Raw genomic sequence first — 66725 nt, 5'->3', positions numbered from 1 at the left:
AAAGTCTCATCTAAGGCTGGAGGCAAGAGCCGAGACCGGAGAGACCAAGCTGCATTGATGTGCAGAGGCAAAACAGAACAATGGGTATGATAATTACCAACTGTTCTAATGGGATTAAGAGCAAATTTAAGAGATGCTGAGATGAGTGTAGCAGAACAATGCCTGGAGATTTTTTTGAGCCGATAAACCTAGAAAACTCTAATATGTGTGTTCAGGAACTTCGTAGGAACTGCGAATATTTCTTTAACTCCAAAGAAAGAGCAAACATCAGGAAAAAAATATTTGTTCCTCCAGAATTAAAGTCACTAAACCGCCTCAACCGTAAGGTCCATTTCAAGTTTTATCAAAGACAGTAAAATATTTAAAATTATGGAAGGAGACACAAAGTATAGTTAGTCGTTAGTATAGTTAGTTTAAAACCAGCGGATGGAATCAGACACTCCAAAGACCTAGATGCACCGAAAGAAGAAACGACTTTGGTCTCGAGATTCGGACGACTCATAAAACCTGTCAGATTTCCGTCGTAAACACTTGTTCTGTAAATTTAATTAAATAATTTATGTAAATGGGTAATCCTTCAAGTGTACTTAAAGTGGATGAAATAATTATTTTCCAAAACGGCGCCGGCAATAGCGCCGCTACCGAGCACGTGGAAACACAAGCAGTTGCATTCATTCGACACGAAATATATTTACGTTATTTGAGTTAAGTAAATTTTTTTGTCTGTTTGTCTTTATAATATACGCGGACACATCTTAATCTTCGATATCCTAGGGTTTTACAAAGCACAATGACTAGAATGTGCTATCTGCTGCAACGATCTTGTTATTTTTTCGGACTGCCCATGCGATTACTGTACTGGGTCTGCACCTATTGCTCATCGAGGCATTTCTTCTGTTCTTTGTATAACTTGTTTATTTTTTTCTTATTCGGCCTTGTTGGCAGATAAATTGTAGTTGATAAAAGGTTTCGAGCTGATTTGACTATGATGTTGTTAGTTTTGTAAAGAGACAATCCTTCTTGAAGTAAAAAAGTTTGTGCTGCTGTCCTGATTGAACCCGACAAGGTCAGCTAGGTGTGCCTGTCGGCTTATGTTAAAATAGCCAATTAGAACATAAATGGTAAGATCAAAATTAATTAGCTAATTGAATCAAAACAACTCCTAGCTGTACTACACGAGTCAAGAAATGAATAGCGCCGTTTAAGGCAGTGTTAGCGCTCCATTGCGTCTACTCAATAATATGTCCAACATCCCGGCCAATAGTAAAGATGTGAACATATTGGGTTAATTTAGATACAATGTTTGTGTATAGCCACTATTCCATCACAAACTATAAGATTCTCTTATTCACTTTAAACGAAGAAGTTCAGTAAAGTTCAGAAATCAATAATAAATAATAGATTATTAATTTCTTTTGAATATTTATAGCAGTCGTTACTCTTAATTTATAAAATAATTCCTAGGTTTTTAAAATACCTAAATACATAGTGAAGGCTAATTAATAACAATAATGTAATGTTAATTAGGGTTTTTATTCCTTTATCAAAATAATTTACTTAAAATTGAATATGAACATGCAGAGGCATATTCTAAGGACAGATATTAAATGTAAAACTTAAAACAAATTTGACATACGCCTTAGAAGCTGAACAAAAGAACCTTACACGGAATGACACACCACTTTTAAAGTATTTCCTAATATAAGAGAGGAACATTTTTTTAACTTTTACAAGGATAACTTCAAAAATACCTCTATTGCTTTCTTCCGCGCTTGCACCCGCGGGTAGCGCCGGGACCCCCGTTACGCCCAAGGGCTTGCGGTGGGTATCGCGGGGGGTTCGGCGGTCTTTGTGTTGGGCCTGGAGCGGCCCTAGGCCTCGTAGGTGCTGCGGAGCATCCTCGCTCTCGCAACACCCGCTGGTGTATGTGTATGTCTATGGGGCATTTGCCAACAAACGCCGATTTGCCGGCGGGAGGTTCCCAGCCCATTTGTTTAAGATGTAGTCGGGTCGGAACGGTCGGAACAAATAGGTATACGAGTACCTAGATGAAATAAATAATTAAAGACAATAATATAATCCTTTTTCGTTGCATACTATATATGGATATCGATACTATCCATAGATAGTACGCACATACGGTACGTATAACGTATGTTAAACAAACTTAACTAAAGTGAACTGGGCCGGTTATATGAGGTAGTATAGAAAAATTGTCCAATAATATGACAGAATGATGTCCACGTTTCTAAAAGCGTTGTAGAGGACGACGACATAAGCGACGGGACGCTATATCCATAAACATGGTGGAAAATATATGGCAACGCATCGCGCGCAATGTAACCGATGGAGAAGAGTGGGGGAGGCGTTTGCCCCTCGCATAGGGATGAGGAGTTTATATTATATTTTAAAATTTATTATTATCTGAATAAAAGGTTTTTTGTTATTAATATTGATCAAACTACGTTTGTGAAATATGCAAATTCTTAATTAAAATACGCCATAATTAAATAATTTGTATGCTAATTGCTTTGTTTTAATTAATTTCAATAAGGTTTTTGTTTTCCATTATCAGGTGAAATTTAATTATTGTAATATAAAAAAGAGTTTACATGGTCTGTATAAAAAGGAATATTTATACATGAAAATGTGTATTCACTACAAAGGTATCATTGACGATGGGCATCTCAAAGATATCCTTTATTCTACTGTTAGTAGCATGGAGCGTTCAGGGTAAGTTCTTTTTATATTCTTTTGAATTATTATATCCTTTCCTTGTTTATTTATACAGTACCGTTTATTGCAGGCGATGCTGAAAAATTCGCCTCTAAGACTGGAGAGCATGAGCCCGATACCCGAGTTGTGGGAGGCAAAGACGCACCCGAAAAGACTCTGCCATACCAAACCGCTCTAAAATTTAAAGACGGCTGGACTTTCTGCGGTGCTGCAATCATCTCGGACAGCTGCCCATTGCGTCAAAAGGTAATATAATATAAGTAATAATACATATTGATTTTGCTGCGCTAATCTAAGAGGATGCCATTTTGACCTGACCATTTGAAATTACATATGTTTAATAAAGTAAGATTTTGTTTCAGTCTTAAACCATCAGAATTTACCGCTGTAGTTGGTACATTATCGAGAACGAAAGGTGGTACAACGTACGAAATAAGCAAAGTCATTCCTCACAAAGAACACAACAAGCCAAATAAATTCAACAACGATATTGCTGTTATAAGTACAAAAAAGACCATCGAATTCAATGAAAAGGTTCAGCCCCTGCCCTTACCCACAAAGGATATCACGGGTGGATTGTCGTGTATACTGAGCGGCTGGGGTAAACTTGTGAGTAAACAATTTAGCGGAGATACATGAGATGTTTCTAACATTGGATATTATAGAAATAATTGTTAGTGGCGTATTTATATTCTAAATCATATGTTATTTGAATACTTTTAGAGTCATAGGCGGCCACAGCCTGACAAATTGCAGTATCTGTACGTAAACACTTTAACCGGCGAAGAGTGTAATAAATACTTTAAAGGACGCTCCTCAGTCACTATAAATTCCAGCCAGATGTGTACCCTTAACAAAAAAGGAGAAGGAACATGCCAAGTAAGTATATATTTAAAGAGCGCATCTCGATTTCTAGTCTGTTTTAACGGTATAATATATGACTACACAGCCTAGTGGGGCAGATATAGCTTACTGTTTTTGAGTTTCATAGCAGCAATTTAGAAATTTTATGAATTATAGAATAATAAAGACATTTTAATTATTCAAATTATCCCCATGCCATGTTCAATGTTAATATTGGAAATTTTCAGGGTGATTCAGGCGGCAGCTTAGTGTGCAACGGCACCTCAGCCGGTATCGTGTCCTTCAACTGGCCCTGCGCTAATAATTTCCCTGACACGTACGCCAACACGTACAAGTACAACTCCTGGATAGAAGAAAATACAAAATCACCCTGAGTATAGTCCTTTATAAATTGTAATAAATTTCGTCGTGAAAACGGTTATATGTGTTTTATTAAGTTATACTCAGCTCCCAGGCTCGAGAGAGAGAGAGATACGCATTTCCCTTATACCTATACAATAGTTTTTCTGTTAGACTGCATATTCGCCATGTAACCAAAAATCCTAGGCTAGGCCAGCGCAAATAAAACGAAAAACGTAATTTATTATTTAAAATGATGGCAGTAATTTGTTTCTTTTTTCAGCTGAAAATTCTTAATGATGTACGTGTTAGGTGGTGTGAAGGCTCCTCTTACCTGAATTATAATACACTCTAAAAATCTAACGCAATATGGTTAGAAACAAATTTAAAAAAAAAGTCGACTACATTGTCCTTACGAATCGTCGTGTTGGTCAGCTGAATAAATTAGGATTTTTTTCAATCATTATCATACAAGTTGCGCGAGAGTACCGGTCATACTCGCTGTAATTGCCATTTGTTCTCAATTAGTCTCGTGATTAACACGTATTATATTACATTTAAAAAGGGCAGTGGAATTAGAATGCAATAAAAAGTTTTTTTTTTATTAAGTTGTTGACGAGAACTATTAAATAACCGCTTAACCGACTGTTAATGAAAGTGCATCCCAACCAAAGCCAACTGTGTTAAAACATCAACATCAAATCAGGGATGGTAAATTATTACCTAGATATAGACTGGACGTAAAAAGTTCTAAAGATGAACGAGAAAAGGAACAACTTTTGGGTGTGTCCAAGCTGGAGAGCTCATCTGGTCAAGATCAGGCTAAAACTGTGCCTTGCGGTACACTCATAGTAACATACGATCCCCGTGATATCGTTCTATGTACATTAAATCGCTCAGGTATGATTTCATAAGATATAGCGCTTTTTCGCCAATGCCATAGTCTTGAAGTTTTTTATTTCTGATTTCTGAAGTGGAATGAGGCCCAGCACACGAAGAATGATATTACTACGGCCGCTAAAATCGAAAAAGAATTTATTTGTATTTCCTTTTTATGATAGAACATAGACCAAATTAAGAAAATAAGCTCCTTAATGCTTTTGTTATACTTAGAGTAGTCCATTACATAATCTATAATCATTTTAATATCTAAATACAATTAGGATTTACTGGACTGACGAAATCGATGTATAATGAACATAGGAACGCAGCTACGAATGTCTGGTCAAACAACAAAAAAAATTGTTCAAGCCATAGCTTTATTATATATTCTTCCGTTATAAATAGAGATCCTTCATAAGATGAGCTTTCGAGGTTATTTTTAAATCAAAGTAAAATGTTGTCAAGTAATTTAATGTATTTTATGGATTAAACATCGCAACACCTTTAGTTTGCGAAGAATATGATCTATTTTACAGCAAAAAATAAGTATAATTTAGGTTATAGGATCATAAAATTGATTAATCGGTTAATTGTTTTGGTAAATTTCCATTTAAATGTTTAATTAATAATATGCAATTTTCATTTTGTTATTAAACTTTATAACGATAAGAAAATAATTATAATTTTTTTGTCATTATTTAATTACCTAGTGTTCGAATAATGTTCTTCCTAGAGTTGGCCTGCCAGCTTTGCCGTGAACGCTTCCATTTACTCCATTGAAAGTACCCGGGCAGCGCAGCCAGGATTGTGGCTGTGGGTTGCGATTGTTTTCCTCGAGACAATTTGAGAGCACTACATTATTAGATAATTTTAATAGGTACGATATTGAGTTAAGTAAAACTTTTTGTGTCTGTTGGTCTTTATAATATATGCAACAATATGCGTTGCAAAAAGCAGACACATTTTTAATCTCCACTATCTTAGGGTTTTACCTAATACAATGACTAGAATGTGCGATCTGCTGCAAGGCCCGAACGATCTCGTTATTTTTTCGGACTGCCCATGCGATTACTGTACTGGGTCTGCCGTCTGCACCTATTGATTATCGAGGCATTTGTTCTGTTGTTAATTTTGTTGTTGATTTTGTAAAGGGACAACCCTTCTTGAACTAGAAAAGCTTTGTGTGCTGCTGTCCTTGATTGAACCAGACAAGTTCAGCTGGGTGTGCCTGTCGGCTTATGTTTAAATAGCCAATTAGAACATAAATGGTAGGATCAAAATGAATTAGCTAATTGAACCGAAACAACTCCTAGCTGTACCACACGAGTAAACAAATGAATAGCGCCGTGTAAGGCGGTGTTAGCGCTCCGATTTTCTATACTCGATAATACGCTATACGAATAAAAGTTTATTACTTTTAATTATAAAAAAATAAAAATGGCAGTACCGCCTAGATTATTTCATTGTATAACCCAAAACAATTTACTTTAAGTATTTATTAACTAATGTATCAGTAAAATTAAACATTAACGTACAGAGGCATATTCCAAGGACACATATTTAATGTAAAACTTAAAACAACATTGTAAATACTCTTTAGATGCCTCACCCGACTCCCTCTGCTATTATTATATTAACTTTCCTTTGTCATTTAAATAGGATTCATTACAATGAATTATTTGTAAACACGACATCCTATTTTTTGTGCTTCTAGGAAGGAATTACTTTATACCAAGCAAAACTTTTTCGTTATATTAACAAGTATTTTTTACAAGGTTTGGTATAAGGATTTTCATTTTACCCGACTTTACGGAAACACATCTTGACCATTATATTACTAATGAAGCACTGACAATGAACACGTGACGTTGACGCATGGACGCGTTAAAATGTAACGGCTCGTTAAAAAGATTTAGAATTAAAAGTTTTTGTTACCACAGCAAAACTAAAAAAAAAATATTGTAAAAAGAATAAATGGCTGGATATGAACGTCCTTGTCGATTAGGCGTAGACCGTACTGGAATTCTGTAGCACATTGCTTTGCTATAGTCAGATCTTGTAGCATGTTGCGTATTCTACGAATGTTACGTAATGTTATTTAGATTAAATATAAGATAATAAAGTATTTACTTAATGCTCGGCCCTAGACAGCTAACTAAAATTAGACAAAATTTTCCCCAAGGAAATTACCACCTCTAAACCCCAGTGGGCCAAGCAAGGCTCTTTCTTTTCTTAATATGTATTAGAAACAACCTATAATTTAAGTTGAACTGATACTGACCTTTTAAGAGTCGTTAACATTTTATTAACATTAGGTACTTCGATGTCGGTTGATAAAAGAAACAGACAAAAGACGAAAATACACTAATTTATTGTTTATAAAAAAAGTGTAGTTGAATCTTAATAAAAAACCCAAGATTAAAATCATCTGTGACAATTTTTTCGTCTAAATATACCACGATATGTAAAATTTACAAATAATTTCATAAAGTAAGATGTAGGTATGGAATGCATACCCCATGACATACCTAATGCGGAAACCCATTTGCACGTACAGACAGAGGATGACAAGGCCGGACAAAATAAAAAAGAAGCTACTCAGCTAAGTAGCTTTCGTCGCAAATGTACGACAAAGGCAGTTCCAGCCGTTATATATAATATTTTCCATTTATTAGAAAATGCAATCGTTTCTCTATTAATGTGTACAACGAAAATTACTTAATTTAGAAATAATTATTCCTAATGGCATCAAAGGATCAGCACTTGGGAATACAATCTCAAGGCGAGATCTCGTGGGATAAAAAAATTACAATCTAGGTATTTTTCAGATCTCACACAAACACGTGAAAGACTTTTAGCTACTCTCATATTGTCTTCTAATTAGAAGAGAAATTCCTCTTGAAGAGTTGTGTTGGTAGAAGCATGTAAATTCAAAAGTGGTGGCGTTTAAAAGCGTATCTGACGATATAATCTCATTTTGATTTTATTTTTAATTACTTCCCGTACGATATATTTTCTAGGTAAATGGAAAATTTCGTCCCCTTACAATTGTTCTATTTCATCTTTATAAGTTAACAGGGATTCACAAAAATAATAACGCTGGGGTTGGGTATATTCGACGTTCAGAGATACGCTTGTTCATCGAAGGGTTCGTTAATCCTACGAGATCTCGTAATTTTACGCTTCGGGATTGATTTCGAATAATGGCACAAGATCCCGATCCCGCGAGATTGGAACTGCATTCCCTAATCAGTTCTCATCGCTAGGGACCAACAAAGCTAGCAGCTGAAAGCAGCAATAGCAGCGAAATAAAAAAATATTATACGCCTTAAATGATACAAGAATAACTCCATTAAAGTCAAAAAGACAAATACTCTACATGATCAAGAAAAGTTAATAAAATGGAAAATTTTATCAAGTCCATTAGAATTCTATGATTACAATAAATTCATTTCCTCTAAATTTAAATTATACTTATAATAACGTCATCCTATTAACGTCACAGTTTAATTGCTTTTTGTTCAATTAGTTGAAATAATTGCTTGCACTGTACAAGTAGCTGCATAATGAGAATTACAAATACAGGCGTTTGATAAACATGTGTACCAGAAAGTACACGAAACTAAATTCTTCTGCTACTAAAGTATCAGATGTTATTATTTTGCCAGAACATCTTACAAAAGTGATCGATTGTTGAGAGGATATGCATGTTATTATGACTGATATTTGTTTATGGCTTTACATCATATTAGCCGAGCAATCATCAACGTGCGCTAATACTTCCTGATCGAATTGATATTGACCATACACTTTTGTACTCATACAGATTTACAATCGAGATAAACTTTTCAAGTAGAACAGGATAAAGGTTAGCTCCAATTCCAGATTTACAAGTTTTTATTTCAATAAGTTGGACACGGTGGTAGCAAATATATTATTTAACGACTCAGCTGTTCCTGATGTGCTAGGTACCTTAAGTAAATTCATGCGTCCATTTTTAACAACATGACCATCATACGTTAACGTTAGTATTCCTGATTTCTGTCAAACACAGACCACGTGTCTTATCACTGTCCTTTCGACGCTTAGATACCTTCCTCGCCCATGTAAATTTACAACGGATTCTATATAGATTAAACACGACGCGAACTGTAATCATCAAAACCCTGTAAGCACTTTTTACGGTCAAAAAAGCATTATAGATATGATATATCTATCTCTAGCCTACACGATACCAGTCAGTCAACCAATTTCCATCACAACGGTTGCTCTGAAATAAATCTCAATAATCATATAATAATTCGTAACTTCAAGAGGAATCTCAATCTACTTACTGCTTAACGAGTGAGATTATTTGTCCCTAGGCCATAAATGCCACCAACCCAACGTGAGGCAATCATGTACCGTAACGCAGGTTCCAATGGTTTATTGGTGGTAGACATACATATTTTACCTATCTGTCCTTCCCATACGTTAGGATGTTCACTCAATTATACTTTTATACAGACAGAGACAGAGATAGTATAATATTATTGTGTACATATTTCCTCGACAACAATACGAGATCTCAATAAACTCACGTCACTAATTATACCGAAATGTTGTGATGTTTACTCGCATTTTATGGTAAGTATATTAATAAAATGGATCAATGTTTGATGAAGTATTTGGATAGGGCAAACTATATTCATGTGATCAGTTACTTTTCCACGTGTACATCACTATGATTGATTTGATTTTGATATTTATTTATTGATGCTAAAATGCCTCCAACATTTAGGTTATAATTACTGACTTGTGGCCTATAAGAAATTTTACTTGGTGTAATAAGTATATCATATGTTGTATTTACAGAAAAACTGATAATTTGTTGGACTGTGAAAAATGTAACTTAGGTAACGTACATAGATAAATTACAATCTTAATATATATAAATCTCCTGTCACGATGTTTGTCCGCGATGGACTCCTAAACTACTTAACGGATTTAAATTAAATGGCACACCGTGAGCAGTCAGGTCCAACTTAAGAGATAGGATAGCTTAGATCTTTAATTATAGTCGCAATTTTATTTTATTGCAAATTATTTGTCTATATTTAATTGACAGTCACAATTATCTGATAACTCCAAAAGATTCTAACAGATTTCGATACTTTTCGACTGAATTGAGTAAGTAATCAATAGATGGCACTGCTATGGTAAACCGACAAACGTGTCATATAAGCTACAATTCAATATTATGATTACCACGTGTTATTGAGGCTAAAGTATAAATTAAATTTATTTACGAAATACCATGAAATTCAATTATTTCTTAAATTAAATTTTTGGTGTTAACATAGCCAACCACGTGTTACTTAGACCGAAGTGTAAATCAAATTCAAATTATAGTGACGATAATACAGGGAAATTATTATTTCGTGTCACGGTATTAAGGCTAACTAAAACCACATTAAGGAGAAACGAAGTTCGCGGGGGCAGCTAGTTTTCTTATAAAATTCACAGCATTTAGTATTGTAGCAGTATACTGTTTTTTCTCCGAAGACGGTGGCGTGGCTATTATCATAACCATTTTTCATATGCATGAATAGAACACCGCATTACTAAAAGACTATGATTACAGAAACGTTTTTGATTTCATTAGGTAAGGACACCGGGACCATAACCAATCCTCTGGCTTAAGAATTACGGTCAGTATAGTAAAGCAATACTTTTAAACGTCGATTTAAGTGAATAATGCAATGAATAATCTAAAAATAATAAAACTGTGCTGACAAAATAATTTGAATTACGTAATGAAAATGAATAAAGAACGCATATTTTTTATAATTGTATACATTTTGTATTACATTCAGTCTCATAAATAAGTATCACTCCATTAAACGTTAAAATTATTCACTATCGACTAAGAATATGGTATGTAGAGTAAAAATTCGTCACACTGTTAGAAAGACAGTTATTAGGCATGACATTAGTGAATATTGAGTAAAAGCAAATTAGTGTAAATGATTATTAAGTTGAGCGTTGTGTGCTCGACAGCGGCGAGTGTCGAGAGCACAATTAGTTCAATCCTTTCAGAAGGTTAAACGAATTATTTCATTAATATTTTGTGTTAATCAGTCAGCATTAATTATTCCACGTTTGTTGATCAAAACTCTTTCAGCGAAAATAGGCATTTGTATTTACTCGTATTGGTAAAATAAATTATTTAATTAAAACGCTAGAAAGGGCAACTTTTCACTGAGATTTTATTCACATCTGGCAACATTTCGATAGACTCAAAAAAATATATAAATTAGACGTCAATATGTTGTAATTATCTCTCGTTGATCACTATTGCCGAAAAAAGGTAAAGGTAAACCAGAGGGCAGGATTTTGTTTGACGCACGGCTCTCTATAAAGCTAACACCAACTTTACATAGTTCGAACTTACCTGGTGGATACTCGTGGCAGTTGACAATGGTGTAGTATGCAAAAGGTGAGGCGGCCAGATCTGATTGAGCTTGAGCAACCATAGTCTGCATATTTAAACCAAAGTAAAATAAGCAGGTGTCATCAGCGTAGAGAGTGATTCGGCCATGTAAAACGAGCTCATGAATGTTGTTAATTAGAAATAACAAAGGACCTAATATAGATCCTTGTGGGACGCCGCATGTTACTGATATTTCTGAGCATTACCTATTTTGACTGTCTGGGTTCTGTTCGATAGATAAAATTTGAATAATTTTAGTGCATATTCTTTTAGTCATATGCGTTCTAATTTTTTAAGCAATAGATTGTGGCTTACGGTATCAAACGCCTTTTTTTTAAATCAATAAAGACACCCAGCACTAGCGCTGCTTTTTAATCTAAAACGTTATTGGTGTTTAAAAATGAAATTATTAGTTGGTAAGTAAGTATCAAGTCGTGAATAAATAATCTTTTCTAATATTTTTGATCAGCTTATTAAAGCAGATCGAGAGATAGTCAAAGATATCATTAGTATTACATTTATCTTACCTTATTTCTTAATATTATTATTATTTTGTGAGATTCTCTATGTGTGTTTCGTTAGGAATAAATGTTATATTTATGTTTTTTTTTAATATCCGTAGCGCTAATATTGCATCCTGGGGATCGGCCGGTATTTTAGAAGCATTGTGTGTATAAATGCAAATTTGACCACGTTATGGCCTGAAATCTGGTACCAGACATTGTATGACGATTATAAAAAATAGCTCGCAATCTACGAATCGTAGTCTAAAAGTATGTAAGTCTAACTACGCCCTACATTTATTGTCATTTCTGTGCATTTTGCTAAATGCTTATCATTTATAACCAGAATTTGCAGATATTATCCTTCATTGAATATGAGTGACTCACGCTTTCGTACCGAGTATTGAATATTATGTAAAATCACATTTTACGGCACAAGAGATGAGATGAAAATTTCTAAACCTTATTTATAATGGCATAAGTGTTTTGGTAGACTAGCTATTAAGCTTTCTCAGCTTAATTAAGAGCGTTACGTTTAAGAGGATGAGCAAAAAAAACAATTTTATTTATAAAAAAATAATGTACATACAATATTTGGAATGTATATGTGTACAATTTACTGGAATATATTGTGATAATATAAAGACAATTTGTTGATTAACTTCTAGGCCTTATTTTGAAAAAAATACAGCTACGGTGGTATTAAGCAATTGCTTCTAAACCTTTTAGCTTAAGATGCAAAGTTTGCTATAGTAGGTGTTCAGATTTCATTTGAACATTGACCAACTGCTGAAACGGCTCACATGTGTTCCACTTATTTATAAATTCATTATTTATGTGTTAGGGTACATCTGTAGGGCTTAGGGATCCGTAGGGTTGTTAGGTTCTTACATCTCACCCTCTCATATATTTAGTTATCTAGTGCAGCTTGCTCATACATACATTACATTTACAGGACAGGATACTCCTGACATTGAATGTCATTTGAACATTGACCAACTGCTGACACGGCTCTCGTGTGTTCCAAAATGTTTATAGCTGACGGTGCGCAATACACCAACAGCTCACTTAAATAATATTATGTATGTGTGAATAGGTGTAAGTAGTATTTAAGATATGGTCTTTGAACAATAAATCAGATTTCAATATTGCTCTGTCGTATTCATTTCTCGCTTCCTCTCAAAGTGGCGAAGACTACTTCAAGCCCTTAATTATCGTGGTGAGCCTGCCCTATAGCTTTGAGGTAATCCCACCACCTCGAACCTTTGATCCTACCCGTAGGGCTCCGTCTGTTACCTTAGGTCTCTTGGTGCAGACATCCCGTACTCATTTATATATTCACTCTTTATGTGTTAGGGTACATCTGTAGGGCTTAGGAGTTGTTAGGTTCTTACAATTCACCCTCTCATATATTTAGTTATCTAGTGCAGCTTGCTCATACATACATTACATATACAATACAGATACTCCTGACATTCCATACATATAAATATTAAACACACATTTCAAGGTCCACTAGCAAGCAAGCTGTACAGTACTCCGTTAGTAGTTGCTCTAGAAACTCACTAAACTCAACTACTTTAATTGGAACTATGGCTATTCATAGCATAACATACTAGTCCTGTTTAAATTCATCGTTACATTTAAACAACAGATGCCGTTATGCGTGTGTAAAACGCGATAACAAATCGACGTCCTAAAATATAGGATTCAATATTATAATAAATTCGTTTAAGAAATATAGCATATAATAAGAATATCAATTAGACAAACAATTCAGAGACGCTAAGATTTCTGTGCTCAGGCATACGTCTTAGATTTATCGGTCGAAGACTTCCTCGTTTTTTTACATTTTCCTTCGCCGTATTATTATTTTTTAATAATTATTTACATAATTCTAAATCTTAACTGCCTAGATATGATTGCAAAAGGACTTAGTGAACAGAACAGGTCACCAGATTATGTAGATATTGTAAAACACTGTCTCACATCAGGATACTTAATGTGGGAAGATGAGTTCTATGTGCACGTTGATGGAGTAGCCATGGGTTCTCCGGTGTCACCTATAGTCGCTGACATCTTCATGGATGACTTTGAGCAGAGAGCTCTGGCCAATGCCCCCGGTTAAACCTCGACTGTACAAGAGATATGTCGATGACACATTTGTAGTACTCCCGAATGATAAAACAACTGCATTTCTAGCACATTTAAATTAATACACAAAAACATTAAATTTACTGTTGAACAAGAGAACAATAACTGTCTGCCCTTTTTGGATATTTTAATTACACGCAAAGCACATGGCACACTAGGTCACATAATACACAGGAAGGCAACAACATAGATAGGTACCTCAATGGTGAATCCCACCTCGACCCTTCACAACTGCTTTCTGTCGGTAAATGTTTGTTCCAGAGAGCCCAACGTCTTTGTGATGCTGCGCACCTCGAGGAGGAACTACAGTATGTAAAACAGGTGCTACACCGAAACAAGCTGCGCATCCCCCGGCTACATCACAGAAACAAAAACAAGACACAAACAGTTCCCCGCCAGCCAGCCTACCTGCCATATGTAAAGGGACTTACAGATAGAATTAGCCGGATCCTAAAACGAGCTTCTATTAGTACAATTTTCAAGCCGCAGAAGAAGATTCAGCAATTCCTAACATTAATCAAAAGTAACACCCGGCTGCAAGATGCAGGTATATACAAACAGGATTGCAACTGTGGCCTGTCTTACATAGGGCAAACTAAACGCAATATGTCCAGTAGACTCAAGAGCACATTGCGGACATAAGACATAGACGACACACAAAATCAGCAGTCTGTGAACACACACTAGATAGGCCTAATCATTACATACGCTTTGACCAACCGAAAGTACTTGCGAAAGAAAAAAGATTCTTCCCAAGATTGGTACGCGAAGCCATTGAAAAAAAAAAACACCCCAATTTCAATAGAGAAGACGGCCTAAAATTTTCAAACACCTGGGAACCAATAATATCCAAATTAAAACCCCAAGACAAACATCCGCGAAAATAGAGGACAGCGTGAGTCATTTTTGCAAAAACCCGTCATCTTTTACTCGATATCAACTTCGGGGCAATAAATACAGATAACACAACTTTCTCTGCAGCTGTGATACTTTTGACATTCAACACCTTTTGTCTTCAGTCACCGTGACCACGCTCGCTTAAAAGCACGCGAAACGTCGGAAAAAAATAAAATTTAAAATTATGTAATAATAATTATAAGTTTTTAATAGTAATACTTCATTCCGTTCAAAAAGTGTTTTTCTTCAATATTCCATTCAACCTATTTTAACAATATCGGCTTATCATTTTTATGCTGTTTTTCATACCTTTCTTTTCCAGCGTACTCTTTTAAAGCTTCGTCGGAAACCTTAATTTATATGGAAATCTGTATCGAGAGTGGCTCGAAAGGATATCTTTAACAATTCGCGTGGAGAGAAATTATTTTTTTTGGGGACCCTAAGTCGAATTGATTTAGAAATACTTCAGTGGGTAGCTGGTTCCACATAATGCTGCAAAAACTGCTTTACATAACGCGATTATTAATTGTATTTAAGATTGAACAATTAAGCTTTAATGCATAACTAAAACATTATGGTCTCATGTACTTAAACATAAAACACGACAGTGGGTGAACTCTAACTGACGACAACAAACACAATAAACTAATATTGAGTAACAGTATTTGGGTATGAGCTAGCACTATGTATCTTAGGTCATTATAACATTTAATTGAAATATAAAATGAGTAACGTAGGTTTACAAGTTCTTTCGTTTAGTAACGGAACAAGGGCAACTGGCTCAGGCTAAATAATAGCGGGGTTCTCTCGGTTGCACATCGTATCACAACGTTTGAAATTTTACATTATAGGTTTACAATATAAACAAATAATATAAATTTGGGTTGGGTCTGCTAATCTCAAAATTTAACATAAACAATTAATTTGGTGTTACCAAATAACCAAATATTTGTTACACAAAACTCATAGACGTTTTTGATTATGCCAGATCCTCTGTCTGTTCATTTATTTAATTCCCTCAACATTTTATATGATAACCATACTTATTTCGTTTCGTTCGTTCGTTAATTGCGCTCTTCTTTCCTGAAGGTCCTATTAGACTGGCCAAACAACATTCTCCACCCTAGCCTGTCTACCCTGCGACAAGGGTCAGCCATAGTCTTGGTCTCTGGAACCACGCTAATTGTTAATTCAACTACATTATTTTATAATTTATTTTATTTTCAGTTTCAGAAACATTTATCACGAATGTTATCAATAGAAATCATTCCCGATAAAAAAAATTATCTCAGTTTCGTCCGAAGTTTTCCTTGACATAAGTCTTCTCTGAAGCGCGGGAACACGTAGAATGGTCCCCTCCTCCTACACTTGAACATAGCAAAAGAGACAGTGTGATGTTTAGGGAATTGGTGCGGTAAGGACAGACAATATGAACAGAGAGGACAAAAAGGTACCTGGAAGGCGTGAACACTATTAAACAAGTCAAAAATAAAAAAGACTATTCGCATACATGTTTCTAATTGACCGGAATTCGTATTTAACTACATTATTACCTTGAATACAAAATAAACAATTATCAAATTATTCCCATTACAGGACTGTGTCAAAATTGAGTTGATTGAAATCTGAATAAATCTAATAAAAGACAGAAACTCACGAGGAATCCGTTATAATGGCAGACTATGTCGTCACGATTAATTGGATTTGTAATATAGAATATTGTACATATACAGATACGGTTACTATAAATTGCGTGCCTTGTACGTTAGGTTAACATCCAATAAAGTAATAATATTTCAAATATGATTAAACAATTTTCGAAATGATTAGAAAAAGTTTAAAGAAACTACAACGATATACGGACATTTTCTGTCGACGCCATAATAATCCATAAGTCGTATGCGGTTTTAATTTTGTTCTAAGCTTATGTGTATTGTGACTTACAGTACGTAACAAGTGTTACAAATTACAGTTACATGGTAATTAGTAATTACAAATTAATTAATGTATGTACTCCTAATTTAATTGAATGTTAATTTTATTTAACATTTACCTGACACCTGCTTTTTACCAATAAATACCCTATTAATTTATTTATTGTATAACTTATAAATGAAACTTATTAACTAGTAAACAATATTTTTTTATCATCTGTCAATAAATATATAATTACAATCGTTTATTAGTTATAATTTTCACCATTGATTAATACAGTAAACAATAAAGTATTAAAAGTATTAATGTACAAGTAGAAACATTTTTATTTTTTTAAATATCCATTGATTTAGTCGCAGTTGCAAACGGTAAGCGAACTAATTTATGTAGCGGTAAGCAAACAGTTTCTGGCTGCAAATAAGCTTTTTTGAAAATTCAAAGTGAAAACATTAAACGTTTTGGTATTTGATAAGATAACAATATGAAGAAGCACAATTTGGAAGGGAGAGGGGAGGAAATGAAAAGAAAAGAGAGAAGAAAAAGAACATTACTACTGATTTAAAATATAGAAATGTTGTTACAAAGAATAGGTATTCATTGTGGTATGAATTCAACTTAACTTGAAGTTAGACTTTAGAATGAAATAAAAATGGAATTGAATTGGAACGTTGCCCAGACATTTACTTCTCCTGTCTATAGATGAGCATTGTTGGCCTAGTGGCTTCAGCCTGTGACTCTCATCCCAGTGGTCGTAGTATCGATCCCTGGCTGGGCATCAACTTTGGACTTTCTTTGTGTGTGCGCATTTAAGACTTGCTCTAAACGCCTAAATGATAAATTGGAGTCCTTAAAACAATCCGGAAAATTCTTCACTGCCCGATTGGCAGTGCAATTTTCCCATGGAAAGAGTGCGTGCTTCTATTGATATCTGGCCTCAATGTTTGAAGAACTGTATGCAGCCAATGAAGACCACTACGAAGAACCTTTTTATATATTAAATTGTTTTATCTTAATGTACTAAACTAATTCACTGTAAAAGTATTAATGTTATCTGCAATAGATTGTTTTTGCAATACTTTTTTTACAGTATTTATGTCTCTAGTCTAGCCAGTAGTAGTCTGCTGCGAAACTCAAAAATAGTATATCTGCAGCAAAAGTAACAGCTATATCTGCACGCCTAGGCTGTGTTGACTACACACCGTTGAAACAGATTAGTGGCAAAATGATTCTTAAATGATAAATATACACTAACTCGGCATGTTCCTTCTCCACGTTTGTTAAGGGTACACATCTGGCTGGAACCTATAATGGTGTCCTTGGGACCTTTATAGTACTTACTGTATTCCTCGCTACTTAAAGTATTCACATACAGATATTGTAATTTGTCTGACAAATAATACAAATCACATTTTATTTCAATTTTGTTTTAAAAACATAAGTTCGTCAGTAACAATTGTATATATAATTTTTTACAAATATATATCTCAAGGTAACCTCAGCCGCTCAGTATACACGTCCAATCCAAACGTGACATATTTCTGGCTAATGGCAGGGGCTGAACGTTTTTATTGAATTCGATGTCCTTTTTCGTACTTATAACGGTAATATCGTTGTTGAATATATTTGGCTTCTTATGTTCTTAATGAGATATGATTTTGCTTATTTCATACTTTGTACCACCTTTCGATACTGATAATGTACCAACTAGAGATTAATTCTGATGGTTTAAATCTTTAAAAAAAACTTTATTAAATATAATTTCAAATGGTCAGGCAAAAAACTGCAGTCTCTCCGACCAGCGCAGTAAACACAATATGTATTATTATTTATATTACATTCCTTTTTAACACAATGTGCAGCTGTCAGTATCCATCTGTCGGAGATGATAGCAGCACCGCAGAAAGGGTCTCGGTCTCTTGCTCTCCAGTGTTAGAGGCAAAACCATCAGCATCGCCTTCTTAATTAATAAATAAACAAGAAAATAAAGTAAATAATAAAAAATAAAAAAATACCCCGATCGCTCTAGGCTACTAACAGTAGAATAAAGGATATCTTTGAGACGTCCATCATTATTTACAGTTTTGAAATGAACCTGTTAATATTAAAATGCCTTTCTATTGAAAATTCTTTATCGGCGCTGGAAAAAAAAATTACCGTCACATTTTTCGGTTACGGGCCATTTTTTTGTCCCACCACCACCATTTTTTACCACGGTTTATTCGAAGAGATTCGAAGCCATTAATAACAACAATATATAATAACGATAACAATGAATAATATAGAATAATAACGGTAATAATTATCTTACAATTAATGAAATTCTGTAATAATCTTAGTAGTATGTAATACTTTATGTATTATGAAAAAATATACTATTTGTATTCATGTCTATGATAATAAAAGCCTTTTGTTAAACTTTATCTAATTTAACTTTATTTAACCAATTTCTGTAAAGTTGCATATACTAGATTATTTTTAGAAAAATAAGGTCATAAAGAAATTTCACTTCTTACGTGTCTACTCTAGTACACGCACACATTTTTTATATAGACCATGTAATTTTTTTAAGTAGTACAATTAGAATAATAGAAAACGAAAACCTTATCAAAATTAATTGTTAGCATATAAAACAGATTATAATCTATTTTCACGTTTTCTAATTAAGAATTTGCATATTTCATTAATCTTGGATATGCCACGTGTAAGTTTCATTAATATGAATAACAAAATAATAAAGCCTTTTATTCAGAAAATACAGTAATTTTCAACAAGGTCCTCATCCCCTTGCTAAGGGGCAAACGCCTCCCCCACTCTTCTCCATTTATTTTATTGCGCGCGACACGTTGCCATAATATATTTTCCATCATGTTTGCGAATGTATCGTCCCATCGCTTATGTCGTCGTCCTCTACAATGCTTTTCGAAACGTTGACATCATTCTGTCATATTACTAGACCATTTCTCCATACTACCTCATATAACCGGCCCAGTTCTCTTTAACTTTAGCTTTACAATATCCTTTACTATTGTACAATGCATGTCATGAGTTGGTGCCCACGTTTGATATAAGTTATACGTACCGTGAGTATTAATAAGATACATTTAAAAAGTGCTTATTTATATTCTTGTCTTCCATCTTCCATTCCGCTTTTTGGGTCAGCAGATTGGGATGGGATGCGGTCTTTCTTTGCGTCCTTCCCTTGGGGAAAAGCCTTTCCTTCCGACAAAAAGCAAATACGCCATGTGCTTTTCATCGGAAGCTCCAGATTCCGTCGCTATCTCTGTCGCCGAAGTGGTTCTGCAGGGCATGAAACTCTTTATTCCATTTTCTGCGGAGCCGATCCGTGGCAAGTCACCCACCTGTTTTCAATTTTCTTGCAAGGTGGCGTAGAAAGCGAGAATGCTTTAAGGCATGGACGGAAGCGGCGATATCTCGTAATGCCAATACCTGCGAACATAAAAAAATCATAAAACTCAGCCTCCAGGTCCTTCAAACGGGAAATGGCTATGGCAAAGTCAGAGAACATTACCGGACTTGGCGAGAGATTGGCCCAACTCCCTTCCAGAGAGACGGTACTTCACTCCGGGCCACCACTTGCAACTCTATAAAGCGCAAATACGGCCCCACATGGAATACTGTTCTCACCTCTGGGCGGGGGCTCCCCAGTACCAGCTCCTTCCACTTGACCGTATCCAACGAAGAGCGGTTCGAATCCTCGATGACCAATCCCTCTCTGAGCGGCTCGATCCTTTGGCGTTGCGTAGAGATGTGGGGTCACTCTGCATCTTCTACCGCATTTACCATGGAGAGTGTTCAGAGGAGTTGTTCAGATTAATACCTGCAGCTGAGTTTCATCATCGGACATCCCACAACCTTGTGGGACTCCAGCATTGGCGGGTTTAACGTCGGAACATGCTCCGTCGATGACGACCTTGATGCTCCGATCGGCTCAAAAGCTCTAGATCCAGTTGCATAATTTCTCGGGAAGCCCGTACGCTGGAAGATTCGAAACAGTGCTTTGTACCATACTAGAAATATATTACAAACAAAATAAACTTTCAATAAATATAAACAAATGTAATAAGATAACGTTTTCGCGTAAATAAAAAAATACAATACTTTTACAAAATCGATAACACCCCAATAAAACAAGTAAAATTAGAAAAGCCTTGGAATATTATTAGATTACAAAATTGGCCTATCAGAACATATCAATGACATAACAAGCAAAGCGTTTAAGCAACTAGGATTTATCTAGCAGATATGCCAGTCATTTAAAAACATTAATTGCATAAAAATATTTATTTTGCAATATTTATTTTTAATTAGTTTTTTTTAAATATATTTTGTCTATAAATTTACTTACTTGTTTTCTGTTACATATATATTGTTAATCTATGTAATCTGTTTTGGCTTTCTGTATTGACTAAGTGTTTTGTTTTATAATGTGTATGTTAGCTGTAAGATTACTAGTGATTAAATAAATAAATAAACAACGAAAGTAAAGTTTCAGCGCTATTTATATTAGTATTAATCCTATCAAAAGATAGAATATTATATTTACTCAAAAAATTTACTTCTGGAATAAAGTATTCTAATATAACTACTTTATCTCTTATGTTAAGAATTCTAATCGGTATCCTACTATTTTTAGTTTTAACTATAGCTCCTGAAAAAAAAATATCTTTCTCTATCTCTCTTCAAATCGGGTAACACTATATAAACTATAAATGAATATTTTCTGGTATTACAATGAAATGATACAATCTACCTATACCTAACTAATGATAGCATCTACCTCTTGGGAAAACATTGTTACGCTTGTGATTACTTCCTCGCCTGAGTGTAATATCTACCATTGCTATAATTCGCTTGCGAGAAATTTCTACCACGGTTAGAATTTTGAAACAACATGAAAATATGTGTGTCAGTTTTACAAAATACGAGGCGCCACCCGCAATATCTGTTTAATATTCGCATCTGAAAATATTGGCTCCCCAATTTTTGCTCCCAATCGTATAGAAATTGTATTAGCTGTGTACAACACATTTTGTATAACGTCAGTATGCAGCGTACAATTGGTAGCTCTGGTCGTTGTTCCCGCGCGCAATTAAATATTAGCTCTTATGATGATTTGTTTAATTTCCTACATACTGCTTAGCTAGGTGGCTGCACACGTGTACACCTAAAGAGCAGCTTTTGATCCCCACAAACAATCTCATTTGTACGTATTACAAAATAAAACTAGTAATCCTCTATAATTATACTTGTTAATATATTGAGTCGATGGTAAATTTGGAGTAACGAATAGAAGTTTTTTTTATTATGTATTATTATTTCTTATTTCAAAACTGTAGTATATTAGACATAATGTTAAAACACTTTAATATTGCTATGGGGCTTCGTACCAAAGCTCATTTATACCGAGCAATTTCTCTGACCTTTGTTTCATTGAAATTATATTTTACTTATTATTGGTGATGAGTGGCCATGCTGATGGCTTATAAATATTTAAGACACCTGTTTGTCTATTGATAAAAAAGTAATTAAAAATAATTGTAGTTTTTTTTGTGTAATTCATTAAAAACATTTATTTTAATACTTTATTCCTAAAAAATAGATTACTTTGCGAGTATAAAAAGAAAGGCATTATATTAATAAGTGTATTTACTACAGAAGTATCATTGATGATGGGCGTCTCAAAGACATCCTTTATTCTACTGATAGTAGCATGGAGCGTTCAGGGTAAGTTTTTTTTTATTTCCTAATTAAGTATATCCTTTTATTGTTTATTTACTTATTAAGAACAGTGCCGTTTATTGTAGGCGATGCTGAAGATCTTGCCTCTAAGACTGGAGGACAAGAGCCCGAGACCCGAGTGGTGGGTGGCAAAGACGCACCCAAAGGCCTTGTGAAGCACCAAGCCGCTCTAAAATCAAAAGATAACTGGACTTTTTGCGGCGCTGCTGTCATATCCGAAAGATGGATGCTGACAGCTGCCCATTGTGTAGAAAGGTATATAATATAAGGTGTTTACTGCACCAATCTAAGAGTACGCTCTGACGTTTTTATCTGAGTTTTTAAAATTATATCAATTATCTATGACTTTTTTTCTTCAGTCGTAAACCATCAGAATTTACCGCTGTGGTTGGTACATTATCAAGAAATGAAGGTGGGACAACGTATAAAATAAGCAAAGTCATTACTCACAAAGAACACAACAAGCCAAAACAATTTGACAATGATATTGGTGTTATACGTACGAAAGAGGTCATCGAATTCAATAAAAACGTTCAGCCCCTGCCAAGATATCAAGTCTGGATTATCGTGTTTACTGACCGGCTGGGGTAAAATTGTGAGTAAACAATTTTCCGGAGACACATATTTGTAAAATGGGATATTATCGAGTAACTTATGTTTTTAAGTTTATTGAATTCATATGTCATTTGTTTACTTATAGGGCGAAAGGCGGTTCGCGCCTTACGAATTGCGGTATCTTTATGTCAAAACTTTATCCAGCAAAGATTGTAATAAGTTTTTTAAAGGACGCTCCCGTGTCACTATAAGCTCCAACCAGATGTGTACACTTAACAAATATGGAGAAGGAACATGCCAAGTGAGTATATATTATTGTAAATAGATATATATTAGATTATTGTAAATAGGCACGAAGCATTTAGATACAAAGCATTGAGAGCCGAAGCATTTTGCCACTAATCTGTTTCAACGGTGTATGACTACACAGCCTACATATAGCGTACTGTTTTTGAATTTGAAACAATTTTTATGAATTATCCATCAATAACGACATTTAAATCATTCAAATTATCCGCGTGCTATGTACACTGTACAATGTTTGTAATTGGAAATTTTCAGGGTGATTCAGGCGGCAGCCTAGTGTGCAACGGCACCTCAGCCGGTATCGTGTCCTACAACTGGCCCTGTGCTAATGCTATCCCTGATGTGTACACCAACACGTACAAGTACAATTCCTGGATACAAGAAAATACTAAATCACCCTAACCATAATCATTTATAAATTGTTATAAATTTCGTCGCACAAATTACTATGTATTTTATTTAGTAAAAGGTTGTCTGAACTGGACTTGTCTAGAATATTTAAAGTCATTCCTTAAATAAAACTCTTTTAATTTAATACTAGGAAGAGGATGTAGGATACAAGATAAAGACGAGGATTTTCTATGAATGCAAAGAATATAATGATGTGGAAAAGCAATTTAATAAAATGCTAGTTGAATTCAACACAATTTTAGATAATTTTTTAATTCATGAATTTAAAACACCTTAGGTATACAAAACTTTTGTTGCCGTACATATACAGTTACCATACAACCAAGAATTCGAAATATATTGTTCCATTTAGCCGGACTTTCAATACAGAGACGAGTTGCCAGGGCAAATAAAACGTGAAACGTAATTTATAATTAAAAAGTGTTAATCATTGACAGAACGAACCTCCACACGCCGCCATAGAGTCTGGTAGTCGCAAGTTCATACATGTCTTATCTCGTCGGAAGTACTCAGCTGACTAAAGGAGCGTTCCGTGACATCTGCTGCACCCTCCCTCGCGAGAGGTAAGCCTGGGCTCGTTCGGGGCATCTCCCCTATAGGTTGTGCGGGGGTTCGCGCCTTGCTGATATATTGCGGTACAAGGGTTGCAGCGTGCGTGACCGAACTCACTTTAGTTGTGATGCAGTGGACCGAGGAACGACGCTCGACTCTGTCCTGGTGCTGGTGTCGTGTCCGGGGGTGTCCAGTGTTGGAAGGCCAATGAGTAATCTCAACATAGCCCTGATGTAGTGAACGGGATCAGGCAGACTCGTGGTAGACGGTCAAGCTACGCCCGTTGACACTACTGGTTGGCAAGTCCCGGTGTTGTCGCGTGAGCTATTCTGGCTTTCTATTAAAACTATATCTGCGGGTACTGTAGGCGGCCTAGAGGCCTAGCGCGATATTTTGAAGGGGGATGTCGAGAGGTATTCTGCTGGTCAAACATAACTTTCCTAGCCATGCGACAAACTCCTCGATGCACTCCATCCGCAGATCTCGGGCTAGAAAGAACGATATTCCCCTCGACCCATTAGGGCCAGTGTCTATTAGGACTCGGTCCTCGCGCCAATCCTCTTCACACTGTTTACTGACTTCCCGCAATGTGGAGCTAGCCCTCTAGACACTGCTCTCCCTCCACCAAACACCACCAAAGATTTATTTATTTATAATTTATTTTCCTTATTTCCTATTTTCACAGTAACTTAATACTATTTAGTCTCGCCGCAAATACAATTGAAAATTAACAAAATATTATATTTGGTTTGGTTGGTTTTCTCATTTTGGCGCCAATACATTGTACAATATTGTGCGATATTAAAATTGAGTATGGTGATAAAGAGAACCAAATCGCTGTGATTGCATTACACAAAGTATGCCCATACCTACATGGCTCCATAGAAAAATGCCATTTTTAAAAAGTATATTAGTGAAATGTTTCTGTTCCGGGCTATTAATAGTTACAATGAGATCTTCTCTCTTTGTGATAGAAAAAGTTCAGGCCGTCCACGTAGTCAAGCCCTTTAACAACACCATGTTCAATAACCAAGAATGGTCCATCCAGCTAGACTCGGCGCCGGGTCATAAAGTCTGCCTACGCAGTCTTGGTTGGAAACGTACGTTTCGGACTTCATCAGAGTTGAAGACTGGCCGTCGTCTAATTCCAATCTTAATTCGCTGGTTTATAATTTGTGGTCAGTTTTAGACAGTACGGCTTGCTTTAAACGCCATGACAATTTGGAATCCCTAACACATTCCATACGATTGGCAGTGAAGAATTTTCCCATGGAAAGAGTTCGTGCTTCTATTGATATCTGGCCTCAACGTTTAAAGGACTGTATTGCAGCCAATGGAGACCACTTCGAATAATCCTTTATATTTAAAATTGTATTATATTAATGTACTAAAGTAATACTCTGTAAAAGAAGAAGAAAGAAATGTTATTTGAAATAGAATTTTTTTGAATGTTATTGAAACACAAAACTTGATGAAATGGAGGAAAAACTAAGTCCTATCCTCGAAGAAAACTAAACTTTGAAAAGTAAAGTAGAAAAGCTGGAAAAGAAAGTAGAGCTTCTAGAAAGAGATAAGAAAAGCAATAATATAATAATTCACTGTTTGGCGGAGCAGTCAACGCTGGATTTGATCAAGTACAATAAAAAAATTCTTTTGGACGAATGAACGAAATGAATTGAAATTGAATGAATGAAATGAACATAAATTTTCAGGAACAAAAAAAACTCAAGGAATTCTATATAACAGAAGACTACTCAAAAGAAACCTTAGAAATAAGGAAGTCCTTGGAACCTTAACTAATGGAAAGCAAATGGAAAAATAGCGTTCATAAAGTATGAGAAACTTATTGTCAAAGAGAATTCAAGAGTCATAGACAAGAGGAAGAGAGTTAAATCAAGCTATCCGCAAGTCAAAATAGAACCAAAAAACAGCAAACACTAAGCTTGTCTAAAAATAAAAAATAAATGCATTCGATGTGATGAGAGTTTTCGATTAGTTTCCTGTTACTGTTTCTAGTTATGATTCTATTGTTTCTTACAACTATATCGGATGGATGTTTTAAGTTGCGTTGCAAATAGGGACCCGTAATGGATCGGTGCTTCCAAAAAAGGCTTAGAAAATACTAAGCTGCGATTTGAGTTTTTATTATTTTTAGAAGACATTTGATATTCTTTGATACCCACATTATCTTCTCCGCTTACTTTACAATTAAGTTGCATTTGCTGCTCTATAGATTGCCATGTCGGCTTGCTAACAGATTCTATACTGTCGATGTTCTTCTTAGTACTCACATTGAAATTAAATTTATTAGTCTAATAGTTCTATAGTCTAGTAGAATAGTTTTCTCAGTCTCACCACAAATTTTTCATTTTTTTGTCAGATTCTTGTTTAAGGAGCCTGAAATTATATTATCTCGTAAACTTGATGCCTACTTTGCACCAAAGTAGGCATCAAGTTTAGATATTGCTATTTCAAACACGTCTTCACCTTCAGTTGGTTCAACATTAGCCCCAGGAATGTTGTAAAATACATCCTGTAAGTCTAGCCCGCCGAAATGTAGAAGAGAGGCCCTTTTCTTTACGTCTTTGTCAATGAAAGACGCTTCGAGGTAAATGAATAGTGCTCGTTTCCATTGCGTCCATCGTGCATCCATTGAGATAGATTCACCGTTACAGCCGAACTTTTCCAGTGAAAGGTGTGACATCTTTGGGACCCTGGAATAATAAATTGAATGATTCAGATATCTACGTATCTGCAGCTAGATTTTATGTTAGATCCTTTCATTTCGTATGATCGGATTATATTTTTTATCCGCATAAATCTACTTGAGCCGTCCATACCAACAGACGTATAAATTTAATTATCAGATTTTAATCTGCCAAGTTAGTACCTACTAACCTCATACAATAATAATTTTATTGTAAAGCTTTTGTTTTATTTACTGGTATCAATTTAATGATCAGTTCGGTTCTATCTGCTTTAAGTAGATACTCCCTTTTATTTATCAGTATTAATCACAACCTCACAGTTTTAATCAATTTATTGAAACAGATCCAATTTAATCTGCATTCGATAGGTAGATAGGTACCTACTGAGTGAACGGTTACCGGTTGTATTTAAACCTTGCTATTTTTGTAGACAAATAGGATCATAACTAAAACACAAGTGTTGTACAATATATTTCTCCCACTGCGTACCTACGCATCACCTACCTAGGTGTTACAAAACAATCGTACATTCAATGTACTCGTAGTTTAACATAGCTTAACCTATAGGTATTCATTTATTTTTATTCTTATCTCAATGATTGCATTGCTTTGTTGTTTACTGTTTAAATGTAGTTATGACGTTATTAAATATTGTGATACAAGCAAAACATTGGTGAAATATTAAATCAATAAGTACCTAGCTGCTGTTCATATTTTTCGTCAACCATAAAATTATCTACAATCGTTAAGAAGTCAAGATGCAACTGTTTTGGTATCAATGGCTAATGATTAAAACAACCGGTTCATAGTAAGTTATAGGCAAAGAAAGTACTCTAGAAATGACTTCACTTGTTTACTGCACCGTATCGCCTTCCACTAATGTGTACTTATCTATGCCTTTTTTCCACTAATGTGTACTTACTATTTTCCTCGTCGCCAGATGTAAGTAGGTCTTGGAGTACACTTTGTTTTGTCAATACACTACAGCGGCGGTGTCGCAACAGAAAACATAGTGCGTTTTTGGTTCCAACGCTTTCGTTCTGGAAATTTGGAACTGCAAGACAAGCCCCGTATCGCAATGGCTGAACCCAGTGCACAGTCCACAGTCGAGCTTGCGAACATTGAACGAACATTTATGCCAAACTTAAGTCATTCCATTGTTTCGTCTATGTATGTTTCAGATACGTAATATAAACAAGGAGTGATCCACACTTACGATAAAGTATATCATACATTTTAGGTCAAAAAGATATTGTAGCGGCGAAGACAAAGAAAAGTAGGCCGAGAGGCAAGTGGAATGCGGCGTAAAAATATGGAAACACCACTCACCTATAGTCCTCAGTCTCTTCACCTGTCTCAGTGGGAGAAGACCACAAATAAAAGTATAAGCACAAAAAAAGCGGAAGCGTAAGTAAACGAAGCGCAAGCGGTAGCACACGCGTGACCTCGCGTCGGCAGTTTAGTCTTCTCTAAGGCGCGGGAGCCTGTGTAATGGTCCCCTCCTGCTACACTTGAAGATAGTAAAAGAGACAGAGTGGTGTTTAGGGAATTGGTGCGGTAAGGACAGAAAATGTGTACAGAGAGGACTATAGGTAACTGGTCTTTATAAATATTTATAATTAAACATTATAATTTATAAAGAGATTTTTTTTAATAGTAAAAGAAACTATACAATAATAATAAAAAACTAAATATGGTCAGCGGTTGTAAAGCGGTTTGTAAAGCGGTTTGTATAGAGGTTTGTAAAGCGGTTGTAAAGCGGTTTGTAAAGCAGTTTGTAAAGCGGTTTGTAAGACGGTTCGTAAAGCGGTTTGTAAAGCAGTTTAATAAGCAGTTTATTGAGTGGTATATTAAACGGTTTTATTAAGAGGTTTGTTAAACGTTATATTAAGCGGATTTATTGGTTTGGTAATGGGCATAAACGCACAACAGGCCTTTTATAAACTCCTGTTGCAGTTTTGACTAAAACTACTCTACAAACTCCATCCTTTCCGGGATAATCTTCTATTACTTTTCCTAAAGGCCAAGAAAGCGGAGAAACATTATCTGTAACAATAACTACAACTGTACCTATTGTAACAGGATTGGCTTGCGTATTCCATTTCGTCCTTGATTGTAGCAAATGAAGATATTCTAACTTCCATCGATTACTAAATTATTGAATCATACCATCCAACAAAGCAAATCGTTTTAAAAGTGAAACTAGTTCATCATCTATTTTTATTTTAGCGGGTAAAAACTTTATTGGTGATGACATCAAGAAGTGAGCCGGAGTTAAAGCTGTGAGCTCAGATGGATCCTCACTTAAAAGTGTAAGCGGTCGAGAATTGATAACTGATTCAATTTGTGTAAGAACAGTTAACATTTCTTCGTACGTAAGTAACTGATCACCTACCACATGAGGCAAATGGTTCTTAAAAGCCTTAACAAATATTTCAAAGCAGCCACCAAAATGAGGACTTCGAGGATTGAATTTCCACTGAATACGATAATTTGAAAGCTAACTAAGCAAATGTTTCAAGAAATTCATTTGAATTTGTAAGTGTAAATATATCCGATAATGCATTTTTAGCCTTAACAAAATTCTTTGCCTTATCTGAATAAAGAACAGCTGAAATAGGACTACGACGCGCAATAAACCATTTGAATGCAGAAGGAAATGAACTAGTACTAAGGTCTGTAGTAAGCTCAACGTGCACAGCACGAACCACCATACAATACCATCGATACGGAATTATAGAAATAGGACCAGCATAGTCTACAGCTGTATGACCGAAAGCTTTAGATTTGTTTACACGATAGTCTGGTAAGTCACCCATGATCGGTATCGTAGGATGAGGATTTGCTTTGAAACAAAAGTTACATTTATGTATAACTTGTTCAAGTTCAAGAGTGCGTTCGCACTATGCTGCGGCATGATAGTATCCAAAAACGTTGTCGGAGTATCGCCATTAAAGTGACTGGACCAACGTGACAGTTATGACGATGATAATAAGAAATAATTAAATCGATTATCCTGTCCTTTCGCGGTAGCAAAATAGGATGCTGTTGATAATACTGAAGATTGGCATTTTTTAGTCTACCACCAACCCTTATCAATCCATCAACATCTAGAAAGGGACATAATCTTTGAATAGAACGTCAGCAGCGGCTACTGGTTTTAATATTATGGATAACATCAGAGAAGTATACTTTTTGTAAAACCTTAAATATCAGTATTTCAGCAAAATTAATATAATCAGCAGAGATACTAGTAGATCTGGGAAGTATTTTCATAAAACGGTATATCAGTACCACTGTACGGAGAAACAACAACCAAGAAGAAACTCGATGAGACAGTTCTAAAATTGGGTTCGGATCACTCCAAACAGTAGCGGGAATAGAAACTATTTTTCTCTCTTCTTCTAAATCAACAGTTGTTTCAGAGTTTACCGATGTAATTGGCAATTCAGATGATTCCAATTCTAACCATTTTGGGCCAGTGAACCAAATAGAATTATTTACAAATGCAGTAGGTAATAAACCGCGAGATAGACAATCACTAGGATTTTGATCACCCCCAACGTGATGAAATTTTTCAGGTCGAATATGAAAACTATTTTTGTTCCATAAGCTTCGATGTATTGCTGGCCTACTTAACAAGTTCAAAACCCCCAATCCTAACAAGCTCCCGAAGTTCTTCGCAAAGTTTTAACCCAAAAGGTAAGGATGGCACAGAGTAACAAACATCATCGACGTACGTGTTATTTTCAATTATAGGAATAGCGTTCGGAAAACGTTATTTTTCATCATAGCACAGCTGGCGTAATACTCTCATTGCAAGGTAAGGGCTACAGCGTAAACCGAAGCAAACACGATTAAACTGATAAACACAAAGCGGTGAAGTTGAATTGAGGCGAAACAAAATTTTTAAATATTTACGGTCATTTTCTGAAACGCAAACCTGTAAATACATTTGTTTTATGTCCGCAATACAGGCAAATTTATACAAGCGAAAGTCCAACAAAATATTAAATAGATCGCTTTGCAGACTATCTCCTGTATACAATATATAATTTAAAGATAAACCAGAAGATGTTTTTGCACTAGCGTCCATCACCAGGCGCCATCTAGTGGAGGTCTTATCTAACCTCGCAACAGCATGATGTGGAATATAATAACCTTGGTTTTTATTATTACTTTCCACGAATGAAATAACCCTTATTGATGTATTCCTTAATAATTGCATCATATTCCAAACGAAGTTCCTTTGATGCTGACATTTTACGTTCAAGAAATTAAAATCGTTGCTTAGCCATATCATAAGAGTTTCCTAAAACGGCTGGATTCTCTGAAAAAGGTAACATCACTGTATAGCGACCAGTGGTATCGCGAGAAACAGTATTTGTAAATATGCGTTCATTCTTAATAGCGTCTGGACTCGAAGGGACAGAACATTACACCTCTTCTAAATGCCAAAACTTTTGAATTAAATTTTCTAACTGCGGCTGTTCAACTAAAGAACATAACGAAATAGCGGTACAACTATCATACAATCAGAACCCAATAAGGGAACGTTACCGATGATAACGTACCCGAATATGGTTTCGAAAGCGGTAGGAGTGCCAGGTGCGCCAGTAACACGGCCCGACAACATTATTTCAGCGTATTGCGGTGCACCAATAAGTATATCAATCTCTGAAGGATAAAAATAATTTTCATCCGCTAAGGTAATGTTGTTCAAATGTTTAATCATAAATATAGTAAAATAAAATTTTCTAATTGTAATGTTTCTAAACTTGATATTGCGGTGCAATAATTGTCAAGAAACAATTGTAAATTTTTATGTGAAGCGGTGGTAAACGGTTTGAAGTCTAGAATCTTTTGCATATAGGCTGAACCCAAACTTCGTTTGTCATGGTATTTATTTATAAGCGTTTACCAAATTAATGCATAATTTTCGGCATTTGGAATGATACCTGCACAAACTGAGAGGGCCGAATCAGACAATTTACTTATAGAATATTGAATACGTTCATGATCTGTAAGATCAGGATTTTCATGAATTGTACGTTTAAAAGATTCATAAAATATTTATCATTAATTCTAACTTTGGTAAGCGAAACGATTTGCGTTGTGTATTTGAATCGGACAAACCATTACTACCTGCCACAAATTTCCTTGAATTTTTCAAAAATGTATTTACAATGGCAGTACATATTTTCGAATGAATTCAGGCAATAAAAATTAACGGTGTATAGTGGATTAATCGTTAATTCAATTATATTTATTTTGTTTACAGTTTCAGAAAATTTATCACGAGTATTATCAATAGAAATCATTCCCGATAAAAAAGAATTTATCTCAGTTTCGTCCGAAGTTTTCTTTGACCTACCATATAAATCTTGTAACCGTGAAAATAGATTGTCACGATTTGCTATTAACACGGCTCGTTCAATTTCAAGCGAACTGTTAGTACCCTGTTTCTCTAAGGTTGCTTTACGAGTATCAATATTAACTAAGATATATATATCGCGAATTGAAATAAACTAAAATAATATATCGCGGCTCGAAAGGACCAAAATAATGTAGGGGCGAAGACAAAGAAAAGTAGGCCGAGGGGCAAGTGGAATGCGGCGTAAAAATATGGAAACACCACTCACCTATAGTAATCAGTCTCTTCACCTGTCTCCGTGGGAGAAGTCCACAAATAAAAGTATAAGCACAAAAAAAGCAGAAGCGTAAGTAAACGAAGCGCAAGCGGTAGCACACGCGTGACCTCGCGTCGGCGGTTTAGTCTTCTCTAAGGCGCGGGAGCCTGTGTAATGGTCCCCTCCTGCTACACTTGAAGATAGTAAAAGAGACAGAGTGGTGTTTAGGAAATTGGTGCGGTAAGGACAGAAAATGTGTACAGAGAGGACTATAGGTAACTGGATGGCGTGAACAGATATCATATGTTTTTTTTGTCTTCGTCAGTGTGCCCCTATATTACACTTAATGCTTCTTGGTGTTCGAAAATATGCAATTTATGGATTATAAATTGTATAAATAAAAAACGTATTTTTGCAACGAAATTTATAATTGACACTGCTTAGGGTGATTTAGTATTTTCTTTTATCCAGGAAATGTACTGGAACGTATTAGCGTACCCATCAGGGCTATTTTTAGCGCAGGGAGCGTTGAAGGACACGACGCCGGCTGAGGTGCCGTTGCACACTAAGCTTCCGCCTGAATCACCCTGAAAATTTTATTTGCATTATACAATTACAAATATTATACATTGCGCGTGGATTTGTTGTATTATTCGAATGTTATCCGTAATTCATAAAAATTATAAATTGTCTGCCACGAAAATCAAAAACAGTAAGCTATATTTGCACCCCTAGGCTATATAGCGTTGATACAGATTAGTGATAAAATGATTCAGCTCTGAATGCTTCGTGCCCATGACCAGAAATCGGATGCACTCTTGAAATGTATACTCACTTGGCATGTTCCTTCTCCACGTTTGTTAAGGGTACACATCTGGCTGGAACCTATAATGGTGTCCTTGCGACCTTTAAAGTACTTACTGCAATCCTCACTACTCAAAGTATTCACATACAGATATTGTAATTTGTCTGGCAATCTCCCATTAGCGCTCTAAAATAATACAAATCACATAATATCTCAATTTTGATTTAAAAACATAAGTTCGTCATTAACAATTGTTTATATAATATAAATTTTCATAAATATGTATCTCCGCAAAATTGTTTACGCACAAGGTAACCCCAGCCGCTGAGTATGCACGACAATCCAGTCGTCATATCGTTCTTGGGTAATGGCAGGGGCTGAACGTTTTTATTGAATTCGATGGCCTTTTTCGTACTTATAAGGGCAATATCGTTGCGGAATCTATGTGGTTTGTTATGATCTTTATGAGCAATGACTTTGCTTACTTCATACTTTGTACCACCTTTCGATAACGATAATGTACCAACTAGAGCGATAATTTGTGATGGTTTATAACTGAAAAAAAATCTTTATTAAATATGTAATTTCAAATAATCAGACAAAACACGGCAGCCTTTTATACTCATAGATCAGCGCTTTAAACACAATATGTCTTATTACTTATATAATAATACTTTTTAACACAATGGGCAGCTGTCAGTATCCATCTGTCCGAAATGATAGCAGCACCGCAGAAAAAGAAGTTTTCTTTTGTTTTTAGAGCGGCTTGATGTGGCGCAAGGCCTTCGGGTGCGTCTTTGCCACCCACAACTCGGGTCTTGGGGTCTTGCCCTCCAGTCTTAGAGGCGAGACCTTCAGCATCGCCTACAATGAACGGCACTGTTCTTAATTAGTAAATAAACAAGAAAAGGATATAATTAATTAGGAAATAACAAAAACTTACCCTGAACGCTCCATGCTACTAACAGTAGAATAAAAGATGTCTTTGAGACGCCCATCATCACCGCAATCAATCAATGACTGCAGCACCGCAGAAAAACCGGTGGCCTTTTGTTTTAAGAGCGACTTGATGCTTCACAAGCCCTTGGGGTGCGTCTTTGCCACCCACCACTCGAGTCTCGGGCTCTTCCCCTCTAGTCTTAGGGGCAAAACCTTCAGCATCGCCTACAATAAACGGCACTGTTCCTAATAAGTAAATAAACAAGAAAAGGATATAATTAATTAGGAAATAAAAAAACTTACCCTGAACGCTCAATGCTACTAACAGTAGAATAAAGGATATCTTTGAGACGCCCATCATCAATGATACTTCTGTAGTGAATACACATATCCATATATTAACATTTCTTTTTATATAGACCATGTAATTATTTTTTTAGTAATAGTACAATAACTAATTTTACCTGATAATAGAAAACGAAAACTTATCAAAATTAATTATTATGGTAATTAACATAAAAAATACTTTAAAATTATTTAAGCCACTTTATTGTTATTTGACATTGAAACTATAAACTTAGGCGTTCTCTATTACAGAATTTGTATAATTCATAAGAAGTGGATATGCCACGAATTTTTTAATCAAAAATAATATTTATTGTAGTAACAGAAGATGGCGAAGAAAATGTAGGCACAAAACAACCAATAGATGGTACATTCGCTTTTTTCGAATGCCCAAGAAATTAATGTGTATTGATGAAATCTGTATTCTTGAATTTTTGCTGTTTTAAAAATGAACCTAGCATCTGATAAATACTTGAACTGAGATAAACCTTTTTGTACGAAGCAATAACAGTATAATTTTTATCTCAGACCCAATTTGATGCATTTTTGATCATGCCTTGTCTCCTGGAGACATAAAATGACGAAAGAAAAATTAACATGAATGTCGATGCTTAAGTTTCATATTTTCTGTAAAATATTAGTATTTTTATAAGTAGGTATCCTAAAATTATATGTGTGATAAATTCAGAGCACCAAAAGTTCAAAGTTTCTGCTTGTGTTGCCTGTTCAGAAGTTGGGTATAAAAAAAAGTCACTGGATTAAGAAAGACACAAAAGACCTTTTCAAATTATTGAATGTCAACTATCCTTCAACTGATAATAAATGATCTGCTATCAAACCCAATATAGGCTTTTATATTTTTACAAATATTGATATAACATTAAGGTGTTCGATTAAAACATTCTTCTGTTTTAGACAAGTTCACATCGTAAATAAATTCTTTATTGAACTTTTAACGGAACTTTCAGAGTCTGACGATCCCTTCTCTTTTCCAATCAGCTTATAAAGGCGATTTTTCTACTATTCTCTTTCGGTTCTTTTTTTGTTTAGGTCCTCTCTTTTCAAGATGACATCTTTAGGATGGTCTCCTGTAGTATAGTATACATTTGGAGGAAATATTTGGTTATTGTCATTTATTAAGAATCTTTTCGTGAATTTTTCAGCAAGTTCTTCATTTTGCTCTTTGAAAGAGTACTTCATTTCCTCCATTAGGAATTAAAATATTAGGAAAGTAGTATACCTAGCGCTGCCTAGTGCGTTAAGTATGTAAGTCACATGTAGTAATTAAGTTTTGTCTTTCGATAAATCAGTTAGTTCGAGCCAAATAAGCACGCACATTGTGTCATAAAGTTATGGGCCCAGATTTATGGCCTTTAAGATTCTTTGACTTATTATTGCGAAATTTATCAAGTTATTGTGTGATTAGCTAGCCTAGGCACTCAGTCTTTTTTGGAATGCATGCAGCAAGCTTAAAATGGTGGCAATTTACATTGTCAATGTACCGAAGTTACGCGGCAGAGAAAATTACAGCGAATTTGCAGTCAATTTCCATATCCATATAAATACTGTACCGAAAAGAGACTAAGTATTACAAGTTTTGGCACAATTAATAGGGATTCTGAAAAGGTTTAACACATGGCCATGTGTGGCTCTAATATCTTTCTAGGACGAAAATCAAAACAACGATTGTGAAATAACAGGAATTTTATTAGACAGTGCAGATTATGTGTTATGGTCAGAGGGAGGAATTTTAAGCATTTATTGTAAAATTTTCTATTTTGTTTTATTAAAACCATTTTTTCAGTATTGAGGATGTGGATTTTTTCGAATTTTTATAAGAATTAGTAAAAAAGTAAATTTTCTTATGAAAACGCAAAATAATTTATAACTCAGTTGATCTGCTGATGACCCCATCTAGTTGCGTTTTATCGACGACTTTTTGGCCACCCTGTACAATAAAGGTCCAACATGAGTAAAAGGTTTAGAAATTGTTACTCTACACTTTGGTAAGTCAGCTGTTATTGGCGCTGTTGCAGCCCTCAGGTGCAAATTAAAACAGTTAACATGTATTAACATACATCGATAAACCTTTGATCTTGCGGATAAAATCTAAAATCTTTGTCTAAATTAAATGTTTAGGTCCAACATGACATGACTTTCTGTGCATCCAATCTATAATTAAATTCACTACATGATCTGTATAAGGTAAATGAATGGGGTGCTTATGATCAAATGTTAGGTCGGCGTTAGAAAGATGACTGCCGATTCGAATTAAATCATTAACAATAAATGGGCTAAGTTTATGTACCAACGGGGTACGATTTTTTAAGTGGAAGAGATTGGGTTAAATAATGTAAGTGCTTTTTGAACAGCACGCAGTAAAATTTTACCTAATAGGTACATACACGTAAACAACGTGACCAATCAAAAAATCTTTCAACAATTTCTAGTATTTCATCATCTCGGTAAAGGTAATGAATGGTTTGAGCGGCCATTGATCCACATTTAAAACTGCCTAAGAGAGACTGCTTAACGTCGCTAGCCACGTCGCCTTGGCATCTCAGTCAGGTATGGCCCTAAACCATGCGAAATAAGTTGTGCAGCGATTAGAACACGGGGATTCTTAAAATAAATTTTTAAGAATTACTATACAATTATTTACATATTTTAAATATTTTTTCCATCAGATTGTACACATTGCGGTATCATAGGCCTTTTCGCTGGCATCATAAAATGCCAACAGTCTGGATGAAGAAGTATGAGTTACGCCTACGTGACGTCGTATTTGTTGATTAGATATGAAGGGTAGATCACTATAGAATTTCTTCCGTGTTTAATAATATAGGTATGAGAAGGAGCAATCTCATCGCAGTCCTGTTTTAAAAGCCAAAGTTCCTTTATTAGAACGCTTAGTTGCTTAGCGCTTCCTTCGAACGAGAAGTTATCTGATTTTTAAATCCCATTTCACACCTAAATCTTTATGATACTCATTTACGTCTAAATGAACTGCTTGCGGATGCAAATGATTGTTAAAAGATCAAACCCACCAGCTGAAAATATTTTAATGAGTTGAGAGGATACTTCCACAGCTTCGGGAATTGAATCGCAACTACAATAAATATAGTCTACATAATAATTACCGCGATCAATGACTTCAACAGCCAAAGGATATTTGCTCTTTTCATCATCGGCTAGTTGTCTTCGTCCGAAGCGCTTAATATGTGCTTGAAAATCCAAAACAAAATATATATATATATAAATTATGTCAAATACTTTTAACAAAGAATATAGGTATACATATATTTTATATATATATATATATAGATTTCAAGAAGAATATTTAACGAAATATTTTTATGAAGGACAATATAATAATATAAATAGGCACTTTTTCAATACATACTATCTATGGATATAGCGGATATCCATATAGAAGCTGAAGTGAACGTGGACTGGGCCGGTTATATGAGATAGTATGGAGAAATGGTCCAGTAATCTGACAGAATGATGTCCAACGTTTCGGAAAGCGTGGTAGACGATTACATAAGCGGTGGGATGACATATTCACAAACATGATGGACAATATTTGGTAAGGCATCGCGCGCAATGAAAGCGAATGGAGAAGAGTGGGGGAGGCGTTTGCCCCTTGCAAAGGGATGTGAAGTTTATGATATATATTTAAATTGATTATTATGTGAATAAAAGGCGTTTTTTGTTATTAATATTAATTAAACTAACATTGTGAAATATGCAAATTCTTAATTAAAATACGCCGACGTTATAGTTTCAATGTCAAATAACAATTGTAGGTTAGGATATCTTTTAGTATTTTTTATGTTAATTGCTTAGTAATAATTAATTTTCATAAGGTATTCGTTTTCAATTATCAGGTATAATAAAAAGTATTATACTATAAGTAATAATACATATTGTGTTTACTGCGCTGATCTAAGAGTATAAGAGGCTGCCATTATTTGACTGACTGACTGATATCTCCGTTTCTGTTTACTCAAAAGTTACCCAGCCGCTTAGTATACACGAAAATCCAGTCGTGATATATTGTTTTGTGGTTATTGAATTCGATGGCCATTTTCGTACTTATAACAGCAATATCGTTGTTAAATCTATTTTTCGTGATATGTTTTTTATGAAATGATTTTCCTAATTTCATAGTTTGTACCACCTTTCGATATTGATAATGTATCAACTAGAGCGATTAACTCTGATTGTTTAAATTAAAAAAAAGAATTAGTGAAATCGGTCGAGCTGTTCACGCGTGCTGCAGTGACCAAGAGAAATATCAATTCATTTTTATATATATAGATATAAAGCTAACTAGCTACTAAACAAACTCTAAAAACTACTTCGATAATGATGTCTGTGTATAATTTTATAAATATATATATGCTTGCAAAAATTACAAGGACGAGCTTTTTCGTCAATAAAAATAATCGTAGTAACAATTGTTATCTATTTATAAAATCATAAAGTAGCATCTGTGTAGTATACATATACTAACCGGTTTGATTTCATGCAATCTTTTTCTTAAGTTGAATAATTACATGTTAATATTATAAATGTGAAAGTATAGTAATAATAATTTATTTGCAAGAATATGGAAGAAAAATGATATGGCGGTGCAATCTAATGTTCGTATATTCTGCAACACATGGCGTGCAAATTTCTCTTAAAATGTATTTAAAGTTACCTTTAGGATTACATTACGAGTAAATTCTATATTTAATTCAATTTTATATAACATCATCAACTTATAATTAATTATAAGGTTTCACGCAAATAATGATTAGCAGAATAGTATATTTATTCCAAAAGTAGTACATTAAGTCCATTCTTAAAATTATAGAAGGAAGATCTCTTAATTTTTTTTGTAAATTATTATAACTATTATAAATTATTTCTCCCCGTGTGTCCCATTCCCATTGAATTATTATAATAAAAACTATTTATGTTTTCGTGAACGAATAAGGACATTTCTAAATATGTAGTTTACAATTTAGTTATACCTTATGTACAGTTTAGTTAAAAGTCATAACTTTTAAACTATGATGTTAATATGTTAATGAAATTTATTTATTTTTTATTTACAAGTAATAAAGTAGTAATAACTATAGATAATTTTGCATTTACGTTTGGATAACATTGGGTAAAAGGACCCTATAATGTTAAGCTTGCTGAAGCCTTTTCAATAGGAGTCAAAGTCTCAACAGTTGTTCTAGGCATCCGGCCAAAAACAAAATCACTGAAATCCAATTACTACCTTATATATATATGTTTTTTTTTTTGAGATCGGCTTCTATACGAACAAAAAGACTTTCTCAATGTTATTAAGAAATAGAACAACACGCTAACTTACAAATTGTACTTCTCCTTTCTTGGCGAATCCTTTAAGGTCTCTGCAGTTAGGCTATGGAATTCACTTCCCGTCCCTATTCGTTTAGCTCCTTCTCTATCTTCCTTTAAATTTCTTCTGTACAAACATTACCAGTCCACATCGTATCCCTAACTATCTTACTAACTACTAACTGACGTGACTGATCTTAAAGTGATTCATGTGTTTAGTTTGTTCTTTTTTGTTTTTGTATTAATAACTGTGTATAACATGTATTTTGGCACTACTTGCCTATCTTATGTAATTTAATACATTTTTATTAATTTTTTTCTTTACTCACAGTGGTTGCCTGGAAGAGATCGCTCGAAAGCGATAAGGCCGCCAGTTGCCCTCCTTTTGATTTAATTATGTTCAACTTTTTATTTTCTGTAGTGTAACGAAGTGTTAATAAATTAATAAATACATATACTCGTAGTATATGTCTTTGTATTACTAACAATGGAACTCCTATTAAGGTGTCTGTTCGAGTTAATTGTATTCGGTTATAGAATGAATCTATCTTATAGATGATATTAGCGGCCATACTCAACACAGCCCTTCCTCCGAACTCCGAAGCTCAGTATAGAAGAGCTACCGGCGCCGAGCTTACGTATCGAAAGCTGGCATTCGCGTTTCACTAACTTTACGTGCAATGGCCTTTTACTTATATTTATTATATATTTCATATAATATATAATTTACAATATACATATATATATTATAACAGCCAAAATTAAATTTATATGTAGTATTATTATACATATAAGTATAATCCTCTACAATCCAAAAACTATCACAGTGTCGGCACCACCAACGTATATTAGTGGATTAATTAGGATATTAATTGTGTTAAGTGGCCACAATGGAGTTTCTACGCGCGAACGAATCCGTAGAGGACTTTTACATGCGATGTACGAACCTGACCGTGTTCGACTGTAGTGAAGAAGAAATGCTATGGTGCACGATGGGGCCAAGGCGACTTCCACTGTCGAGAATAATACCGATCACAGTCTTTTTGTTGGTGATATTTCTGACTGGTGTCATAGGAAACGTGGCAGTGTGCGTGGTGATAGTACGACACCCGGCGATGCATACAGACACCAATTACTACCTCTTTAGCTTGGCCTTGAGCGATCTTCTCTTATTGCTATTTGGTGAGTCGTATTCCTATTAATGGAGATAGGTTTTTAAAATGTACATTTTTGCTTGAACGGCCATTTATATGCGTGTCTAAGTTCATCATGGCGATCGTAAGTTTAAAGGAATTTTTGATAAAGTTGCTCAAAAGTGGCGTATTGCAGGGACGTATACCGTTCGGGATGTGGGCTATTACAAACTCGTGCTTCTTCTTTACCTTTTTCGCACTCGTGCGTTCTCTTTTCCAACTGTCAAAACAATGTCTATTAAAAAGAAAAAAACAATCACGAAGTTTTTAATAAAAAAAATCATAGAAGTTTTTATGATTCATGCAAATATTTCTAAAAAGAAGCTACTAATTTGTTTCAATATCAGATTAAATGATTTGATTGAATGAGTTAGGTTAGGTTTCATTACATTACATTTCATCTCATTAAATTTCATTTTCATTTCATATCAATGATCAAAATCTACTGAAGACTTGGCTGTATGGGCATAGTTCCCTTTGCCTACGCAGAATGGGTGAAGAAAAGAAAAAAATATCTGCTTATATTCTTTTAAGGTTGGCGGCATTTTGTTATTTGCGAAACAAAAGTGTTCTTTGCGAGTTTAGTTGTTTGTTGCACAAAATGAGCAATTTCGATGATATTTTATTTGAATTAACACCACCGGAACTCAGTATAATATTGAGTATAGTATTTAGCACAAAATTCTTCGGAGAACATTTTACTGGAAAAGTCAAAAAGTCGCTTCATACGACAAATTTATTGCGTGGAGAGAAGAGAAAAAAGCAAATAGTTTTATTAAATTGCTTCATTTTTTCGCAACTGTATTAAAAATAGTTGTTCCGTACACGTGCGGAACCGTCATTGCAACTTGTTCTGACTGTCAACTGTAGAAATTTGTCGTAACTCTTAGCAATGACAGGCTTTCCGCACTCGTAATGAAATATACTATTCCGCGATAATTTTCATATTGTACACCAAAAGTACCTATAGGCCAATCTTCACGAAACTTTATCAAAGATGTCAACATACATATCAATGAAGAAGAGTTTTCTTTGAGATATCAATGTTGAGGTTTAATGGACCATTTGGTTCAGAAATTTTCAACTGTTTGTGAGTATTATACCTAGTCTAGCCATAAATACTGAAACAAAGTAAACAAAAAATTTCTATTGCAAATAACATTTTTATTACTCTTACAGTGTATTAGTTTAACAAATAAATATAAACCAATTTAAAATAGAAGCTTATTCAAAGTGGTCTCCATTGGCTCAATTGTTAGCAACAGTCCTTTAAATGTTGAGGCCAGATATCAATAGAAGCACGCACTTTTTCCATGGGAAAATTCTTCACTGCCAATCGGACGGATTGTGTTAGGGACTCAGGGCGTTAAGAGGAAGCTGTACTGTACTCTCTAAAACTGACCATAAATCATAATCCAGTGGATTAAGATCGGGACTAGATGACAGCCAGTCTTCAGCTCTGATGATGTCCGAAACGTTCGTTTCCAACCCAGAAAGCGTAGAACGAGATTTATGACCCGGCGCTGATTCTTGCTGGAAGGACCATTGTTGGTTATGGAACATGGTGTTGTTAAGGGGCTTCACTACTTTCTCAATGGTATCTTCATATGCGCCGATGTTCTGACACTTTTTTCATAAAAGTATGGCTCACACACTCCTTCGTAGCTCCCACCCCACCAAACCATCACTGAAGTCGGATAGTGCCCACGTTGCACTCTGTCGACTAATTGGAAAGCTTTCTTAGAGCTTCAAGCATAAATACGGTCATATTGTTTGTTAAAATGTTGCTCAATTGTAAAAATTGAAGCAGTAGTTATGGCCAGACTAAGTATATATTTACACACTATGCAGATATTTGATTATCTTAATCTGCCACGTCATCATTCTGATTGGCACCTCGATCTACAGATCGCAGGAGCATATTTAGAATGTATCAATGCTTTACATACAACGACCGCTATTTAGTAACCTGCCACCCTCACGTACAGTCCCACCATCGCACTGCACACCCGAATTAGGTATTACGTATTTAAGAACTGTTATTAATTCTTTCCTAACGTAAATATTTGTCATTTTTGTATATATTACATATTTCATCTTTGGCTGTATGTTTAGTATAATTGTTTTGGGTGTATATAATTGTTCTTAGCTGTAGGAATACGAAATAAAAACACGCAAGGGAAAAGACAAAATCTGAACCAAACGAGTGAAGCAAGTAGCAAATTGTATTTAGAATAGCCTATAAGCCTGCATCCATCCTCACCCCATCTAAACACAATTTTCATGCATTATATATTTTATACAAATGTTACTTAAAAGATCACTCAGTAGTCAGAGGAAATATATTACGAATTCTTATGAATATTCTTAGTCGTATTGACGTCATATCAAATAAAAAATTGTTTACAAATTCTGGTGTCGTAAACGTCATCATATTTCAATCAACTGGTCGATGCAGAAATGGGCCAGTAAACAATAGTTTATATTTATCTTGATGTATGATTTATTAAATTGCAGTTATAGACTATACATGAAAAATATGACTTTGTTATATTTATGGAGACAGATATAATACAATTGTATTGTTCCTTACTCCGTATAAGTGAAAAAAAACCTAGGTCTTTTAACCACTGAGATACGTGCATGTTTAGTGTAGTTAAATGAAAACGAGCCGCCCGCTGTGCGAGTAACCGATAAATGATGATAAACTTCGCCACTTACAGAAATATTTCATATTATGACTTTTACAGAAAGCTACAATATGATAAAAGACTGTTTCTGTACTGGAAAACATTTATTCCCTTTTAACGCTAAAATCCGAAATGTAAGATGTTGCCTAGTTGTTTGGTTCTCGGATCGTGATTTGACAATTTACCTAGAGGAGCTTAATGTACATGAAGTAGTATATTCCTTATTTGTGAATTGCCTATAAGTGTTTATTTCTTTTTTTATAATACTTTTTAATGGCAACAATAAGCTTAGGATTCACGCAATTTTAAATTTAGATTTACAGCTGCCAAATGCCGATTGTAATCGCTAACATTAAAAACAATCATAAAAAGTTTTGAAATCTTTTGAAACTGGATGCATCTACATCATGTCATTAAAATGAACGTTATATATGTTAAACATATTTTCTTGAAAATATTTTATTATCCTTTTTTTCGTCCACACGCATGTTCGCTAAATATCTCGGTCCCTATCCAGATACCACTTAACTCACTCTGAAAACCTAAACCATGCTATAGTAGGTATAGATATAGATATTTTCCAAAGTGTCCTCATACTAGAATGGTCAAATTAGTTTATAGAATCGTTTGAATAGCCGGAGCTGCAACATTCTTCTGGAAGAGCCTCCTCAACTTCAAAGCCGCATTTGGTTTATACAAAACGATCGTTGGCACTACACAACTGTACTAAAACCCTCTGGGAATTCGGAATTGTAGAGTTTAACAGAATTCTAGTTTGTGTTAATGGATCTCTTCACACTGAAAGCCTGCTGATGCATGATCATTTGTTAATCTAATAGGTGATATGCCTCCTGTGCTTTACACGCCGTCGCCTTTTTGGGTCTAAGGCAAGCATTTTTATTTCATTCTAAACTCTAACTTCAAGTTAAGTTGAATTGATACCACAATGAATACCTATTCTTTGTAACAAAATTTCTATATTTTAAATCAGTAAGTAAGTAAGTAGTAATGTTCTTTTTCTTCTCCCTTTTCTTTTCATTTCCTCCCCTCTCCCTTCCAAATTGTGCTTCTTCATATTGTTATCTTACCAAATACCAAAACGTTTTTAAAGCTTTCTCTTTGAACTTTCAAAAAAGGTTATTTGCAGCCAGGAACTGTTTGCTTACCGCTACATAAATTAGTTCGCTTACCGTTTGCAACTGCGGTCTAAACCAATCGCTATTTTTAATCAAAGATAAATCTTTCTACCAGTACATTTATACTTTTAGTATTTTATTAATTGGAGCTTATTTTAAACCTAATTGTAAAAAATATAACATCTTGAAAATCAACTTTTTAGAATAAACTTACAAATACGAGCTCCTAATATTAATGTGTAATATATATATATATATATATATATATATATATATATATATTACACATTAATATATATATATATATATATATATATATTAATTAAATGTGTAATATTTAAGAGGATGTTTATTTTGATTAGCTGAGAGAACAAATCGCCGGAACTACTTATTCGAGATGAAAATTTTTGTACACTGTGAGGTTACCCCCAAATTTACACGAAAGAGAATGAGGTGGGCAGAAAACTTCGTAGGCTACCATAGAAATATTTTTTATAGATTTTGATTATTCAATATAGTTATCTACGAGAGCAATACAACGATTATAGCGGTCATACTATTATTCGATACTACTTTTTTAGTACATTTTGTCTTTAGCAAAATAAGCTGCAGTGTCGGCGATTGCCTCTTCATTAGCGCAAAATTTCTGTCCAGAGAACGTTCTCTTGAAGTCTGAGAACAGCAAAAGTCAAAATGTTAGCTAAGAAAACTTACACTCCCATTCGAATTCATCAGAAATCAGGTTATGACGTGAGGATCAAGGTAGACCTTGTATAAAAGTAATTTAATATACAAAATTGAAATAAGACATGCATAGAAATGAAAAATATTTCTTATTAATATGAATGAGAGGAAAATTACTTTTAAACATGCTTCTGGCGTTTTAAGTTGCTCCTTAGACGTTAATAGAAGAAACATAAAGGCACTTGGAATTTTTTCAGTATTCAAGATTTTTAATTCCAAGTCGCCAAGGAACGTAAAGCTAATTTATTATTTATGCAATATAAGTAATTTTGCTTTCTAATAATAATACACTCAGCTTCCACCAAGCTTTATTGTAGTCTGAGTTACCATGCAATCACAACTTATATTTTATTTTATTTTATTAAATAGAAAAAGAATTTTGGTTTAAGATACCTCATTAAGAACATTACAACATATATATACATGAGAAAATATTCTAATACATTAAGCTAACATATAAAAAGCAATCATAATCAAATATAGTGTAAAGGACGCGAAACGTCGGCAGAAATTTAAAATTATGTAAAATAATTATAAGTTTATAATAATACATAGCTTCAATCCGGTAAAAAGTGGTTTCTTTAAATGTGTAAAAGCTATGTTAACAAAAGACAAATACGGAGTACATATTTAAAATTTTCATAGCGTACATAGTAATAATAAAAATAATTGAAAATTAATAAAAAGACAATTAAAACAATTTTCTAAAGTTTGATCCCTGTGATACCTTTAACGCTGGCAGCATTTCCTCGATGTATTGCGATACTTATACGTTAAGCGAAGAAAGCACCACCTTTGGGGTGACCGATACTATCTACCAGGCGCCAACTTACCTCTTTAATTAGCGCCTGTGCACTTGAACCCCACGGCCCAAGAGTATCTACTCCAAAGGGAACAAAATCGAAGTTGGAGGAAATGCTCTTATATTTGTTATTTTCCGCTCCTTTTTGTAAAAATATCGCACCTTAAAGAATATGATCGCTTAAAGCGTAAGTATTTTAATATCATAAATTACTAAATGTAAAAAACAGCTTACCTAAATTACTAATAATAATAATTCTATTTCTTCTCAACAAAAACAAAAAAAAACATTTGTAACTTTATTTAATAAATTTAATAACTAACATCTAACTAATTGAGAAAACAAACACATTATTTGTTTTCTCGGTAGACACGCACTTGAAAGTTCTATTGTTATGAAATAGTCACACATCACACTCAGAAATGAATATAGATTTTAAAGATGATCAATTGTATGTTAACTCTTTCTTAATATTTTATGTACTGTGGAATTAAGTGAAGAAACCAAGCGACAATGTTCTACAATACTCTGATGATATGATATAATAAAGGACTTTGGACATCTTAAAAGTCTTGTGTTAGAAATCCAAGCTACTTAATAGGGCATACACCTATAGCGTCAATATGGTCGTTGAACATAAATTTAAAGGTCTCTTTTAATAAGTTTCCTTTGTGTGGATCAGAAGGCAAAGGTACAGGCTTCACTTAAAGTTAAGTGACCCGCAACACCAGAAGGTTGCAGGGCCGTGTTCATTCTATTTCATCTGTCCGAAAGTCACAGAAATATTAAACATTCATTATACGAGTATTATAGCCAGGTTCCTTTTTAGAGACCTGGCATTCCTAAAGAGCTGGCAATTTGAAACAATGATTTAAAGCACTCGTAAAAAGCGTACCTACTCAATAAAAATTGTTCTAATAATAATTGTCTTTAAGGCGTTTCGTTAATATAAAAGAAAATTCTAAGGATATCTCCGTTTTTATATAAAGAGTAATCCACGATATTTTGTTGACAGGCCTGCCAAATGATCTTTCCGTGTACTGGCATCAGTATCCATACAGCTTGGGCGTCGTATTTTGCAAACTTCGTGCTCTGATATCTGAAGCGTGAGTATTGGACGTTTAGTGGATCTTTTTTCTATCAGATTTTGTATAGATTAAGAACTAAACAAAAAGGGTCAAATATTAAATCTTCTACCTATTTTGTCCAAAAACCAATTAAATAAGTGTAATTCTGTAATGTATGCAACATATAATACTTTCAATATCTGTATATCGTTTGAGTTTCTTAAAACTTTTTCTAATCATTTCTAAAATTGTTTAATCATATTTGAAATATTAATTGTCTTAGCTTATCCTAGATGTTAACCTTACGTTCAAGGCACACGATTTTATTGTAATCGTATCTGTATAATACGTACAATATTCTATATTACAAATCAAATTACGCGTGACGCCATTGTCTGCTATTATAACAGATTCCTCGCGAGTTTCTTTCTTTTATTAGATTTATTCAGATTTCAATAAAGTAAATTTTGTCAATTTTTTTTCAGTCCTGTAATGAGAATAATTTGATAATTGTTTATTTTATATTCAAGATAATAATGTACTTAAATACGAATGCCGGTCAGTTACAAACATGTATGCGAATAGTTTTTTTTTATTTCTTTGATAGGTATAATAAATTGAAACGGAATTCAAATTTCCATTTGAACTAATCTGCGTTTCCGGCAACGCTTGAATCTGTACCAACGAAGGTGACGTCGGTACAACGCAGCCAACTGGAAGACGTTGCATTCATGAGACTCTTAAAGGATTACATATTTTTACTTACTAATATTATTTATTACTTTTGTGATAATATATTTCAATTTACGTCAGAAAGTCAAGAGAAGCCTCTAATGATTTTCCTTTAGTAAAAACAGGCCTTCAATCTATCTGTCTGTCTTGGCCACAGATTGCATTTGTTACTTGGTGTTTTTTATTTATTTATAGACAAGTAGGTGATCGGCCTTCTGTGTCTAACACAAGGTCAAGTCGGTTTCCTCACGATGTTTGCTTTCGCCGTTGGATCAAGTGTTAATAGCACACCTTATATGTGAGACATGTTGACATGATCAAGATAAAACAAACTTTATCCCTTCTTTTGGGCCAATCTATCTTTTCGTTTGACGTGAGATTTTCAATACGGAGCGGTAGCGTCTTTAGTATTGAGTAAATATTATCCGACATAATATATTTATAAAAGAATTCATATTTAATCTTGCAATACTTTTCTATTTATTTGTGTATATGTTTATTTGAATCTAAAGTAGCTATAGCCAAAATAAATGTTTATTATGTCTCTGTGTCTCTAAAGTTTGAGTGTTTCTTCGTTGCATTGAAATCACAAAGAAGAGACAAATGGTTAATATCTTACGACATTTTTATCTTACTTCTGTAACCTTCGGCCACACTTAATTACATACATCAATAAACGAGCATCTTACTTTGTACGTAGGTACACAGTTGAATAGAAGCTATGGGTTTAATATTTTCGTGAACAATATTACATCTGCAATATACAAAATCAGCTTAGGGAAATTGATCCCTGCGAAGGCTCCTAATTGGCGCCTTTCAATCAAAGCTGTCTGATACTGGGTGCTTTGTATCGAGTGACGTATATTGTCTTTGGTATACGTATGTACGCAGATAAACGAAAATTTATTTATTTTATCATTGCTTTTGACACAAATTTGGCACACATTATTTATTCAACGCTTCGAAAATATAAATATTGCAATTTAAAAGAAATCTGAGATGAAAGTAAGAAGAAAATATATTTTTTTATGTTCCATCTTGTAAGCATTTTGATCCTGTTTCTTATGATCTCGGCTATATTTTACTATTTATATTGAGCACAAATAACTGGTGGATAACCTGGTTATTAAGGGAGAGTAATCAGCTTATTCTGAATAAAGGGATTGGGAAATTAGCTTTCGTCATGACATTGATGAGTGAATGGTGGAAGTACAATCTACGATGAGAGTCTCGACAAACAGTAGAAACGTGGAAATGGACTTAATAAAGACACAATAATCCTCGGACTTGTCGTTATGAAAAATTCAGGGACGGTACAACCTTCTTAGGTCTGGGCGTCAGATTTCTGTATCTGTTTCATGATCATTTGTCAATCTCAAAGGAAAGTAGGTGATCGGCCTCCTGTCCCTGCTAGTCGTTACGAAGCAGCACAACAAAGCAGGACACACCAATTTCCCAAAAAAATCAAATCTTTCTTTATTAAACGGACTTTTGTTGTAGTATACTTAAACTCCATCCATGCCTGTACCAAAAATAAATCACAATTTTCAGCAATAAAACGAAAGGAAACATAAACCCACGCTAATAAAACGAACAGAGTAAAAAACAAATACACGTTTTATAATTGCCACGATAATTGGTTAAGAATATATTTTGTTTTGTGAAGGCCAAATACGAGTCGTTAATTGAATTTTAACTCTTTCACGTCATTACCTATTCATTATTGGCACGTGGTCTTAGACGTCAATTTAATATTAATATACCATTGCTAATACGAAAATCAATTTAAATTTATGCCAAGCATTTTACTAAATAGCTATATTTATAAGGGCTGTTTCAATGTGAATCGTAAATTTGTGTTGATAGTCAGCGGTTAAATACGCACAAAACATTTATTTTTGACTTTTAACGGTTCGCTTAGGATGTTTACTGTTTCCTATATAAATCACAGATATAAACCAGACATGATCTTTCTATTCTTTAGGAATACGTTGGTGTATTACGTAATATGATAAGCGTGGAGTCCAGAGACCAAGACTATGGCTGAGCCTTGTCAAAGCTTAATATTGGCTTCAAGAAAGATAGTTTTCATGTAAAATGTTGAGGGGATTAAATAAATGAACAGACGGAGGATCATGGCATAATCAAATTCACGTCAATGATTTTTGTGTAACAAATATTGTATTAAAAGGGGCAAATTTTGTTTATTTGGTGTTAATTGACTCCTATCAACCAGATGAACTTATCATTTATAGGTACTTAGTTTCAATTTTCTTTTACTTATTATAAGTTTTTAACTAAATATTTCAATTAATAATCATAAAAATTGGTTTATGTTAAATTCTGGGATAAGAAGACCCAACCCAAATTTATATAATTTTTTTTAAATTATAAACCTATAATATAAAATTTCTAACGTCGTGACACAATGTACTATTTCCGAGAGAACCCCGCTTTTATTTAGCCGGATCAACCTCAATGGCCCTTGATCCGTTACCAAACATATATACTTGCAAACACATACCTACGTTAGGTGCTCATATTATATTTCAATCAAATGTTTTAATGACCTAAGATACATAGTCAGTGCTAGCTCATACCTAAATATTGTTACTCAATATTAGTTTATTGTATTTGTTGTCTTCATTTAGAGTTCACCCACTGTCGTGTTTTATGTTTGAGTACATAAGCCCATATTGTTTTAGTTACGCATTACAGCTTAATTGTTCAATCTTAAATACAATTCATAACCTGCAGTTTTTGCAGCATTATGTGGAACCACCTACCCACTGAAGTATTTCTAAATCAATTCGACTTAGGGTCCCCAAATAAAAATAATTTCTCTCCACGCGAATTGTTAAAGATATCCTTTCGAGCCACTCTCGATACAGATTTCCATATAAATTAAGGTTTCCGGCGAAGCTTTAAAAGTGTGCGCTGGAAAAGAAAGGTATGAAAAACAGCATAAAAAAGATAAGCCGACATTGTTAAAATAGGTTGAATGGCATTTTGAAGTATACTATATACTAATGTCGTAATGAATAATATTACCAGGTAGTAGATGCGGTATAAAAAAATGATATATCGATTGCAATCACATTTCACGTGTTTCAAAACGTAAACGAAATCGACACAATTCCCGATTTTTTATGTTAAACCGTTTGGAACAACGCGTCGGGCGCACGTCGCAAAGAAATGAAACAGTTTGATTGTTATGAAAACATGGGAAATTTGCTTTTAAATCGAGACTATCAAACAAAGTTTAACCGATGTTGCAAATATTTCTCTTTCCCTGTGCACAACCATTGTTGATACGGCGAAGGAAAATGTGAAAGACGAGGAAGTCTTCGACTGATAAATCTAAGACGTATGCCTGAGCACAGAAATCTAAGCGTCTCTGAATGGTTTGTCAAATTGATATTCTTATTATTAGCTAGACTTCTTAAACTAATTTATTATTAATCAAAGACTTACACATAAAAATTTCGATATAAATATTGAAGCCTATATTCTAGGACGTCGATATGTTTTCGCGTTTTACACACGCATAACGCCATCTGTTGTTTAAATGTAACGATGAATTTAAACAGGACTAGTATGTGAATAGCCATAGTTCCAATTAAAGTAGTTGAGTTTAGTCAGTTTCTAGAGCAACTACTAACGGAGTACTACAGCAAACTTTGTATCTTAAGCTAAAACATTTCGAAGCAATGCATGACGTGCATGACTTACATGACGTGCAAATAAACTGTTTAATACCACCGTAGCTGGATATAATTAAAAATCAAACCTAGGAGTTAGTTAACAAATTGACATAATATTATAACAATATATTCCAGTAAATTGCGCAAAAATACAATAAAATATTGTATGTACACTAAACTTGTGAAAAGATAATTAGTCCACCAAAATACTTATGCCATTATAAAGAAGGTTTAGAAATATTCATATCATCTCACCCCACTTGTGCCGTAAAATGTGATTTTAGTACATAATATTCAATACTTATGTCAACCTGCGTGGGTGACTCATAAGTATTGACTCAATGAGGGATTTAAATGATAAGCATTTATTAAAAATGAACAGTAAGGACGATAAATGTAGGCTTAGACATTTAGCCTAAATTGATTTGTAAATTGTGTTATTTTACAATGTCTAGTACCAGGCTTCAGGTTAAAAACGCTTAATATATAAACGTTAATATAATAATGGATAAACCACTTATTCAAAATTCTAATTCGGTAACATGTTATTTGACATTATTCTGGGAAATAATAGTGTACCACTACTCAACAATTCCGTATATTACGTACTTAATGTATTATAAGTAGCAAATTTAATTGCTCAGCTTTAGAATAATAAGCTTCTGTGTTGATAATAAGAATATATTATAACGCAATAAAACCAAAAAATAAAAAGTCTGATGGGCGTATTTAAAAAAAATCGTAACCATGGTAACAAAAACTGGCTTTTATAGGTAAGGTTGAGATCATCTTGAGATTTTTTTCTATAAACAGGTGTCTCAATTAATTCAGCGTATTACCCAGATGTTAACCCTTTCCAATTAAATTAAACAGGGTTATAAGTTTGCAAAAATCATTCCATTATCTCATTATACTTTAAAAGTAAAACCTTTCAAATAAAAAAAAACACCCCGAACCTTGGACACACAAAGACATTTTTTTTTTTCAATTTATGTACTTTAGGGAATTAAGTATGGTATGTATGTATGTATGTGTGGACTCTGTTTCCGCACTTAAACGCTCAATAGGTCCATTGTGCGTAAAGTCCTGGCTAACTAAGCCAGCCTAACTCCTTCCAGAAGCACAGAAGTCTCCTGGGCACATCGCAGGCTTCACGGAGCGACCTCACTGTTCCGAGGATTTCTACACGTTGCTTAGTCACAGCCTCGCATTCCAGGACTACGTGGGTGACTGATTCCTCTTCGCTGAAACAGCCTCTACACAGGGGGCTGTCTGTCGCGCCTAGGACATAAAGATGTTTATTAAGGAGACAATGGCCCGTAATTGTCCCTATCATTGTTTTCAGATTTATTGTAATTCAAGTTTAGAAGTTGTTTGGTAAGCTGTCGGTTGACTGCTGGCAGAGCCATTTTGGACTGTCTGCAGCCCGCACCTTGTGACCAACGTTGATGTTGGAGCTCTGTGGATCTCTGGCATACCCAGGCTCGCACCTGCGAGAAGGATAAGGGAAGGAGCGGATACGGACCTGCAGGCCTCATCTCCGAACCTCTTCTCGCAAGCTTATCGGCAGCATCGTTGCCAAGTGATCCACTATGTCCCCTGATCCACTGCAGGGTAACTCTGTTTGTCAGGGTTATTGCCTCCAGTGCATCGTGACACTCCAGTATCAGTCTACTGTTGGTCTTTTTGCTTACCAACGCCATCAGCACAGACGCACTGTCGGATACGAACTTAATACAAAAGTTATTAATTCCTAACCGCTGCGCGGCTCTGGCTGCTTCAGTTATAGCGACACATTCGCACTGAAAGATCGAGCTGTATGTGCCCAAGGGCAGGTGTATGTTGTTGTTGAGATCAAGAGAGAATATGCCAGCTCCAGAGCCACAGCCTGTTTTTGAGCCATCGGTGTATATACGCAGCTCATTCAGGGGTGATCTATCACATTCCTCTTCTCTCATTTGCACATGGTATCTTCTGTTAAGTATGTTCTGATTTGCGATCCTATCACATGGAGCGGCTAATAGAGGTTGGTACTCTATCACCCTGTTAAGAATCGCTGTGTGTGTGCTGTAGTGATTTTTGCCCCATAGATCTAGCACCTTCAGCCTGATGGCAGCCAGTGCCGCCTCCTGCTGTATGTGCAGGTCCAGAGGCAAAACTTGTAGGGCTATCTCCAAAGGTACAGTAGGCGTTGTTTTCATGCAGCCGCTTGCAGCGGACAACGCAAGCCTTTGGAAGCGTCCAAGTTTGATTACTGCCGTTTGGAGCTCTGTTCTCGGCCACCAAACCAGGGCTCCGTAAGCTAGCATTGGCCTGATTACGGCAGTGTATAGCCATAAGGTAATCTTAGGCGATAGACCCCATTTCACGCCAAGCATCTTTTTGCATTGGTAAAGCGCAATCGTTACCTTGCTTAGCTTGTATTCCAGGTGTTTATTCCAGAGCAGTTTACTGTCTAGAATCACACCTAAGTACTTCGTGTTTTCCTTTAGTTTTAATTCTGTGTCGAAGAGTTTTGGTAGTCTATGCGGTCCAAGGACTCTTCGGTTAGTAAAAAGGATCAGTTCTGTTTTTGATGGGTTGACAGATAGCTCATGTTGACTGCACTATCTCTCAATCAATCTGAAAACCTTCCTCATGAGGTCACATAAGGTACTTTCAAAGTTCCCCGATACGAGGATTGCTATGTCATCCGCATACCCCACAGTGTAGAGATTAATAGCGTTGAGTTTTATGATGAGCTCATTTACCACTAGATTCCACAGGAGCGGCGAGAGGACACCACCCTGTGGGCAACCTCTACTGACAATACCGCGTGTGGTGGTATTCACGGTAAATTGTATAGCTCGCTGTCTTAACATGTTGTTGATCCATTCTGTAAGGGTCGATGGTACTCCACATGTCTCGAGTGCTCTGGTAATGCTTGTGAAATTGGTTTTGTCAAAAGCACCCTCAATGTCAATAAATGCGCCTAGGGTTGACTGCTTTAGTTTCAGGGAGTTGCCAATGCGAGATACAACGCTGTGTAGTGATGATTCAGTTGATTTGCCGGAACTGTAGGCATGTTGATTTGGATGAAGGAATTCTGATAAGGTTACCCGACTGCGTATCTCCAGGTCCCCCAACCTCTCCAGCGTTTTAAGAAGGAATGAGGTGAGACTAATGGGTCTGAAGGATTTTGGCCGGGTATAGTCGTCTCTTCCTGGTTTCGGGATAAATATTATTTTTACTCCATTTCAGAGGTATATAGCGATGTGCTATGCAGGCTCGGAAGACTGAGACAAGATAGTCTACTATTAAGTTCCCACTCCATCTCAGTAGACCAGGGAAAATGCCGTCCAAGCCGGCCGCTTTAAATGGTAGGAACGAATTGATTGCCCATGCTACCTTTTCATTCGTGATTATTCTGTCTGCTACTTGCCAGTCCGAGCTGACCGTGGCTCTTTCCGAGTAAGGTTGCCATGACTGCTCATTAGCAATTATATAGCCTGGAAAGTGGGTTGCCAGAAGTAGTTCACTAGTTTCTTCATCTGTTTTTGTAAATGTGTTGTCAGGTTTTTTAAGGGATCCGATCGAGTGGTTTGTCACTTTAGACAGACATGATTTCACTCTGTTAGCCTGGTTGTTATTTTCGATACTAGTGCAGAAGTGTCTCCAGCACTCCTGCTTCCTAATACGCAGTAGTTTTTTGAATCGCCTTCTCGCGATTGTATATTTGTCCCAGTCGGTTGGCAGCCGTGTGTTCCCTGCTCTGTTGAACAGCCTCCTGACTTTCCGACGGTGTCTCTCCAATTCGGGGCACCACCAGTTCTGTTTGCCACCCTGTCTTGGTATGGTAAGCGACACGGCACACGGACACGACTGCTCATAGCTTGTCACGAGTAGGGACGTAAGTTTGTTAACATGTGTGTCTATGTCGTGTACATCTATGATTGTTGGTATTGTTAGTTTGGCTACTTCTGAGCTGAACAGTCTGGAAAATTTTACTGAGTCAGTTCTCCGAGGTATTCTTCTTGGTTGTGGTTTTGGTAGATCCCCTTTGATTGCGAAGCGGATTCACCTATGATCTGAGCAGGATAACTCGTTGGACACGTGCCAGTCATGTATGTGATCTGACATACCTGCTGATACCATTGTTAGATCTATTATGGTTTGTGCGCGCGCGTTAACAAATGTTGGTTCTGAACCGCTGTTGGCTAGGATAAGGTTATTGCTGAGTATAAAATTAAGCATTTCCTCACCTCGTGCGTTGGTTTTGGCATTACCCCATAGCAAGTGATGTGCATTGGTGTCTGCCGCGATGATGAGCTCCAGTTTTTCCCTCTCACAGTATTCGGCCAGGAGGCTTAGTTCCGGAGGGGGCACGTCCTCGTCGCCCGGTAAGTAGGCCGACGCCAGGACGATGTCTGGATACTCGTTCCTGGGTAACCTAACAGCTGTAAGGTGTTACCCAGTCCACATATCTTGCCATTCCTGATCCACGGCTCTTGGATCACAGCAATGGTCTTGGGGTTGGTCTCCAGCAGTCTGTGCAGGGAAGCCGACGCTGTTTGGCTGTGCTGGAGGTTTGCTTGGACAAAGTCAGTCCGGCGTAGAGGAGGAGCGCAGACAGCTGTCGCTGAGTTCACTCCCCCCTGTCTCCTAAAATAACTCGTCATCCGAGGTTAGTTGTGCCGTCTCCATGGGGGTCTCGACTGCTCGGTTGTCCGCGGTCTTCCCCGTCTCAGACGTGGGAGGTACCGGCCCCGATGTCGCCGTCCCCGATGTACAGGCTGTTGTTTGAGGTTGGGCGGGAGCTACCACTGAGGACTCCTCTTTTTTCTAGAAGTCGGATATATATGTTCCCCAGTAGGCAGTATATGCGCCTTTCCTGGGCTTTTATCGTTATTATCTCAGACTCCGGCACACGAAAGAAGAGGGACACGCCAGTTGGGTCCTGTGTTCTGCGTGCATGTGTCAGGGTCCACGATCTTACGTTAAGGTGGCGGTTCTGCCTCGTGATCAGTCTCATCAGATTCTCCGTAGTGCCAGTGTACTCTGGTACGTGTAGGAGACAGGGAACCTTTTTCGGGATGGCCGATTGAGGCCGAACCACCAGCTTGGTGTCTGGTATGGGGTTAGTGATGACATCACAGACTCCGGTCAGCCAGCTCAGTGAGAAAGTGTCCTCGCACCAAATTTTGAGGACACCATCTGAGTGATGCGCTTTACCCCGAAACCTGATGTCATTGGGTTCTTTTGTTAGGGAAGCTTCAAAGTCCGCCATGAGCTCATTGTGAAGCTTACCCTGTATTTGTAGGCGGATATTTTCCGCCTGTTCGTGCGTCATGTCTAGGAAGGGCTCAGCCATCACAGCAACACAGAATTCGTTATTCCTGTACGATGCTGCGGCCTCCGCATAACTGGCCGAGGTCCCTCCCACCGTTCGGGGTCTATTAGGTTTAATCCTTTTTCGTTGCCCCGTTGGTGTCACGGAATCCTCTGGCCGTTCGCGCTTTTGGCCCTTCGTTTCGAGCTACTCCTTCGGTATAGAGCCAGGGCGTGGGCAGACAAACGCGTCCGCACGCTGCGAGGAAGTACGGAGCTGTTCGCATCACGAGACGATGACGCAAACTCACCCCGAGTCCCGCGCTGCGCCGACGCCCCCCCCCCCACCCCGACTCTCGCTTGGTAGCCCTCTTACGGGATACCGCAGCCGGTTGACCAAGGGTAGCTAACCCATGGCCTCCCGTGTGAGGAGAAATCCGGACCAAAGAGGTGTGTTGTGTGCAGCGCACAACTGTTAACCGGCGCACTGCTACACTCAACCACCAGGACTCCTTCATCCCCCCGTACGGGTCCCCGCGCACGGCACAAACACGCGGGAGGTCATTTACTGTCCACCGTCCTGTTATTTTGGACGATGAACTTGCAGGGACATGACCTCTCCATCCCTGCAATTAAGTATGGTACGGTACTCATTAAAATTGTTTTAGCGATATAAATTAATTTTGTAAAGTATGTGAAATAAAGTGTGAATACTTCGAATGCAAGTTATAATATTATACCATGAAACGAGATATCATTTTATAAAATTATATATATATATTTAAGAGATAAAATGAATTTTATGGTTTCAACAGTTTTCTTCAGAAAAAAACTGTTAAACATTATAAACATTATAAAAAATACTGAAAATATAACTAAATATATTTATCCATAGGCTGATCGGTCGATTTAATGAGCGAAGTCCTTTGTGTAGGGCCTCCTACGTCTCCGTCCTAACGATTGTCGCCTTCACCTTAGAGCGCTATTTGGCAATTTGTCATCCGCTGCATATCTACGCCGTAGCAGGACTGCGACGGGCCTTAAGGATTGTGCTAGCTTTGTGGGCTCTGTCTCTGCTGGCCGCCGCACCTTTTGCACACTACACCACTGTCAACTACCACGAGTATCCACCAGGTAAGTTAGAACTATGTAAAGTTGGTGTTAGCTGTATAAAGATCCCTCCGTCAAACATAATCCTGCCCTCTGATTTACCTTGACCTTTTTCCAGCAATAGTGGTCAACGAGAGATAATTACAACATGTTGACGTTTAATTTATATAGTTTTTCGAGTCCATTTAAATGTTGGCAGATGTGAAAAAAAACCTTCACATCAGTGAAAATTCCCGTTCTAGCGTTTTAATTAAATAATATATTTTACCACTACGAGTAAATTCAAATACCTATTTTCGCTGAATGTGTTTTGATCAACAAACGTGGAATAATGAATGCTGACTGATTAACACAAAATCCTAATGAAATAATTCGTTTAACCTACTGAAAGGATTGAATTAATTTAACTCTTGACACAACGCCGCCACGCACACAACGCTCAACTTAATAATATTTTACACTAATTTGCTTTTACTCAATATTCACTAATGTCATGCCTAATAACTGTCTTTCTAACAGTGTGATGAATTTTTACCCTATATACAATATCCTTAGTCGATAATGAATCATTTTAACGTTCAATCGAGTGAGACTTATTTAGGAGACTGTATATAATACAAAATGTATGCAAGTAGGGCATGTCATTAGTGAATATTCAGTATAGCGAAACGTTAACTTAAAGTAGATTAGATTTTAAAATACTAAATGATAATAGAAATGATAAAAGAAATTGAATGCTATGTACCTTACCTAACTTAAATTTTTCGCAATCCAACATATTGGAAGTTTTTCTATAAATGCAACATATGATATACTTATAATACATTTACACCAAGTAAAATTTGTTATCACAAGTCACTAATACCAACCTATAAAAATGTTGAAGGCTGATAGTTTAGCATCTATAAATAAATGAGAAAATCAAAGTTATCATTAGGATTTACACGTAGAAAAGGAACTAAACATACCAATAGGGGGATGCCTTATCCAAAAATTTCATCCAACGTTAATGCATTTTATTCATACACCATAAAATGTGAATAAATATCATAAAACTTCGGTATAATTAGTGACGTGAGTTTATTGAGATTACGTATTGTTTTCGAGACGATATGAACCCGATAAAATTATTCAACTATCTCTGTCTCTGTCTGTATAAAAGTAGAATTGTCTGAACATACTAACCTATGGGCTGGACAGGTGGGTAAAATATATAGGACTACCAATGTACCATTGGAACCTGCGTTACGGTACAGGATTGCCTCACGTTAGTTTGATGGCACTTACGGCCTAGGGACAAAGAATCTCACTCGCTAAGTAGTAAGTGGATTGAGATTCCTCTTGAAGTTACGAATTATTATACTGAAATACATCAGTATTGTGGTAGATTTATTTCAGAACAACCGTAGTGCTGGGAATTGATTGATGCTCTGGTATCGTATAGGCTAAAAATAGATATCATAATAAGGCTGGTTTGACCGTAAAAAGATGATTACGGTTCGCGCCTTGTTTAATCTATAAAGAATCCGTTGTAAATTGGAATCCGCTGGAATTGGAGCCAACCTTTATCCAGTTATACATGAAGTTTTTCTAGATGGTATATCTGTATGAGTACGAAACTGTTTTGTCAATATCAATTCGATTCAGGAAGTATTAGCTAGCGTACGTTGATGATTGCTCGGCTATATATGATGTAAAGCCGTAAAAAAATATCAATCATAACAAAATGCATTTCCTCTCAATGGAAAAGCTATTTAACAATCGATAACTTTCGTAAGAATTTCTGGAAAAATAATCCCAAGGATCGACCCTTTGAATCCATTAGGAATAATTAATACACACCGTATTGATTATTTCTACATGAAGTAATTTTCGTTGTACACGTTAATAGAGAAACGATTACATTTTCTAATATGGCCAAAGGCCACTGTTACGTCTACTTCATGTAATGTGGCAAATATAATGACTTTTAATATTTTCTTTATAGCATCTGGCAATGCATCTTCGGAGTCTGCGTTCTGCGCCATGCTGGAGCTGCCTTCATGGTACATTTGCGAGCTGAGTAGCTTCTTCTTTTTTATTCTGCCCGGCCTCGTCATCCTCTGTCTGTACGTGAGAATGGGTTTGCGCATTAGGTATGTCATGGGGTATGTATTCCATGCCTACATCTTACTTTATTAAATTATTTGTAAATTTAATATATCGTGATATATTTAGACAAGAAAATTGCCACAGACTATTTTAATGTTGTGTTTTTTTGTGAAAAATTGTAAAGTGTAGTAGTATCGTAGTACCTAAAGTGAATAAAATGTTAACGACTCTTAAAAGGTCAGTATTAGTTCAACTTAAATTATAGGTTGTTTCTAATATATATTAAGAAAAGAAAGACCTTTGCTTGGTCCTCTGGGGCTTAGAGGAGGTAATTTCCTTGGGGTAGATTTTTGTTCAGCTAGGGCCGAGCATTAAGTAAATACTAATAATATATATGTCGGAGAAATACCTTCCCCAGTGACGTCATCAACAGTGGTCGCAGATTTGGTGGGCGTCATGAGGGTAAAGCGCGAGCACAAAACACGACGATTGTAGTTTTCACAATATTTTATTATACTGATGATACACTGATATTTTATGGTAGTTATTTAATAATAAATTATAAGTTTTAAGACCGAGCAGTGAGTTCAATGCACCAATCTAGCGACAAAAACTCAGGGATCCAACTCGATCCGTCTCCACTTCAAAAAGGCCCCGTAACAACCAACGGACTGGCTTATATATAGATGGCGCTTCGACCCCACTCGAGCAAAGTGCTCTGCTCTCATTGGTCGTTTGTTTAATAACGATTACAATCTTATAAATTAGAAAAACGTAACTAATTTTAACTAAAATCACTAATTTGTTAACAGAAATATGTTTTAGGTTTTATAATATCGTAAAATCGCGTATTAAGTTAAATTAAGATTAATGCAATCTGTTTAAATGATAAAGAGAATTTAATGTGTTATTGTACAATCAACAAGCAACTCGTTGAATGGCTTCCTCCGACATATATATATTTACTGTTATTTATGAAAGGACGCGTGTTTATGATAATTATATAATCTAAATAACATTACATAAAATTTGTAGATTACGTAACATGCTACGAGATCTGACTATAGCGGAGCCATGTGCTACAGAACTCCAGTACTGTCTACGCCTAATCGACAAGCACGTTCATATCCAGCCATATTCCTTTTTCAATATAATTTTAGGTTAAATTCTCAATATTTTCAATGAGCCGTTACATTAAAAGGCGTCCATGCGTCAACGTCACGTATAATGGAAATCTATTTTGTCGCGGATCACTTGTATCGTTTCATTAGTATCTAATGGGCAAGAGGTGTTTTCTTGAAGTTGGGTATAATGAAAGCAACAGACTTGATTGTGGAAATAAGAAAACATAGTTTTTGACATTTTACACCCAATGACAATGAAATTCTTGATGAAATAATTCTAAATGAAAGTCTTTGTACCATAATATAAGAATACTTAAAGAAAAAGTCCTTCCTCGTAACTCCTCCACAAAAAATAAATAAGATATTGTGATTACAAACAATCAAATATAATTAGTTGTAATGCGTGTATTTAAACAACAAAGGAATGTTAATTTAATAAAAGTAAAAGGAGTCTGCAGCTTGGGGCATCTAAGGAGTAATTACAACGTTGTTTTAAGTTTTACATTAAATATGTGTCCTTAAAATACGTACATATTTCTTGAGAATAAATATCAAATTCGTTCGGGCCTCGCAGCAGATTGCACGTTCTATTCATTATGTTTAGGAAAACCCTATGTTAGTGGAGATACAAAAGGTGTTCGCTTTTTGCAACATTCAAACATCTAGGAACAGAAATGTTCGATCGAAACAATTGTTACACGTATTATAAAGACACATAGCCTCCAGCAGATTCCTACGACCGTGAAGTGGCTTAAAGTTGTAGTGCAGTAGAAATATTTTAAGCAAAGTTATTAAATACGAGTTCCAAATGCCTTTGCACGCCCTCCTATGCCTCCGCCGTATTTCTGTGGACGTCATAGCCATTATTATTATTGAAACTTGAAGACAATGAATTCCAACGACTGCTGTTCGACTTTGTAGTCGTTATAGGCTCGGTCGCGGAACGTTCTATCGTAACTATCTAATATTGGACACAAAAAAATTTAGCTTAACTCAATATCGTAACTATAATAAAGATCTAATAATGTAATGCTCTCCAATTTCTCGAGAAACTGCTAGTAATTAATACATTTCTAATATTTATAATTAATGATAATAACGGTTAGCTAGTCTAAGGGGTTAATATCAAAGAGAAAATGTATTAATTACGTAAAAGGTAACATCAAAAAATCAAAGCTTATAAAGATCTTAATTAATTTGGAGCTTTGATCCTATAAACATTTGATGGATCACGTTACGAGTCAGATGTACGTGACTAGGATGCAGAGCCTTTTGCTGCGAATACACTTTCTTTTTTTTCGAGTTTTATATGTATTATTGAGTAATTAGCAAGTATAATACATAAGTTTCATATCATGTATTAAATTGAATATTATTTCTAAAATAAGTCTAAAGTAATTCCGAATTGTAATTATTTTAATTAGTAAGGTTGACGACTGTAACCGGATATTACGATCTTCACCTGATATTGCAAATGCAATTGCTAATACATATTATATGTATCCTATTGTCCTTGTAAGGGTAATTTTCTTTTAATTTAAACTACTTATTATTATACATATTAAACTGTTTTGGTTTGCATTACTGGTCGATCCGCTAATTAGCCATGGATAGAAAAGTTACGAATGATATCTCGCGAACAATCACCGACTAAGTCTGAATATATGGCTTTTAACGAATTTAGCAAATGTCAGCTATTTTTAAAGTGCCTGAATCATTTTGAGAGATTCAAATTTAATTTTTAGTCAACATAATTTGTTTAAATTGACGAACACGGTCTGCTGGCTAAGGTGGTCTGAGAGACGTTTACTGTTATTTGATAGGAGGAAACATGCCATGGCCCTGTGCTAGTATTCATAGTATGTTGTATATATATTGATAGTATATAACTACTGTCAGTGACTTTGCAGGACCACACACACCCACAACCCTGGCAGCCCGGGTACTTTAAATGGAGTAAATGGAAGCGTTCACGGCGAAGCGAGGCAGGCGCAGTCTAGGAAGAACATAATACGAATGCTTGGTAATTACATAACGACGCAAAAAAAATATTATTTTCATATTATTAATTAAACATTTAAATGGAAATTTACCAAAACAATTAACCGATTAATCAATTTTATGATTCTATAATCTAAATTATACTTATTTTTTGCTGTAAAATACATCATATTCTCCGAAAAATAAAGGTGTTGCAATGTTTAATCAATAAAATGAATATTAAATAATAAATAATAAATTACTTGATAACATTCCACTTTGATTTACAAATAACTACGAAATCTCATTTTATGAAGGACCTCTATTTTTATCGGAAAAATATAAAATAAAGCTATGGCTTGAAGATGATCTTAGATAAAGGCCATATTATATACGTTAGAACAAATAAAACCGTAGCGTATACTACGTGATATTTTTTAGTATATTTTGTCTTTCTTCAAGAGTTAAGGGCAAAAAAAGAGTTTTAAACTTACCTACAATCGGAAGCTAAAAACACGTTGTGGTTTGCCCAGACATTCGTAACAGCCTTCCTTCGTTCATTGCACATTGATTTCGTCTGTCCAATAAATTCTAATTTAAATTTCAATTACCATTGATTATATAATGGACTACTCTGAGTAAGGCAGTATGACAAAAGCATTTCTAGGTCTATATTCTATCATAAAAAGAAATATAAAAAAGCTGTTCATTATTTTAGCGGCCGTAGTGATAGCATTCTTCGTGTGCTGGGCCCCATTCCACTTCCAGCGTCTGTTCTTTATCTACGGCAGCAGCGCGGCGCACTACCACACCGTTAACGAGTATCTATTTCTGGCAGCTGGAGTATTCTACTACATATCTGCTACTGTCAACCCTATTCTCTACAATATTATGAGTCACAGGTATATTTGGAATGATGGGAAGAATACGCTTTCCAAACGTAATATTATCAAATTACCTATTTTGTGATGCAATTAAAATAAATAAATAAATCAGTGGCACTAGAACCTTTTTAGATCTGACCATCAGATATCTGAATCAGTTTCATCGTTTGTCAAACTTATGGGCAAGTAGGCGATCAGAGTCGCCAGCGTTGTTGGGTCTGAGGTTCCCTTACGATGTCAAGAATCTTAGTCAAAGCACTAAGCGCAGGATCCAAAATTAAAGTAGCCATGATGATCGCCAACCTTCGAAAGGAGTAGTACTATAAAAAGAAGATCCTTCTCCTTAGGGTTTCTTGAAATTAAAAGATTTCGCCGTCCACACATTTGGTTTACGCTATATCGTTCGTAAAGCCGACGCAATATTTTCATTCACGTCGAGGAAGCAATAGGTCCTTAAATCCTCTTTAATAACCGACTCAGATTTCAACTGTGTGTCTGTGTTCAGATATCGGATTGCGTTTAAGGAGACTCTCTGCTGTCGCAAGGTTCGACGCAAGAAGAGCCGTTATAGAGACACCTCCAGTGTCCGTGAGACAGTGGTTAATCACACTTCGGAAGGTACAATATTTTTCATTATATGAGTTAACCTTTTTTACTAAGAAATCGATTTTAATTTAATTTTAGATTGTTTATGATCTCAATTTTAGGTAATGTTAAAATGAGGAAAATAAAGAACTTATGCTAATAATAAATATGTTAGATAAAAGACATACACGTGCGAAAATGACAAGATCAATCGAGTAGCAATACCACGGCACACCACGCCCGAGGAGATATTTTCTATCGAAGAAGTCGCATGGGCCGCCAAGCGTCCGCAAAAAGCCTTTTCAATGCTATTCTAATTTTATATTTAAATACTCAAATCGTAGCCCACTCGAAATCCTCCATGATAAATAGACCGATCTTGAACTCTGCTGAAGTTCGTATTATATAAATAAAAATCTTTATTATTTTATAACCTACATCCACGGTATGGAATAGATACACAAACCTTGAGGGCACTGAGATAGTAAATAGATAATCTCGGTTATTAGCATTGCTTTCGTTGTTAGTGCCGTACGTTACTTGTTCCTATTTGTCCAATATTTTTATTGATAAACTAACCTCTAGGTACCCAACTAGTTCGCGTGCGATCCCAAAGTCACGAGAGGCGTTCTCGTACGGAGCGCCCGCGTCGCAATAGTTACTACGGAGCGGAGCCCTGCACACACGACCGCTGCAAGGACCGAAGATCCAACGGTGTCTGGAAGGCTCACGAGCACAGGGAGTACCGATTTGCTGATTAATTCATCTATAACGTCGATGTCGAGACGATTACATTGTAATTGTTTGTGTCTTTTATATTATTATATATACTATTTGTCTCAGAGATATTGTATTTATGTAAAAACAACTGTATAGCACATATTAGCGGAAATATTCACCTTTGTCTGAAAGATTATTAAAATTAATTAGATATATTTGACATGAATTGAACTAGTCATAGTTATATTAATAGTTATCTCAATGTCTTAAAGCTAAATATTTCTTTTTACTATATTTTAACTAAAATAAGGAATCTATTGGATCTATATTTTGATAAAAAGTCACTAATTTAGTTATTTTGTTTTCTACTTAAAGTATTTACTAGGTAGGAGCATTTATTTATCTTGTATAAACTCTATGAAAAATTAGTAGAATTTTTTTAAAGCTATTCTTTAAGAATGACCAAAATTGAGATTGTATTACGTATTGATATGTTTTAATAATGTCTACATAATAAATGTCTTTTATCAGTTGTTGAATGTCATTTTTATGTTATACCACACCAATCAATAAAAAATAAAACACAATAAACTTATAAATACATCGGAACTCAGTTTTCAAGACAGTATTTTTTGCGTAACAGGAGGCAAACGGGCAGGAGGCTCATCCGATGTTAAGTGACACCGCCGCCCTTGGACACTC

General features: G+C 35.4%; 2 protein-coding genes and 3 long non-coding RNA genes across 10 annotated transcripts; 3 read left to right on the top strand and 2 right to left on the bottom strand.

The window, feature by feature from the left end:
- The first annotated feature begins 2634 nt into the window (after positions 1-2634).
- Positions 2635-4003, top strand: LOC123712061. Its single transcript, XR_006754041.1, has 5 exons — positions 2635-2733; positions 2807-2982; positions 3099-3345; positions 3460-3615; positions 3828-4003. It is a non-coding gene; the product is annotated as an uncharacterized LOC123712061 (long non-coding RNA).
- Positions 4004-22453: 18450 nt separating this feature from the next.
- Positions 22454-23866, top strand: LOC123711899. Of its 2 annotated transcripts, none has more exons than XR_006754016.1 (5): positions 22454-22527; positions 22593-22797; positions 22902-23137; positions 23243-23398; positions 23659-23866. It is a non-coding gene; the product is annotated as an uncharacterized LOC123711899 (long non-coding RNA). The 2 variants fall into 2 exon arrangements; XR_006754015.1 differs by having other exon boundaries at positions 22456-22527; positions 22608-22797.
- Positions 23867-26725: 2859 nt separating this feature from the next.
- Positions 26726-28035, bottom strand: LOC123711900. Its single transcript, XR_006754017.1, has 3 exons — positions 27997-28035; positions 26854-27080; positions 26726-26763 (listed from the first exon to the last, which is right to left on the bottom strand). It is a non-coding gene; the product is annotated as an uncharacterized LOC123711900 (long non-coding RNA).
- A 5091-nt stretch (positions 28036-33126) lies between these two features.
- LOC123711898 (chymotrypsin-2-like) lies at positions 33127-34826 on the bottom strand. Of its 4 annotated transcripts, none has more exons than XM_045664753.1 (6): positions 34752-34826; positions 34453-34688; positions 34184-34388; positions 33818-34064; positions 33540-33695; positions 33127-33291 (listed from the first exon to the last, which is right to left on the bottom strand). In XM_045664753.1, exons 2-6 carry the CDS (start codon positions 34508-34510, stop codon positions 33145-33147), a joined length of 813 nt encoding a protein of 270 aa, XP_045520709.1. In that variant the 5' UTR covers positions 34511-34688; positions 34752-34826; the 3' UTR covers positions 33127-33144. The 4 variants fall into 4 exon arrangements, with proteins under 4 accessions (XP_045520709.1, XP_045520711.1, XP_045520707.1 ...); XM_045664755.1 differs by having other exon boundaries at positions 34184-34373; XM_045664751.1 differs by having other exon boundaries at positions 34453-34673.
- Positions 34827-40790: 5964 nt separating this feature from the next.
- LOC123711897 (neuropeptides capa receptor) lies at positions 40791-66246 on the top strand. 2 transcript variants are annotated; one of them, XM_045664750.1, is made up of 8 exons: positions 40791-41336; positions 47735-47825; positions 58464-58663; positions 60627-60774; positions 63765-63877; positions 64553-64736; positions 65224-65336; positions 65889-66246. In XM_045664750.1, exons 1-8 carry the CDS (start codon positions 41045-41047, stop codon positions 66062-66064), a joined length of 1317 nt encoding a protein of 438 aa, XP_045520706.1. In that variant the 5' UTR covers positions 40791-41044; the 3' UTR covers positions 66065-66246. The 2 variants fall into 2 exon arrangements, with proteins under 2 accessions (XP_045520706.1, XP_045520705.1); XM_045664749.1 differs by having other exon boundaries at positions 60627-60786.
- The last annotated feature ends 479 nt before the right edge of the window (positions 66247-66725 follow it).

Source organism: Pieris brassicae, chromosome 7, assembly GCF_905147105.1.
Source record: "Pieris brassicae chromosome 7, ilPieBrab1.1, whole genome shotgun sequence".
NCBI lineage: Eukaryota > Metazoa > Arthropoda > Insecta > Lepidoptera > Pieridae > Pieris > Pieris brassicae.
This window is presented reverse-complemented; position numbering and strand designations above follow the sequence as displayed.

Bases quoted from the DNA above. Each gene is read 5' to 3' on its own strand.
- LOC123711898 (XM_045664753.1), bottom strand. From the start codon at position 34,510: ATGATGGGCGTCTCAAAGACATCTTTTATTCTACTGTTAGTAGCATGG. The intron at 34,389-34,452 runs GTAAGTTTTTGT...AATTAAGAACAG, and splicing joins AGTAGCATGGAGCGTTCAGG to TGCCGTTCATTGTAGGCGAT. The intron at 33,292-33,539 runs GTGAGTATACAT...TAAAATTTTCAG, and splicing joins GTGGAGAAGGAACATGCCAA to GGTGATTCAGGCGGAAGCTT.
- LOC123711897 (XM_045664749.1), top strand. From the start codon at position 41,045: ATGGAGTTTCTACGCGCGAACGAATCCGTAGAGGACTTTTACATGCGA. The intron at 58,664-60,626 runs GTAAGTTAGAAC...TTTTCTTTATAG, and splicing joins CTACCACGAGTATCCACCAG to CATCTGGCAATGCATCTTCG. The intron at 60,787-63,764 runs GTATGTATTCCA...GTGACTTTGCAG, and splicing joins CGCATTAGGTATGTCATGGG to GACCACACACACCCACAACC.